This window comes from Natrix helvetica, assembly GCF_964273705.1.
Source record: "Natrix helvetica genome assembly, chromosome: 1".
Classification (NCBI taxonomy): Eukaryota; Metazoa; Chordata; class Lepidosauria; order Squamata; family Natricidae; genus Natrix; species Natrix helvetica.
The window spans coordinates 275,767,877-275,839,965 of NC_138548.1; the positions used below are offsets into that span (position 1 = coordinate 275,767,877).

General features: G+C 41.0%; 1 protein-coding gene and 2 long non-coding RNA genes across 4 annotated transcripts; 2 read left to right on the top strand and 1 right to left on the bottom strand.

Moving 5' to 3' along the window:
• The first annotated feature begins 10,857 nt into the window (after nt 1-10,857).
• Nucleotides 10,858-32,001, top strand: SPRY4 (sprouty RTK signaling antagonist 4). The gene is made up of 3 exons (XM_081934457.1): nt 10,858-11,117; nt 13,186-13,280; nt 26,743-32,001. The coding sequence occupies exon 3, from the start codon at nt 26,771-26,773 to the stop codon at nt 27,659-27,661; it is 891 nt and encodes a 296-aa protein (XP_081790583.1). The 5' UTR covers nt 10,858-11,117; nt 13,186-13,280; nt 26,743-26,770; the 3' UTR covers nt 27,662-32,001.
• On the bottom strand, nt 12,481-17,184 carry LOC309382707. Its single transcript, XR_014173701.1, has 2 exons — nt 17,081-17,184; nt 12,481-12,832 (listed from the first exon to the last, which is right to left on the bottom strand). It is a non-coding gene; the product is annotated as an uncharacterized lncRNA (long non-coding RNA).
• A 6,053-nt stretch (nt 32,002-38,054) lies between the features above and the next one.
• On the top strand, nt 38,055-47,254 carry LOC309382706. Of its 2 annotated transcripts, none has more exons than XR_014173699.1 (2): nt 38,055-39,590; nt 45,390-47,254. It is a non-coding gene; the product is annotated as an uncharacterized lncRNA (long non-coding RNA). The 2 variants fall into 2 exon arrangements; XR_014173700.1 differs by lacking the exon at nt 38,055-39,590 and adding an exon at nt 40,584-43,608.
• Nucleotides 47,255-72,089: the final 24,835 nt, after the last annotated feature.

Below are 72,089 nucleotides of genomic sequence, written 5' to 3' on the forward strand. Positions count from 1 at the left end.
TGCCACAGATGAAAATTTCTGATAAAAGGATAAATTCTAAATTAAATTGTACTGATTTCTTTCCAGAGTTTGGTTTGTAGTGAAATGGATTCTACTTCCACATTTCTTAATCTATAGGAACCAGGGAAAACATGGGAGATCAAAAAGAACACAACTCAGCAGACCTGGGAAATTGAAGAACGAGAGTCCAAGGGAAACATAAGTAGCAGACTAAACTTTTCCATCTCATGTAATTCTAGCATTGTGCTTGGCCCAATGAAACTGAATGGCAGTGGAATCTTAGGCAAAATGCCCTCCTGGAATACTGCATTTACAGAATTACCATCCTGCAGTATGGAGATGACCGCTAACTCTCTTTAAAAGAAAGGAATACTTTTTTGGGGAGGATCAGCTATCTATGGCTCCTAGACTTCAAGCTTTATGGTATTTGAGGCTAAGAAGTAGAATGAGGCCAGTTTCTGAAAAGCAATTGTCTGACTCATCTTTCCAGAAACTCAGCGTGAGAAAAAGAACTCCTCTCAGGCCATAAGACTATTTTATTTTTTTTAATTTCAGCATTTATATTTATATCTCAGCCATAAATAACACCTAGTATATTTTATTTTTAACCTGTAGAGTTGGAAGTGCAGAGTTTTTGGCTGGCTTAAGGTGGTTGGAAATTATGGGACCTGTAATACTGTAACGGATGCCGTAGATGTAATCTATGAGCAGCTCTTGAGGAAAGGCTCATCCAACCACTTTCTATACAGCAATAACCCTTAAGACAGTAGTTCTAAGCCAGGGGTGTCATACTCAAGGCCCAGGGCCCGGATCCGGCCCATGGGGTACTTAGATCTAACCCACGGGGCCGCCGTGGAAACGGCAAAGGCCAGCCCACGGTGTTTCTGCCAGCGAAAATGGGCTCCCAAGCTCCATTTTGGGCTGCCACGGCCTCTTGCAAACCTCTGCCAGTGAAAACAGAGCTCCATTTTCACTGGCAGAGGATTGCAGGAGTCCATGGCAGTCAAAAACGGAGCTTGGAAGCCCTTTTTTGCTGGCAGAGTGCTCAGGCCACCATAGGTGCCCCCAACCCAAGTGATGTCAAGATGGCCATGCCCACCCTTCCCCCCGAAGTTAAACACAACCCTGATGCAACCCTCAATGAAATTGAGTTTGACACCCCTACTCTAAGCCTGATGAACATTCACAATAACCTGGAAAATATTTCAGAAATCTGTTTCTAGGGTCTTGCAGTCCAGAGTTAGTAGAAAATCCTGCTAAAGTATTAAAGAAACAATTCTTAATGGGAAAAAACATTTCCATTCTCTAATCAAATAGTAGATTATTAAACACCCAAATAATATACAAAGTCCTGACTGTGTTATTTCTCTCTCAGGGGATATTTTAGTCATTATAGAAAGGTGAGCTACAGTATTTTTACTACCTGATCTATTGTATTTGCAAAGGATACAGTGGCTAGGATCTAAGACAGTAGTGAAATTCAATTTTTTTTACTACCGGTTCTATGGGTGTGGCTTTTGGTGGGCATGGCAAGGGAAGGACACTGCAAAATCTCCATTCTCACCCTACTCCAGGGGCATGATACTACAAAATCTCCATTTCCATTCCTTTCCAGGGGAAGGATACTGCAAAATATCCATTCCCACCCCACTCCAGGGGAAGGATATTGCAAAATCTGCATTCTCACCCCACTCTGGGGCCAGTCAGAGGTGGCATTTGCCGGTTCTCCAAACTACTCAAAATCTCCGCTACTGGTTCTCTGAACTACTCAAAATTTCCGCTACTGGTTCTCCGGAACCTGTCAGAACCTGCTGGATTTCACCCCTGATCTAAGGAATCCAATACAGCCATACTGTAATCATGCACTGCTCTGAAAGCTTGTTTTCAAAGAGCAGCTTTCTATTGTAGATGCATGCTTCTGAAATTAAAAGACTTCCCAAAACAATTTGCTATGTGACTTGAAAGCATACTTTCGTGCAAAAAAAAATATCCCTGAAGAAAAAAATTCCTCCGAGTGTCCAAAACTCTTAGATATTGCTAAAGTAGTTATTTAAATGTCGTTAGTATAGCACCTTAAATACTGACAAAAGTCGATATCACTATCGCTCTAACCGTTGGCTGCTGTGCAAAATTAGCTCACTCACTGATTTAAATATGTTTATTTCAAAAAATATAATCAATGTGGTTAAACATTCCCTAAATCTGCAAAGAAGATGGAAGTACTATTTACGGCCCCATCCTTTTCACCCGAGGCAATATGTTATCCTCATCTTTGCTGTTTTGGTCTGCTTAGATCCCAATTGCAGTAATTAAATGACGTCTCCTCCACATTTAATGCTAGCACATCCGGGACATATTTGTTTACAGTACAATCATTTTTTCTCTCTGTCTCTTTGCTATGCTGTTCGTATTCACCAACAAGATCAAAGTTATTGCTGATTCCTCTAGAGAAAGGTACCACATTGGTAATCATAGGAGAAGAAGGGAGGGGGGGAAGTTATCAGTGGCTTGTTGGACCTGATCTTATGATGATATTATTTCTAATCTGCCCAATAGCTGAAGGGGCTGCATTCCATGCAGATGAGAAAGGGACTCCAAAGACGGGCCTTAGAAAACGGAAGAAAAATAATAAAATGCTCATGAAAAATATGAAACATTATTCCACTGTGGAATGGGCACTGAAAAACAAACAACAGAAATGCCAGTAAGAGGGGGAGACTTCAATCAACCTAAGGAAACAATTTACCACTGGTGCTACAATCCATAAGTAGAGCCCAACAATGACTGAGGATTTTGAAAGTTGACCATAGATCCAGTGAGGAGGTTTCTGAAGATATCTACAGAATAGGGCATACCTGTGCCTAGCTACAGTGTAAACACCCTAAATCCAGTAGGAGCTGGTTCCAGGTGAGCACAGGAAGGAGCTACTAGAGTTGGCAGACACCTACACGGTACATTCCTAGTATCTAGTTTTGCAGCTACAGCCATAAATCAGCAGTTGAAGAGTCCCACAAGAGGAAGCACTTCAGTCAGCAGAAACACCCCAGTAGATTTATCTCTGATTTGAATAGGTTCCTGTTTCTTATTTTTAAAAAGGGCAGGTATATTAGCCAGTTGCAAGGAAAGCAGCAAAGAGTTTTATGGTATCTTGAAAATTAATGTATTGCATTATGATGTGTCAGCAGTCATGGGCTAAACTAAGCTTATCTTGTAATGAAAATGCTCATTTTTATGGTGCTGCAAGATTCTGGTGTTTTGCTGCTGCAGACAAACAGGTTTTTCTCCGCCACTTTTTAATTTTATTTTAACAACAACAGCAAAAATGAATGTGCTCGCCTGGTTTTATGGATTCTCTTAACGTCTCCATTTCTTAATTTTGTCAAATTCATTGTAAGTTGTCTCAAGCATTCAACAGAAGAATGGACAATTCAGAAATCTGTAAGAAATATTTGGCAGTAACATACAATGTTTTACCTCTTGTTTTTTTAAAAAAATCTGCTAAGTCCAGAGAAAAGTAGTCAGTTGACTACGATAGGGTTCATAGAATTAAGAGCTCAATAAAGAGAACTGATTTGTTCCAGATTAAGTTTTGGCAAATAAGTATCTTGCCCATGCTATAAACTGCTATTCAGTATATGGACCACCTAAGTTGGTATGCATCCATTTTGGATCATAAAGAACCAGTTTGATCTACTTCAGACAATGAAATGAAAGATGGGTCTACTCTAGAAAGTCCCATGGACTATGTGGAGATTTTCTTCAGCATAGAAACTACTTGTCTATGGAGATTCTCAGCCATCCAGGTCATGGTTGTCTCAAAGGTGCTTTTTTTCAAGAGGCAACTGGACTTTCTGTTTTTTCTTTGAAGACATTTCACTTCTCATCCAAGAGAGCTGAACAAGCTTCTCGGATGAGAAGGAAAACAACTTCAGAGAAAAACTAGAAAGTCCAGTTGCCTCTTGAAAAAAAGCACCTTTGAGATATAGAAGCTTCTGTACCAACCAACTGCCTTTTTCTATGCCTGTATGTGTCTCTTTTTCCACCACATTCAAGCTAACTAAATGAAGCAATGGAGATTTAAGATCCCGTTTGGTTAAAGAGCTCACTGAATGATTTTGAGATGAACATGTTCTCCTGGCATAGCCTATTTCACCACTTAGGTGCTATGACAACAAAATATGAAAAGATCATTCCCTGAGCCATATTAAGAATGCTGAAATAGAAAATTAATTAATTAATAAGGTTGAACCCATGGCAGGAGTATTATTTGGCTTCTATTCAAGTTGGATGCATATTCGGGAGACATATAGGAAGCAGTCAAAAATAAGTTGCTGTGAATTTTTCTTGGAGAAAGGTTTTTGATTCTTAAGAAGGAAGTATTGAATAAAATAAATATGTTGGTATGTTGTGGGAACTAGGTAGCCTCTCAGAAAACAGAATGAGAAATACTTATCACAGACTCCGTTTCAACTACAGATTATAATGGCTAAGCCTTCAGTCCAATTTCTGGACCATTCAGACTCATTAGTATAATCAGGCAATAAAATGCCACTACCTCATCTCAGCAGTTGCAATGTGTGATGCCAACTGCTCATTCAAAAATCAGGATGCTTTCCTCTAATCCACAGAGCAAAACTAAAATTATTGATTTACTAGAATGAACTAGTGATACATCTGTTTATAGATAAAAATGACTCTGGCTTTGTCTGCAAATCATTTATTTTGTAAGCCATACTCTGCACTCTATTTTCACTCAAATCAAAAAGGATACATTTGATCTGCTGAACTGTGAAATCCTGTCCAGGAAATGTCCATTTACCTATAAAGCATTGATTTAATCATTGGCTCCAGTACAAATCAGCTTGGAAAATATTCCAAACTAACTATCACTGTCTGCTAAATATCAGTTTTGGTTGTGCTCCTTGTCATGTGCTCAGCTAAAGAAAATAATGTATTCTCCTGACTGTAGAAAAAGAGATGGCAGCTACAAATGATATGACAATAATACCCAGGAAGGCATCATCTCCACCCATCAAAAGCTGTGCATACACATTCTGGTTATCAATTGTTGTCAGACTGTGTCCATCAGTACCTAAGTAGTCATTTGCCAGTTTGATTACACACATGTAAAAACAGTGAATCCAGATCATTAGAAAACAATAAGCAGTTGATTAATTCAGAGTCTGAATTTCCCTGATATAGAATTGAATTGGTGAAGATAATTCAATGCAATAACTGCTATAATTTCTCAATGGGACATATTCACTGGCAACCTTGCTTAGACTTTCATCAGACCCACAAGAAGTCTTTACAGACAAGAAAGTTTGGAAGATAAGATATGAAGGAGAGGAAATGTCGTTCGTTCAGTTCCTAGATTCAGAGTGCTCAAATACCTTCATAACATACAGCCCCTTAGGTCATGAGCTGCTGGGCCAAATGCCAAAGGTCTTTAGGCACAAATCATGGGGGAGAAATCAGCTTGGACTCAACCATAACAAGGCAAAAGGGATTTGGGTTTTTTTTTTGTCTCCCTAGTTTTGGTGAATATCAGCTTTAACTCTTGTTATGGTTGCACACTCCCTGAGAGAGCTCGTGTACAATTTGAAGTCTTCAAGGAGCAGGTAGTAGCTATTGCTGGAGAGGGGGAGGAGTTGCATACATATCTTGTGTGCTTGTTATGTCCATTCCTAGATTGGGAAACCTAGTTCACAGTCATCCATGACCTGGTAACCTCTCATCTGGATGACTACAATGTGCTCCATGTGGGACTTCCCTTGAAGTCCATCGAGAAATTATAGCTGGTTCAGAATGTGGCAGCCAGTAAAATTCTGGGCTCTCAGTTTGTCCATGCTGTGTGAGCTACACTGACTTCCAGTTTCTTTCTAGGTGTGATTCAAGGCACTAGCTCTCTGTCAGGTACAGATAACCAGGAGCATTAATTGAGTTCAAAGCACAGAAGAGTTTCTTATTGCTACCTATAAACAAGGATCTAGTCAACTAATGTCAAAACTAAATTTGTGCTAGATAAGGGTCAACAGAATTCACAAGGGGCTGGACTTTGCTATGTAACCTCCTCCTCCACCTCCACCTCCACCACCACCACTACCCCAAAAAATAAGGATCATACATGAGTAATTCATGGAGGATATAAGTATCAGGTATTAATGAGGCAAGAGGAAAAGCCAGAGGTTTCATCTACATACATGACAGACAGTGTATTACTGTATTACTTGGTCTTGACAGTGAAGAAATGTAGGACAATATGATGAGGTGTATATTTTTCATGCACACTCTGAATCCTCCATCTTTTATGTTACCTTAACTTAGGATAAATCATATTTGGATGGCTAGAAAGAGTCAAAGGGGACGGAGAAATGTTCCTTTAGACTTCTCTCCTTTGCTCTACAAATAAGGATTTGGGAATACAGCCTGCCTTGACTGAACTTCAGCATTGTTGAAATACCTGGCCAGATTGTTGAATTATACACATTGCTGAGGTAACCTTAAATTCATGTTTCCAGAATTAGGGAAGAAATGGATTTCTATAGTCCACAGTCAATGTATCTGAAACTACCATCTACCATCTAGTCAGATTATTGGCTCTAAGTGTCAAGGACATGTTTTCCTTGAGAAGTTGAATTGAAGACATAGATCATGGACCTGCACATTAGGCCAGAGAATGGGAACTCCAGATGTTGTGGCTTCACTTGCACATTTTCATCTGATGCCCTTTTTGATCTTTTATGAAGGTCACATCCTACTCCGAACCCTACCCTTTCTACCCACCTCCAATTTGCAAAGTTGGCAAACAACTAAGTTGGGATTCAACTTCCCAATTTAAGGGGCAAGAGAAAATCACCTGCCAAGATAGCACTACCTATCATGCTGAAAGGGGGAAGATATTGCTCCGTCATTCTTTTTCAGGTTTTGTTTTAAGATCTTGAGGCCAATTCATAAATTTAAGCAATTTGATTGATGGGATTACTACCTTTTCTAGCAAGAAGCTGCTGCATACCTAAAACTGATTCAGAAAAGCAATGCCAACACAAACTGTTTTCCTTCCCAAATATTACATCTGAAGCTAAGGAAGGTGCAACGGATTATTTGAGGGGTCCTTGGTGCGTTCTGAGCTTGTTTGTTTTCTTGCAGACATTTCATTACCCAAAGTAGGTAACATCATCTAGCAGTGATGATGTTACCTAGTTTGGGTAATGAAACATCTGCAAGAAAACAAGCAAGCTCAGAGAGCACCAAGAACCCCTCCGGTCAACCCTCAGCTACAAATATTCTCATTTGTTGTATTGTTATTTTATTTCAGGTGATTTGACTGTATAAAATATGATAGCCTTGAGTAGCTGAAGGGTTAGCACTGTGGATCATCCAACTACTTAACCTTCTCTGCTAAAAGGAGGATTATAGGTAACATGATAGCAGTGTTCCAATATTTGAAGGGCTGCCACAAAAAAAAAGGGGGGGTCAACTATTCACCAAAGCACCTGAAGGCAAGACAAGGAGCAATGGATGGAAACCAATCAAGGAGAAAAGTAACCTAGAACTAAGGAGAAATTTTCTGACAGTGAGATCATTTAATCAATGGAACAGATTTCCTTCAGAAGTTGTGGGTGCTCCATAGGCACTTGTTTGGAATGGTATAGGGTCTGCTGCTTGATCAGTGGGTTGGACTATAGAAGACCTCCAAGTTTCCTTCCAGCTCTGTACAGTATTCTGCTCTTTAGCACCCACTGCCTGAGAGGCATTCACTTTGCCCATGGACATAGCTGGCTGTGCAAGAAAATGATAGCTCTTTAAATAAATTATTTCCTCTTTTTTTGGCATAGTTGTTTTCAAGTTTCTTCCCTTCTCAGGAGATACTTACTGTGTGGTTTACTTTTCTGTTCTAGAATTTCAAGCAATTATAATGTTATCAGTAAGCCTTTTAAAAGAATGTTTTGGAGTAAAGATAAAGTTGATGTGAATTAAAAAAAAAAACGAAGTGTATACTCAGGTTTTGCTTTGGTTGTTTTAGGGCTTTTTTTTTGTTTCTAGAACTTTCAGGTGAAAAAAGTCTCCGTAAGCTGAGAAGAAAGCAATTCCCTTTTGCCTTCCTTAACTCATACAAACATACAGGCATTAGTTATCAGTTAACAAAATGGTTACTCTTCCCCATGCATCAGATAAGGTAAACTCTAATGCATCAACGTTGTATCTTTTAATAAAACGTGTTAAAATGAAAAAGTGCTACCAGGCTCCATCTGATTCTACTCAATATCTTTTATATATCAAATAGTAATTTCTATTTCCACCTCTTTTTGAATATTCAAGGGCCGTTTTCAATTTATTCTACAATCCAGAATAATACAAAGTCTTCATGGGGGGAAAATGCTTTTGAATCTCTTCTTCATGTTTACTTCCTCTATTAAAGTGAATGAGAGGCACTTGCAATTAATATTTAACAAGGTTGCAGGAACATTCGAATGTTATGAGATTATTGAACACACCAACAAGTTAAGTCTTCAGAAATTTTCATTCACTCTTTCTTGAATCATGTCTGAATGTAAATTTAATTATATTCCAATTTCCTGGAAATTTTCTTGGCACTTAGAGAGATGTATTTCTGAGTCAATACTAAGATGAAAATTTGACTTGAACAGGAGGCTCCATTCCTACATAGGCTATGCTGCCGTAAATCCCAGTGCAAGGCACTACAAATTCCAGATACCTCCTTTCCCCATTGAATAGAATAGAATAGAATTCTTTATTGGCCAAGTGTGATTGGACACACAAGGAATTTATCTTTGGTGCATATGCTCCCACTGTACATAAGGAGAATAAAATGCATTCATCAAGAATAAAAGGTGCAACACTTAGTGGGGCAAGAAAGAGTTCCACATAGAAAATATACCGACTAGAATTGCAATGAATTCAGTTAAACAGGATCATATAACTTATATCTAATTTACAGTGCAAATGTTTAGCTAGAAAAATATATTCAAGGCTTTTACTGAAAAAAACTCTGCTTCCCTTGTGGAATTGTAGAGGCAATGTAACAATTTTATCTTCCATTCTTCCCTCCCACCGTTCTTTTTCCCATATTTTATTTTTAATACCAAATATCTTATTAACATTTACCAAACATTGCTATAACCAAATATGGTTATATAGAGAAACAGTGGCAATGCCATGTCTTTTGAGTGACAGCACAAAGAGCCCTTTAGGTGGGAACATTTTCCGAAATAAGTCTTTCCTTATTTCCCATGATTCACACAAAATAGAGAAATATCAGACTGTAGGGGGTCTGAAAATACTCTTTGAGTCTTTCTATGAAGTGAAAGTAAGAGATACATTTTGTTTTGCCAGAACACACGTAAAGGTATTGCCATAGATTGGATTGTATTACTTGGACAAACTGTTTTACTTAAGATTCATCTGTATTTCTGCCCTAGTCTGTCCTTCTCTCCATTTCAGGTTTATTTGACTGCTTCTAAACTTCAGCGATGATGGATGAGACGAAATGTGATGGACTACCAGCTTCCATTACCCACCCACCCCATCGCCTTGGGGGTGTAGATCATTGTAGTCCCACACAACTGGAGGTCGCTGAGTTTGAAGAAGTCAGCTCACATGGTTTTGCCCAGCTTCTCTGGATGACCCAGGCTCTGCCCTTGCTTGGGAAGATATTCTGGAAAATCAAACGCTTCGCATTAAATGTATTCTTTAGCCTGGGTTTGCTTTGCTTTTTTAACTCGTTGCAGATGAACTGAATTCAGCTAGTATATAACAAATGAAACAAACAAAATGTTAAAAAGTTACGATTTTTATATAGTTACTTACCAAACACCTCTAAATTATATTAAAGTAATCAAAATACTTTTACAATCCCCAAGGAATTGAGCATCTCTAATGTTTGGAAACTGAAAGTTGAAAAATTTGACCCACCCTATAAGTACGATCTTGTCCTGGGGGAAAAGACGAGGAAGCTGATGGGGTGCAGGATTAAGGAATGGGTATTGATTTCCAGCTCGGCCGTTTTCCATCGATTCAGAGGCCTTTTCTCAAACACATCCCTTCCTTCCTGCTGTCCTCAAGGCTCACAAGAATACAGACCGTGTCCTTTAAATGAACAATACTATCCAATACAGGGAATTCCAGATTTCTTCTGAGCCGTTGACCTGGGAATAAGATCGGAGTAAAGCCCTACAAAATTTCCAGATTTGTGAAGGGATTGGGGAGGGGGCATGTTCTCCCACCCTCCCAGTGTCGTCTTCGTTTTTTAAAGGTCTCCCAAACATCTGGACTTCAACTTAATAAACCAGAAATGCCGTCGCCGCCCTTCCGAGAAGGACAGCAGGCATCACGATCCCGCGGGACGTCCAGAGGCTCACTACAGTCCTCGGGGAATGAAAGCCCAGCACCAGCCACGAGAAATACTCGCAAAAGGATCCGAAACAACGTTCAACCGCACTTTCTCTTACGCCCTCTCCGCCCGCCTTCCTTAATTACTCATGAGAAATCCCATCGGCCGCCCTCGATCGCAAAGACAAAGGATATTTTTCCACCGCGACCTATTTCCTTTATTTCACTCTTAACCGCACATCCACTCCCTGCCTCTACTGTACTTCGCTTTGCCATCAGCCCGAGGCTGGGGGTGTGTACTGTGGTGCATGCGCAACCGCCTGCAGCTACCGCGTTTCATTCATAAAAAAAAGAGGAAAAACACCAGTCTATAGTCATCCTTAACTCTCAATGAGTTCCTTCCGGCCCCCCATTCATAAAATGAGAGCAGAGCATGCGCCTTGGAACTCCAGTGCCCACCCATTCATAGAATTGGGAGGACAAGCATGCGTAGTAGAGGCCCTTTCCCTCCCATTCATAAAATAGCCATTTTCCCAGGCAGCAGTTGTTGCAACAGCGAAGCGAAGCGAGGGGGAAGCGACGGCTGCCGCCGCCGCCGCTCCTGACAGCGCACCACTTGTTCAGGTTGCTCTCTGAGCCCCGGGTGTGTTTCGTGTCGATTTTAACCTCATCTTTCACCACCCACGTGCAAGTACGGCCGGGATTTTTCTCGGATTTAGGATTAACTCGCCCGTTGAGACATGATCTGGACTGGATTGTTGAAAGTAAGTAGAAAAATCATCGCGGGATTGAGGGAGGTAGAGCAAAGGGGATAACAGAAGGGGGAATCTCTACTTCCTCGTCGGATCTTCTGCGGGAAAGGCTGTGCCCTTAAACTTCTAGATGTATCTTTTTTTTAAAGACCAAGTTCTATTCTTTTTTTTTTCCTCACGAATTGTCTCTTCGACATGGACTGCAATTAAGCCCGATGCTCCTGCGATAGAGATTCGTCCCTTAAAACACTACGTTAGTCGCAGCCACCTGGGCGTTCGCTGGGATTAAGATCGGTGTGTCGGCCGCATCCTATAAACTGCGTCTGCCCCGCTTGTCGCTCGGGATCAGCTCATACCAGCCTGGTAGCCCGGCTGCGCGGGGGAACGTCGAGCTTCCCCCCCCCCTCTTGCCTTTGGCATCTCTCTCTCTCTCCTTCCACCTCGTTAAGCTTCATGCAGTTCCGGAGCCTCGACTGGGATCGGGGCGCTCGCCCAGCCAAGCCGCTTGCTCGCTGTCTTGACCTTTGCTCTTTCTCGCTTGCCTTTTATTTCGGGTAACGATCCTGCGATGCGGTCTCGTTCTCTCCCCCACCCCAAATTCACCCCCGTATTTGCTTCGCTTCGCCTGGTCCTCCTTTTTCCTTCTCTCTCTCACCCCCCCCCCCGCGCCCCACTCCCCCAGCGGCTGGTGGCTTTGAACTACGAGATTAGCTGGGAGGATCGCGCTGCGCTAGAAGGAAACGGCGCCAGCTGGGTGTGCCAAGGGCTTTTATTTTTTTGTACCTGTGCGCAGCAGACGAGGAGCGAGAGAAAAAGAGCCGAAGGGAGGGGGCGGGTGAGGGTGGGGGGAAGCGCGGGTCTCGTTGGGGCCTTCTCCACCTATATTGCATCGTGGAGATCTAGGCCGAGGCTGGAACCGGCCGGGCATCGCCAAGGGCAGAAAATGGCAGGCGCCGAAGGAGCCGTCAAGCGAGAAGGGCGTCAAGGAGGGGGTCTCGATATCTGCCCCAAGGGCAGAAAAAGGGGCCTGAGCTGTGGCCACTTCGGAAGGTCCCCACCCCGTCGGAAGGGCAGCCTAGAGAGGGTGGCGTTGCAGACTGCCGCTTCTTGCTGTGCAGCCCCTAAAATGTCAGTCTGGGGGGGGGGGTTCTCCCTTTTATCGAATTTTGAAAGGGTGGAATGAGGGCTGGCCTTCCCAGGCTCTTTCCTATCTTCCAACATGTTTGGCTTATTTTATTTAAAAACGCCTCACAGTCTAAATATTGAGCTTTTGCTCTGCTTGACAACCCTCTTAAAAAAAAGAACGTCATCAAATTCACAAGGAAAGTGGGCAGAATATTTCACTTCCAATGTTAAAGCTCTCTCTTACACACACCTCTCTCCCACTAATATTACCAATTATTGTCGTATGTTCAACTGGTAACCTAGTTTCCTTGATCTGGAATTGTTTTAAAAGAAGTCTTGTAAATGGGGCATTGGATGACCAGGATCTCTTCCACTGCTTTCCTTCCACTGACCCTCCAGTTCCCTTTGTATAAAGGTGAACAATAGAGGGATTAAGGAAGCATTAAAACGATTTCAGGATATCGGAATACTGTCAATAACGTCTCCATTTGATAAATGCTACTTCCTACAACCTATCAGTTGTTCAAGGAGTCTGTATGGGATTCCTGTACTCAAGCACCTCTTTAACAGCTGCTTTCCCCTTCTGGCAATGATCTTTTCACCTGCCAAAAAAATAAAGAGAAATAAATGAAAAAGTTTATACCGCATAAAATGAAAAGGTTTATACTGTGCCACTTCTAACTCTGCCTATGCAAAGCCACGGCTTTGTAAAATGGCTGCAGCAAGAAGCTTTCCCTTAGCTGCAGCAACTTTCCCTACTTGGTGCTTTCTAGGCAGGTTGGACTACAACTCTAACTGTTCTGGGAATTACAGTCCAACACATCTAACATCTAACAGAAGCCCAGGTCATGAAAAGATTGCTTTCCATTACTTTCATGTTCCCCATGTAGGGCGCCTATTGAGTATAATGTTCATTAGATGTTTTGAGAGCAACGTTGCCTTTCCCTTTTGACAGATGGAATTGTGGTGGTTGTCGCAGTCATAAAAGCCCTGAAGCTGATCCTAAGTATGTTCACTCAGAAGTAAGATCCACTGAATTCAGTGTGCCTGGTAAGTATGTTTCCTCTGGTCTGGGTAGTGGCAGCTCAAGAATTATAACCAATGTCTAAAAGAAACCTGGATAATTTATTTATTTTTGGGTTAGAAATCAAGTGATACTGTTGATGTGTGGAACACAGATAAATTCACAGGGTGCTCAATGGTTTTCATGTAACAAAAAAAAAAAAGAAAGTTCTGTGTTTAAAGTGAAAAATTTGAAGCCCTTGGAACATTTGATTAGAATTCTCCTAAAATATTACAGTTTTACCATCCTGATTTTAGAATTTTATCAATTTGCTATTTCATTCTCTTTTAGTCATTTTCTTATATCTGAGTGTGGCTCCTTTTATACCAAAGATTTATTCTAGGTAGATTAATTCCATTGCCTCAAAGTCACTCCCTTGATTAAGTAGAGCTTGAAAATAGGAAGGAATTGGAAGCAAAGTACATGAGATATCATTTAAACCTAGGAAGAGGTAGTGTGTGTGAAACTGGATGCTCCTGATTTGTGTCAAGTGTTCCCTTTAGTGTAGTTTGAAGTCTTTTGATGCTATTCAGCGTTAAACACTACATGTTCCATGGGGATTACAAGTAATTTGATCCTCATTAACTGGCATTCCTGTTCTCCTGTCAGTTTGGTCAATGCAAGGGAGACTTTTTCCTTGATTTGGCTACTGGAAAATCCTTTGGAATTGTGTTCTGTCCTCTGTATCTTTCCTGAAGGGATTGTTTTTCAAGTAGTTGGGCTGTACTGTCACTTTTTCAAGCATTTTATTGCAGAATTTTCTAGATTAGGAGTCAGAAAAACTACGGTCCATCAGAAATTTCATCATCCTTCACTTGCTGGCTGGAATTGGCTTGGAGTCAAGATCCGAATGGCCACAGATTCCCTCCCCCCTTTTTTTTAAATATTTCTTTTTAGATTTTTTTTCATGCTAATTCAGCAGGGCCACCTTCATAATTGAGATATTTACATTCACCCTTACCAGATTGACTGTTTACAGTTGTCCAAATGAGTACCCAGAATATAGAGCAACCAGAGACAAGGCCTGGCTATTTGGTCGGACATTTTATTGAAATGTCAGTTGAAATTCCAACGAATTTCCTTCAGGAGGTTTACTGCTCAGGAATGTATGGGGAAGCCCGGCGTTATATCTTACTAGGGGTGGTACTTGTCCTGTGGTTTTGTGTACATGAGACTGCTTGTACCCACTGTCCTGGTTTCATATTTCTCTATGCAATCTGAGAATTGCTCAGATCCTCTGGATCATCTGTCGTATCACGTATGACAGAGAATCTGCCCAATTTCTAACCCCCCTCCCCCAAATGATTGACCCCAAAGTAAGCGTTTCTCCTCAGATTCTTTCACTGTTGCCTTGCCTGCTTCTAGAAGTCTTTTGTCCGAGAGGAATGAATACTTTCTTAGTCTCTCTCAATTCATGCCAGGATTCTCTGGAACATTCAACAAGAGCAGTTGAAAGTTCCACGGCCATTCCATGTTTACTCAATTCAGTAGGGCTTCTGCTTTTTCTTGAACAGCTCTTTCGGGGAGGGGGGGGGAAGAGTAAAGTTTCCCTTAAAAGAAGGTTTTGTTTGGTTTGTGAGAAAAATTAAAACCTGTATGAAAACCATACCTTTTGTGAGGTTTATAAAATAATAACAATAACCTTCCAGGTTTTCAAGGGTAGACATTTGTTTTCTTCCTCAAGATGATTAAAAACCCAAGACCCAAAAGCACGGGGAGGGAAACAAAGTGAAAACAATTGGCTTGTATTTGAGCCAAATTTGTAACAATTTACATTCTTCAATGGAGTGAAGATGAGGCTCCAAATTCTGTCTTATTGGTACTGCTCCCTTCTGTTTTCCACTGCTAACTCTCTGCACGAGAGATGGATCTAAATGCTTTGATCTGTTCTACAATCGGCCAGGCACACCTAGGGGTATGTTTAACTCAGCAGTTGAAACCAACGGGACTTGGAAATCTCTAGCGAGCTATTGCTCTTTATCTTTACATTGAATATACACAAAGTAAATTTATAAAATAAGAAATGGCATATTTGTAGAAATTCTAGGTGGGGTTATTTATTTATTTAGCTAGCATGCTGCCCAACTCCTAGTGACTTTGGGTAGCTCACAAAGAAAAACAGTTTTAGGTAAAGAGACTCTTTGATGTAGACTTACATTGTAAAAACCTATAACAAGGACCATCTATTTATGATATAATGAAATTGCTGTTTAGGAATGGGAGCGGTTTATAAATTAAAATTTATTCTTATTATTATTTAAAAAATACAATAAAAAACAAAAACAAAGAATTAAAAAATGACAAAGACAACAAGAATCAGACATGATCTTCAGGGCATGGGGGGAAGAGGGGCAGGGAAGGAACAAACACACACAATCCGAGAAGGCTTGTCCCATCCTCACCAAAACCGAGGAGAAGAACATCTTCAATTTAGAAACTTTAGAAACCCAGCCAGATCTGTTTGTTTGTTTTGTTTGTTTATTTGGATTTATATGCCACCCTTCTCCAAAAGGACTCAGGGCGGCGATCTGATCTGATACTATGGGAGATAGTAACAGATCTGATACTATGGGAGATAGTAACAGATCTGATACTATGGGAGATAGTAACTGCCCAACTGATGGGAGGCCCTGGGATTACTTGATTACCTATGATAATGATTCAAATGGGACAGTGGAATTGATTTGTGTTTTAAGATTACATCTAACCTTCACTCTAAATGAACTGAAAATTATTTTTAAGTCATACATCTCATTTCTTCTGCTATGAAGTTGGGCTACAACTAATATTCTACTTGGGAATGAATTGGACACTTTTCCAAATAAGCATCCTTAGAAACACAACCTTAATATATTCACCATGATTATTTTGAAGGAAGTTATACTCCATAGCTACCTTCAATTTTGTAGGATGGTGGCCAGATTGCACCTTGATAAAATTTTGCAATTAAAATATAAGGCTAATTATTAACTGAGGCGCCTTCTTCCAGCCTTCTGCCTTTGAGATGGATCTGTCTAGTCCAAATATCTATAGCTTTATTCTTTTAGTTCAAACCTGCCTTTCTTGGGATTCAAGTAAGAACTCTGAATCCGAGTCTCCTACGGCCTAAATCAACCACTAGAATCATGCTTAGTAAATATTCTAATTCAGGATTTTGTTAATATGGCCTCTTTTCAAGGTGCCTCTTTCAGAGTTATTTTGTTATTTTTGAATTTCAGTGTTTTCAGATTCTTGAATTTCAGTGTTTTCAGTGAATTTCAGATTTTTGAATTTCAGTGTTTTCAGATTCATACCTGAAAACTAATTATTTTAACAGGCAATATATTTTAGGAATGACTAGACCATTTGAGCCTTACTTGCCATGATCCTGAGCTCTTAGCTTTGATGGCAGTGCCTGATGGGAACTGAAAACACAGGATTGTCCTCTAAATCCTAATTTAGAGTCCAGAAAAGGAGCACACCATTTCCACTGATTCAAGGGCTACAGCAATCTTTGACCGTGTCCCCCAAAATGGGTAGAGTCAGCTCCCAAAGTACTGGGAAGAATTGAGTTTCATAAAGGTTAAAATGGGATCTCAAGTCTCTCCAGTGCTTTGTGATCCAAGTGATTGCTCTCAACTACCATTTCCTGTCCTGCTCTCAAGACTCAACATGGGAGGTCAATGGGTAGGGCTCATTTAGAAAGATAACCCTCTGTAGCTGCATATGAGTTACATACGAAAGGCTATCCAAATGAATGTTGCGGACATGTTCAGTTGAGGGACAGGAGGAAAGTTTTAAAAATTACCTTAATTTCCTGGAAGATTGCCTACAATGAAATATTACTTCTTCATGATTTGACTTTGCTCAAAAAATGAAACGGCTCCATTTCCAATCCATAATTCATCCGTGTGTCTGTCCCAACCGCTTTGGTCAGTTGTTTTGTATAGAGTCGTCTCTAGTCGCTGTTGTACCAATTTAAGTTTCATAGCCATGTTGTTTATGTTGCTTATATTGTTCCTAATAATAGGAATAATAAGATAATTCTGTTCAGAATGCATCCTGAAAGTAGATTCTTATGGCGGCAATCTGAAAATCCCTCCTACCTTTGCAAGCCTCATTTCTCATATTTTCTCTGGGCTTGACCTTGAGTGCTAATTAATTTGCAATTAGTAGCATTTTGGATGAAACAGTAATGGGAAAGATTCTATTTGGGGAGCCTGGGCATATAAAATAAGCTATTGAATTAGATGTCAAATCTCTAGCATCTAATTTAATATACAGCTGCTTTTCTTCTTTACCGCACAATGCAGGTACTTTACTGATAAGGCTCAGGGGATGATTAAATTACGGGATCCAAACATTATCAATCAAACATCCATGGTTACATGAGTTGCTTTGTCATATTAGTTACTGTTGAAAATTCCTGGGTGGGGAACTTTTAAAGCTGAAAGCATGATTTGATTGTGGGATCACAAGTTAATTCCAACCGCAATCTCACAAGTTTACCCAACTTTGTATGAACACCTATACTAAATTTCATGAGATCTTGTGAGGTTTGGTGCTACTTTGTGGTTTCAGCTGTAAATCATCTCTATTTAAAATGTGGGGAATCTCTTAGCCACGTTGCTTTTTGTCACAGAAGCATCAACTTCTGTTTTAAGATTCTACTCATCTTCAACATACTTTGCTACCTAGCTTGAAGAATACTTTTTAGTTTAATTTTTAAATTTTCTTTTTTGTTTGGGGTCAGTTGCTGTACAAGTAAGGTAAAGAGTTGTTACCTGCTCTTAAACTCCATTAGTCATAATAAAAAAATTTTTTTAGTAATGAACTCTGTCCTTGTATATCCACATCAGTCCTGGCCAATCCCAATACCATTGTATTATATGATCTACTGAACTTATTTTAATTATTTTGCTTTTCTTTTCTTATTGTCCATTGGATGCAGTTCAGAAATATGAGAGAGGGGGGGGGAGGGAGGGAGAGGGGGGGAATATCTAGTTCCCAAAGGCTCTGAATCTACTATTGATTCAATCTAATCAATGGGTCAATTCTGGCATATAAAATGTGGTTTGTCCAAATGCATAATTTTTGTTTTATTGTTTTCCATTTAAAAAAAAAATATAAGCTACTAAGGGACATTCTGGAGTTGACCACCTCTAGTCCACTGGAGTTGGGTGGCCAATAAATTTTTAAAAGTTTCTTGAATCCCATTATTTATTGTTCTTCTCAAAATATTGATAATTCTTGATTCAATTCTATATCTTATTTTTCCTCTTCTGCGAATAAGAGCACCATATCTTCACTGGAATCTTGCAAATTTCTGAATATTCAGATTCTGCTAATGCTGTTAATTAAGGATGTACAAATGACTTTGCATTTGAAGTGTTCTGTCCTGAATTCAAAGCCTTTATTCCTACCATTCCAAATGTGTTTTGTCCTTGAAAGTACAAAACATCCGTTTCAAACTCAGAAGAGTTGTTTTGAGGTGAAAGCATCTGGACGATGGTCAGAACAACGTCAGAACAGTTCTAGGAAGATCTGATTTATTCCTTTGAACATCAGCTTCCTCTGACTTCAGCAAACTAATGTTAAATTGGAAATAATATATTTCACAATATTATTCCTACCTGAGCCCAACTTTACCAGAGCTGAAACGTGCAAATTGCAACAAGATTGTGTTCATATTGCATATGGGTGATTTACTCCATCTCCTGTATAATGAATTCTTATTCTTTAAAGCACAACTTATCGTGCATAGCTTGTCTCCAATCTGTTCCTTGTGTTCTTGACACCTCCGTCTCCTTCCAATGCTGATCATTATGACCACCTTAAACTTCTCTGAATGACCTGAAGTTTCCTGATATGATTTCATCTCTGAGGCTAAGCGGGCCTGAACAAGCCCACCTCTGTCTGAGTTGTTTGAAGGCAAGGATGGAATTCAGAGGTACCAAATGATGTGTACCATAATCCCTGCAACTGAGGTGCAAGGACAGTTTAGAGACATCTTTGCTGAAAGCCACGGTATAAGTAGAAAAGCCTTCCTTGTCCCAAAAATGATGGAATGCATCATGTTGCATATGCTGCTTCCGATCTATTTCAGAGGTGCAGAAAAGCATGAAAGATAGCTCCTCCCAGATGGTCATCAGACCTTTAAAACTAATATGACATTCAAATTCACTTTCTCCCACTTCTGTTCTAAAATAAGCGTAAAAGACAAGAGAAAATACAGTCATTGTGTTTAATCACTTTCTTACGTGGCTATGGTTTTCAGTGTTCAGTTCATGCTGGTGATAATAAGTTAGTAATTAAGTAATTATTACTAATATTGTTGATGTAGGATGCATTTCAAACCCTATCATGTTAAAATATAGGATTGTTCTGACCTAGGCTTCCCAAGAGCATGAAGCAAACTCCATGTACTGACAAAAAAAAACCTTTATTAAATTACTATGAATTCTTCTCATTCACATCCTACAAAGTCTTTCAAGGGACCATTTACAGTCACAGACCTTATCTGGCTTGGAGAGCTCCCAGGGCAATATCTGCAAAACTTGGCAAGGAGTCTTGGAAAGTCACGAACCAATTAAGTGAACTAATTGTCTCCTGCAAATTCCACTCCCTTTTCGCTCCTCTTTTATTTCCTCTGGGAGGGGCCATTCACCATCCACTTGTGGCCTTATTTCCAAGTCAACCCCTGTTCTTTAGCTGTTCCCTTTGTCTGGCAACTCTGCGCATGCACACACTGGGAACAGGCTCCAGCTGTTCATCTGCCTCACTGATGTCTGATTCTGAAGGCAGCTGATAACTGGCATACAGCCCTATCCCCCGCTCTGCCTCCTACACAGAGCCCTCATCAGAACCTTCCCAGACTCCAGGACTGGCCCATGTTCCTTCCCAACCTCCTCACTGTCTGAATCTGCTGCCAGCTCTGCTGGCGGGCCGCAACATGGATGTGTGTTAAAGTTGCACACTCGATCTTTTCTTTAAAAGCTTGATTTATTGACTCTGCCCATGCTAGAATAAAGAACAAATAACTATCCACCTTAATTTCAGTTTTTTAATCAACCTCAATCAACATTTCTGTCATCAGTAATCAAGGATGGAAACCAGCTGTCCACAAATACAATATACATTTTTAAGCTTTCAATCTTAAAAGTCTCCTTTGTTGACCCAGGCAAGCAATTAGCCTACTCTAAGCCCCCTTCTTGTATCCTTTAGGAAGCAGGTCAAAATCATCTTCTTCCTTTGGGGATTTGGCGATGAGTTATGAATTCAAGACTTTAAAAAATTGTATTGCCTCCATGGATGGTTTTGTGCTAACAGGTTGTAAGATGTCTAGAGTTGTTCAAGTTGAAGGACTACACAAAACTGAAATAAATTCTCATAGCAATATAATTACCTTAAATACATTTTTGAGATTGGAGCTTGCAGCAAAAAGAAATGCAAATGTAATCTTTAAACTCAGTTTGTTCCTAACGAGCTTTTGGTTGCTATAAGAGCTTAGCAAGCAGCCTTCCTGGAGAAAACAGGCTTTTGAAATCCATCACTTTAAGTGATCCGTCAGTTCCCAATATTTTAGGGATTTATTTTGAATGACAGAAAAAGTCAAACCATTGTTTAAAATCTGACATTGTCATAAAGGGCAATGCCACTAGCAATTGCTTCACTGTTGATTTGAAATAACTTCTGTCTTGTTCCTCCCATTGCACAAGGCTTGTTGTTAACAGGTTCTCATTATCCAGCCAAGCAATCCTGAAAATGAATACATAATCTCTGCGAGACCAGTTTAATTTCCTACCTTTGGCTCCTTCCTAGCTCATACTGGAAGTGCCCCGAGCTCTAGAAAATGAGTCAAACAGTGCCAAACAATTTCAACACAAATGTTGTTATTGTCTTCGCAGTCAGCTAACATTGATTTACTCTCTGCCTCCACATCCCTCAGTGAGTCGAGTGAGCTGAAGATTCTCAGGTTCAACTCAACCTAAATGCAGACGATCTTCCTGGTCAGTGTCACTGAAAAAGCAGATTCTGCCATTCTGTGTCTTGGGATAGGACTCCCTCTCTGGCGCTCCAGCAGAGGAGAAACCAGTTCTGCCAGTTTGTGGCAGGAATCGGCTAACTGGTGTTCTGATTGGCTGGAGTTTACAACATCACAAACCCACCCACTTGTGCAGCTCGTCAAAAATACATGTTTCCTTTTCTAAACCGAGGGAGTGATATTGAAGGGCCAAGCAAAGGTTTCAACCATTCTGGCTTTTAAGAACAAAAAAAAAAGGTAGTCCAGCTAAAATTGCAGCAAAGAGGCAAGGCCAAAGACTGGAAATGGCATTTGAATTGCTGATAAGTATGCTTGGTTTACACAAAGCAAGGGAGAAGAAGCCTGATTCACAGCAAGCATTGAAACTTGAGTTTGAATTTAATGGGATGAAAATCAAGATGTAGCCCAAATGAGGAATTTTTAAGTCTCGTTGGATGTTGAATGAAGTCCTTGCACTTTCTCTCTCTCCCCGTGACTTCTCATGTTTACTCATTCTGTCCCTGAACTGGTGTTTCCCTCCAGTTCTCTTTTTCGACTTGCAGATTTCAACAGCTTCTCTTCAGTCTCAGCTAGGAATGCTTGGGGTTGCATGCCTCTCCCTCCCTCCCTCCCTCCCTCCCTCCCTCTCTCTCTCTCTCTCTCTTTAAACATAATTAATAAAGAATCTAAAGGTCACTGCAAGGAAGTGGCAACTCCACCAGAAAACAATGTGTACTCTCTAAATTTGAACCAAGCCATTTCCGTTCTTTGATTTAAGTTTAGTTGCTTCCTGTGGTTTTATGTCCTCCCCTACAGTTGAATCTCTGGATGGGCTCCAGTATAAATTGCACTCTTCCAATGAAATTAGAGACTAGCAATAAAGGGATTGGCTGGTAAACAGCATTTAAACCAAATATTATGTGGTGTTTGGTGTTTGGATGAAAAAATAGTCTGAATATTTTAAAGGATTTTGTGTCCTCTGCTCTGATTTGCAGCCCTGCCATTCTGCTCCCTTTCTGCAAAACAGTCAGAGGACTAATGTGAATGCCTAAGGGATATGCTTTTAAGGAATTTATATTTGGCTTATTTTCACTGGGAAGAGAAAATGTTTTGCCTATGTTTTCAATTAAAAAGTAAAGTATGCCCCCTCTTCCAATTCAGCAACCTGTGGCCTTCCAGAAGTTCTTGGGCATCAGCACCCACCTTCCACCTTCTCCATTAGCTGGGCCAGTTGGGTGGGGCTAATGAAACTTGGACCATAACCACAGTTTCTCCTATCCTGGTTTAGTTTTGCGAGAACATGTTGCAGCACATGTTAGGGCTGCACTCTGCATTTCCTCTGATGCAAGCATAGCAAAGGACTTGGAATTTTCCATTGTAGATTAATCACATCTGAATGTACTTTCCAAACTATAAACTCTGGATACTCAGAGATGGGGGTGTTAAGCCAATTTCATAAGCAGAGGGTTTAAAATACGTAGTGTATGTTACTGAGAATTTAGTTTATGTATATTGTTAATCTATGGCTTATTCTAAAAAGTGACTTTCCAATCTGGTCTTGGCCATGCTGGAGTAAAGAGCAAAAGAGAGCCCAAAGCTTGGTATGATTGAACTTCACACTATGGGTTCATTACTAGGTTATGCAAGTAATTCTTGACTTTATGACCACAATTAGGACTGGAATGTCCATTGCTAAACAATATGGTCATTAAGTGAGCCGTGCATTTATGAACTATTTTGCCACGACTGTTAAGCAAATTGCCTTGGCAAATCAGAGGGACGTTAAGCAAATCCGTTTTTTCACCCATTAAATCTTGCTTGTTGGAAGTCACATTGACTCTGCTTGTTGGAAGCTTGTCAGAAAAAAATGGGAAAGTCACAAATGGTGGTGGAATGTAGGCTGGATTCCCAGGAGGGATGAGCTGCATTCCAGAGGAGCAAGAAACAGCGAAGTTAAGATAGCTCAGTTGTGAGGTAAAGGATCAAGATATCTCCTCCCTAGGAGTTCTCAAAGTATATCTTTAATGAAGCAAATACTTGCTTTAGTTTGACTAGATTTCTGTCTGTAGGTGAGAAAGTCCAGCCTTCACCATGAAAGCTGATTTGGTGGCTTTGGGCCAGTCACACACTCTCAGCCCAACCTACCTCACAGTTGTTACTGTGGGCAAAATAGGAGGAGGAAAGGTATGTTGCACTTGTTCACCAGGTTGAGTTATTTGTAAAAATAATAAAGGCAGGATACAAATAAAACAAACAAACACATTAAATGAAACAATAAAGGAAACTACTTAGAAGAAACACACTAACCACTGCACCACCATGGAAGAGCCATGGTGGTGCAGTGGTTAGAATGCAGTACACTTGCAGGCTACTTCTGCTGCCTGCAATTTGGCAGTTCAAATCTCACCAGGCTCAAGGTTGAGTCAACCTTCCATCCTTCCGAGGTGGGTAAAATGAGGACCCAGATTGTTGGAGGCAATAGGCTGACTTTGTAAATCGCTTAGAGAGGGCTGTTAAGCACCCTGTAATAGCAATGCTACTACATGGTGTAATAGCAATGCTATTGGTATTGCTATTTTGGAACAATGGTGATCATGTGACTCCCAGATGCTTCAACTGATGTCAATACATGTTGGTGCCCAAGGGTCCAAATTTTAATCACATGATCCCAAGGACAGTGCAAATAATGGTCATGAGTTATTTTTTTTCAGTGCCATTGCAATTGAAATTAAATGAATGATCATAAATCTAGAACTACCTGCAACATAATCATGATATATTCCTGACCTGTGTCCTGAGGATTCAGGGAATTCTTGAGGAACACACTAAGGCAGTGTTTCTCAAACTTGCCACTTGAAGCCATGTTTCAAGCGACCAAGGCTGATCTTAAATTTTGGAAATAACAGACGGTCTGAAGTTACATGGAAACATAGTCACCATGTACTATGCAAAGATTGGCTGATAGAGGTTGAGGTGAAGGATGGGGAGGGGAAGGAACCATTGTCCTGCTGCTCCAGATATCAGTACCATTCTAATTCCATAGTACACATGAGGCATTCTAGTATAAAAGCTGATTTAGAAAATGGCTATTCTTCTGGCTTATTGATTGGGTAAATGAATCATTTTTAGCCCACCCTAGAGCAGAGACCCTAAAATCTGAGCTTGATTAAAAAAAAATCAAAGCAGTCATTATCTATAATCCACCCAGTCTTCGTCAAAATAGAGAACGATGACATGTGGACATTATAAAGTTGAAGGCCATGAAATCCAAAGATTTTGGGACAGACTTAGAGTTGGCTTAATGTCAGAATCAATATTGATGCCAAATGGATCTGTCCAGTGAGCTCCTTCCAAAACTAGAACCCCCATTTGAAGATAGCTCTCCTGTATGTTTTAGCATGAATATCTCTTGATAGTAGGATGCAGGGAAAGGTTTTACTGGAAGATTTTAATACCCTGGCGTTGTTATTTTCAGATATGTAAAGAGGAGCATGGAGTGTCAGGCAGAATAATTATTTCACTCCTCTCAGCCGGAATCTTGCCTTGCTTGGAATCTAATGTCTTATACTCAGCACCATTGTCTAAAAATGGGGTTCCTGAACTAGAGTTGGTTGATGGGGGGGGGGGCTATCAAGATTTCACTATCAGATTCTACTATTAGGAGATTTTAAGAAGAGGGAGTGGACTTACCGTATTCTCCGTTTCCTCAGAGGACAGGAATTAGAACCCATGAGTAGAACCCATGAGTTAAAATCACAGGGAAATAAATTTAGGTTAGATATTAAGAACTGCCTGACAGTAAGGGTTCTTAGCCAGTGGAATAAGTAGCCTCATGAAGTGGTATGTTTCCTCTCACCAGAAGATTTCAAATTGAAACTGGATAGCCATCTATCCAAAATGCTTTAGCAGATCCTGTCCTGAGCAGGAGAATGGAGTAGAAGACATCGGAGACCCTTCTAGTTCTTTAATTCTATGAAGTCAGTCATTTAGAATGAATTGACATTTGGAGGTATAAAACCGAGGCTTGAGAACACACATTGGATATTGTTGGTGTAAAAAATGAGACTCTCCTCCTCTGTGTTTTCCATGTCTTCTGGAATCAGAGCATCTGTACCTTGATTTATGCAGGGGACCTTTGTCAAAGTGGTGCCTCAAGATGTGCAGTGATTACACGATCCAATCTTACATGATCACTATCTGAAAATTCTGAGAGTTATAATCTTAACATATCTGGAGGGCATCCAGTTGACTAGCATACATTCATGGCCAACCTTTTTTTTTTAACCTGTGAATGAGTTAAGAGTGATGAGCGATGACATTACTCTTCCGTTCACAGATATTTCTGAATAAGCTGGCAGTGCTTGTTTTTGGCTGGATTTTAGGTGATATTTATGTATGCATTTAACATTTCCTCTTAATTTATCATCTTTTACTTTTGGACCTTCAGAAACTGGGTACGGATTCAACAAATGAGTCATCGTAACTAGTCTGCTTATTTAGAGACTAGAAAACTGAGGCTGACAGATGGCACTGTGGGCAACAGGCCCAGAATTTCTGTGGCAAGAATCAGTGTCATTAACTCAATAGTACAGTTCCATCATTTAAGACTCTTGATTCCAGTTCTGCACTCCAGGTTCATAGGATAAACTAGTCCTGTTCTGCTCATTTTATTGCAGTCGGCAGAAAACCATTGGCAATGGCTGTGATTGTACACCTCTTTTATTTCAACTAAACCCTAAAGAACACATACCTTTCCACTTAAGTTCCTTCTTCTGCTAGGTCACCTTTGAAGAGACTCATAGAAATCAGGTTAATTCCAGAAGATCCCTCTTAATTTCTGTATGTGAGCATCTATGTGTGCCTACAAAGGTTCCCTAGGGAAGCAACCTTTGCAATGCGTGTATTGATTAAATTTAGATACTGGCTCCCACAATTTTGGCCATCCAGAAATATTTTTTTAAAAAGTGACAACAGAATTCCTGCAGAGGTCATGAAGAAATTGTCCCCATGGCTCAAATAAGATAGGAATCCCTGCACACTGAAGCCACATTGGCTTGAAGTCTTCACAGAAGGTGGGTGTCTAGGTGGACAGCTCCTAGTGCTACCTACTCAGAAGTCATTTGTCCTAGCTACTTATTGTTAGTATTCCATTGTCCCTTTTTTCCAGTTCTGTGAGATATCGTGAGAAAGTGAGGGACTGGTTCAAAGTCCCTAAGTGGGGTTCCCAAGACTCTTGGCCTCTCTGCACTAGACTGGCTTTCTTACACTCACAACCACACTGTCCCTTCTCCTCTGTGGGACTGACGACACTCCAAAGAGTTAACCTGTAAACTGCCAAGATTGACCCTGGGACAACCCTGGCAGAGGAACAGCTCAGCTCTTTGCTGGAACTCTGACAGCAATGGATAATGTCTCAGCCTCTTTTTCTTTATTCTCCTTTTTTTCAGGACACTTATAAGCAACCTGAAAAACAAAATGGAGCCTCGAATGCCTCACAATATGACTGTGGTGCCCAGTTCTGCTATGGTACAGCCTCTTCTAGAAAGCCGGATCCCTTACGGCAGACTGCAACATCCCTTGACTATCCTGCCTATCGACCAGATGAAGACCACACATATGGAGAACGACTACATTGACAATCCCACGCTGGCTCAAACGGTGGCTCAGAAGCCTCCCCGGAGCCACCACGAGCCCACCCTTCCACCGCGGTGTGAACAAGATGTCACCCATCCATGGATCTCCTTCAGTGGGCGGCCCAGCTCCATCAGCAGCAGCAGCAGCACGTCTTCAGATCAAAGGCTTTTGGACCACATGGTCCCACCTCCCATGGCTGACCAGTCCTCCCCGAGAGCAGTTCGGCTTCAGCCCAAGACGGTTCACTGCAAGCCCTTGGATCTGAAAGGACTCCCTTCTCTGAAGCTGGACAAGCACTTTTTGCTGTGTGAAGCCTGTGGGAAATGCAAGTGTAAGGAATGTGCCCTGCCTAGGACTTTGCCCTCATGTTGGGTGTGCAATCAGGAATGTCTGTGCTCAGCCCAGAACCTGGTCAATTACTCAACCTGCATGTGCTTGGTGAAGGGCATATTCTATCACTGCACCAACGAGGATGACGAGGGCTCCTGCGCAGACCATCCTTGCTCTTGCTCCCACTCGAACTGCTGTGCCCGTTGGTCCTTCATGAGCGCCCTCTCCCTGGTTTTCCCCTGCTTGCTGTGCTACCTGCCAGCCACTGGCTGTGTGAAGCTATCGCAGCGGTGCTATGACCGAGTGAGTCGGCCTGGATGCCGGTGCAAAAACACAAACAGCGTGATTTGTAAAGCGTCCCCAGATGGGAAAGCTGACAGCAGACCGGAGAAATCTTTTTGACTGCTGGAGAGATGTTGGGAAGTGCAGGATGGGAAAAGAAAAGAGGAAGGGTGTTTTGTCACCTGTGTCAAAGTATAACATGTGTCAGCCTTTTGTAGGGAGGGAAGGAAGGAAATGGATATTTTGCTGTGCAAGGGCCAAAACGGGCTACACGGAGCAATTTGAAGACATCTCCTCTCCTATTCCTTTGTCCTGGCAGTTTGATCCATCTAGAGATTGCAAGAATAATCCAGAAGTAGGCGTGGCATGTACATCAGAAGATGGAAGCAGGACTTCAGTTCAGGACCACCATCCGATTAACATATTTATAGGTTATGGGCAGTAAGGGCTAAGTTTCCCTCAAGGCTTTAACAAGAACGTTCCTTATCACCTCATTTTGTTGTTGTCATTGTTGTGTCTGTACGTTGTGAGAGTACTCCTTTTAAAAAATAATCTTTCTGAATATGTAGAAATCAGTAGCTCTTCTCAGGTATTAAGCTTCAACAGAGTATTCAAACTTGAATAAAGGGTCCAGAACTGATCAGATAGGTAGATACAGAGGTAGGGCATTCTGTGCCCTCCCTATAGAGCAGGGGTCCCCAAACTTGGCAACTTTAAGACTTGTGGACTTCAACTCCCAGAATTCTCCAGCCAGCCAGGAATTCTGGGAGTTGAAGTCCACAAGTCTTTAAGTTGCCAAGCTTGAAGACCTCTGCTATAGAGGTTTAAATGCCCTGGGTGAGCTTAACACCTGGATTAGCGCTACCTTTAACTCCTGTTGATTTTACTGCCATTAAGGCAGTCTTGAAAGTTTGAATAATGAGCAAATATCCCAATTCTCTTCCCAAATCCTCTCTCCCTCTCCCCCCACTCTCTCTTTCTCTCTCTCTCTCTCTCTCTCTCTTCTTTCTAGAATGATCACCACAAAGAATATATTCTAACTGATGGATTACTTCCTTATTAACTGTTTCTTGATCTCTTGTAACAGAAATGGTGGGGAGGGGGAATTCATTCCCTTTGGCAAGTTCCACAAAGAATTCAAACCAGCAGCCACCAGCCTGAACTCTATCCATTCAGGTCAAGTAGGAGCAAATGGTAATATAAGGCTTTTGATGTTTCAATGCTGGAATGAGTTTGAAAGCGATGACCCAACTTGGTCAGCGAATGCCCAGCCAAAAGAGTTTCTAGGACTTTAAGCCCATTTTTGCATTTCATACGCACAAAATTTGGAGCATACATTTGAAATAGTGTATTATGTTGCTTGATCATTATTGCACATTTTAAATTGCACAAATAAGATCCCGCCACGCAAAAGAAAAAGAAGGAAAACTGAGCATAAGTTTCAAGGGAACTGATCTCAACAATACTTTCAAGATAAATATAAGCAGCTCAATTATCCTGGAATAAATTATACTTTATTAAATCAGAGATGCTTGAGCTGAAGCTTAAGAATTAAGAACTCTGCATCTGAAGGATTAACCCAAACCAAGCACAATATATCTGAGTATCTTGGGACAGTCAGAAATGGAGTAGCGCAATCCCAAACTCTCTTCGAAATGGAATTGTTTTTGACAAAATAGCATACAGGCTCTATATTAATTCTCAAATTAGAGACAGTTGCTGCTTAATTCTCTTTCTATAAGGCAATATGCGCTGTTTGTGCGGGAGGGTTGCTAACATTTTTTTAAAGGGAGGGAATAAGCTTGAGGGGCACATTTCTGACAAAGTGCCTACAGTTTTTGTCAGCCACCCCTTTCTAGATATCATCTATCAATATCCAACTTCCTGAAACTGGTGCCCCCTGGGGTAGGTTGGATTACACGTTCTGTGGCTCCAGTGCTGACTGGGAGGGATAGAGAAACCAGGAGTGGAATATATTTGAAGGGCTGGAGGTTGGGAAGGTTAATCTCTGTACTTGGACAGTAACAAAGGCCAGTGGATTAACCTTATTACAAGATGCTAAACAGGAAGTCATTGACACTACACAACAAATGGAAAAGGCAGGCATGTAAAAAGTGGTCTGTAAAAGTGAAGGGTATTTCTCTCTTTAATTAGAAAAGAAAAATCCATGGCACCTTTTCAACCAAATAGGATTTCTGATCCAAAATTAATCAACCGTGTAGAGAGAACTATGTAGAGAGAAAAGTAATCAATTATGCAGAGAGAAAGGAGGCCAGTTTTATTATTATTTTAGGGATAAGCAGGTAGAAGAATATGCTCACTTTTTTCATGATGGAGGGTTTGTTTAGCATGGTAGATTGGCTGAAAATTATTTTTCATATTTTTATACATTCCCGTTCTTCTGTTTTATAGGAAAGAGAATTTGTTTGATGAGTCCTTGATATCTGAGATTAGCTTTACCAAGGAAACACCGGGGGGGGGGGGGGAGGTAGATCCGTTGGAAACCTTTGTCCATTGAGATGAATGGTGGGAGAAATCTGCCAGCGTTTTCTTCTTCCATTCATTTCAGTAGAGATTACAAGTTCCTGCTGGATTCAGCTCAGTGTGTGTTATGGATGTTCTTACCAATTCTTGGGAGAATCACAGGGGCATGGGGGGTGGGGGCAGAGTGAGGGGAGAAAAAAGAGAACCTTCGCCAACATATTGCTGAATGTATTTATCCCTGTCAATATTCAGGGTAATGAAGTAGTGCTAGCCAACCATAAATGCTTTGTTACGGCATTCCTCAAAGTAGTGTCCTCTAGATTGATTAAAACTTCATCTCCATATCCTACTGACAGCAGGGGAACTAATGTGTAAAACATCTGGAGGTCACTAAGTTAAAAATGCTGTCTGATTGTCTCTTTTGTTCCTATTGGTGTGCAGCAGTACTGATCAAGCAATAAATATATAGTCAGACAAAGAAGCAAAACATCCAAACTGGTGGGTCAACATTTTGACCTTTTACATTTGTCTTACCATTTCTTAGACTTTTTAAGAAAGAAAACTTGGGGCTTTTATTGTTGTTGTACATAGTTGAAAACCACTTAAATTACTGCGTGGGTTTTTGAAGCTTGTTTTTAATCTATCGGTATCAACGAAATGGAGATGGATCATGCGTGAAAAAGACCCTGGAAAGGGAGACTCTTAAAATGCAAGCAGAACTCAGCTGCCAGCCTCCACAGCTCCCCCCCTTCCTCCTGCCTAGACCTCTTGTGTAGCAGTCTGTCCGCATGTTTCTACAGCTCTTTCCTGGAGACCTAGCAACACCACTGACAATATTCTCGCCGAGCATTGAAAACTTTCTGGGTTAGTCCAGCCCAAGAAGAACCTGAACTGCTTCACGCTATTCCTTTGAGATGGTCTTCTTGAATGCTCTGCCTGAAAAGTTTCTCCCCTGCCACCCTCAACCCTTTGCCCTTTTTGTTCTACCGCTGATCCTCTTCTCCTCTCTCCCATTCACACTTCCGACCACTTCACCCTCTCACGGGTTATAAAGGCAGAACCGCCACATCTATGTGAAATTTAGATCTGACTGGCTAATCCAAGGAACTTCTTTACACTCTCCCAGCTGGTCAGGCTGGATCCTGATTCAACAAGGAAATTGTTCAGGAGCATCAAAGTGCAATCTACATCAGGGATGTCAAACTGGCCGGATGCATCACACACAGGCTACGCCTATCCTGGCTCTGCAAAGGCAAAAAAAAAAAAAAAAAGCCACAATAAATCACATGACCGTCATGTGATCTGATTGAGTTTGACACCCGTGATCTACATAGACAAACCCACGGGAAAAGCAAGGACCCCTGACAGCTGGCTACCAGTTTCTGAATGGCCAGTGGTGAAAAATGCTGAAGGTTTCTTCTCCTTGATCTTCCTCTTCCTCCCCTACTTTCCCTGGGTGATTCCTGAAAGCTCCCCTCACATGGGTAGCACCTTCATCTTTCAACAGGACAAACAAGAAAAATGCACACCAAGTAAGGGACATAGTTCCATCCCTTGTTCTGAGCAAACATGATTTCTTCCAAGACATGCCCGGCAGCATAATTCTCTACAAAGCAAGAGATGGAAAGTGGGCACACAGTGGCACAGCACTTGCTATTTCTGTCTCTGGTTGCATTAGCAAAGTAAAATAGCTGCTTTTTCAAGTTGCTGTCCTGAGCTCTGTGCATGGTTAGGTTATTTTTTATTAATCTTTACAGAGAGCAGTCCAGGTTTTCCCTCTTCTTTGCTTCTTTCCTCGACTGAAAAAAAAATACCACAGAAGTTTTCCTTTGTATAGAATATTTATTTCGAAGCTCTATTTTAATAGTATTTATTTTAGAAATTTACTATTGTAAGAGTTCTTCTGTTTGTGAAGAAAAACACATTAAACTGAATGTACTGATCTAGAAAGTATATATTAAATATATATTGTTAAATATGTGGCAATCTTGTGGTTTTGTTTCCGAAAAATATTTTTCTTACTGTGGCGCTGTCATCCCACATGGCTGATCTTGGAAGAACACTTGGGAAAATGGGAGACCATCCAAAAAATCCCAAGGGTGTAGATGGAATCAGGAAGGCAGTGGCAAATCACTTCTGTATGGCTACTAAGAAAAACTACCTAGATGTGTTACTTATGTCACTAGAAGTCAAACTCTGCTCAAGGTGTACCAGATTCTATACACATTCCTGCATTGACCAATGTCTACCACATAAATACAACCCTCTTAGAGCAAGACCCAAACTCTTCAGCTCATCAACCCATTCATGGATATTCAGATTGTTCACCAAGCCCCAAACCTTGGAAAAGCCTGACCTAGAATATATTTTGTTTTCAAGGGGACACTGTGGCTTGCCTTGTAAAGACTTGCATGCTGTACCTCTATGGAAGGGTACACTGTGTTCCAAACCCCCCAAAAGTCAGAGGCATTTTGTTAATAGTCATCTTGTCACCTGTTCATTTTCAACCTCAGGTGCGAGATCCAATCCCAATACAGTCTGTTGCTAAATAGTTTTTTTTAATGTTCCCAAAGTCCATTAGTTATGTACCACACTCCCTCCTTCCTGTCTCCTCCATTTTTGTCATATCCCCCCACTTTGGGATTTCTTCCAGTTTTTATTAGCTTTGAAACTTTGATCCCCTGAGCAATATTACAGCACTGGGTAATTCCCATGTTCAGAAGGCAGGAAGTTCTTTCTGGAACCAGAATCATTCCAGCATGAATTTCTGCTTTTCTCTCAAGGAGCTGGGATAAGCAATGCTTCACTCTTGCTAGGTTAGCTTGATCCTCATCACTCTCTGCATATCAACCAACCCTCCCCACCCCACTCCACTTCACATTAAAACATTATTAGCATTTACAACAATCACAGGTATACAAGGCATTTACTTATATTCTATTGTCTTGATTCAAGGATATTAGTTTATCAAACTATCAAATACCAAAATGGGGAAAAAACAATGGGAAAATAGGGGAGGAAAAGGGGAAGGAGAAAATGTGTAGGGTAAAAGGGAAAAGAAAAAGAAAAGCATTGATGTTTTACTTTTACAGAATAATATATATTAGCCATTCCTATAACAACAAACCTATCCAATCAGCAAAACCCAAAATCAAAGTTTCATTTTGTTTCCACCACAAAGTCCAGAAGAAGTTTTCAAGTACCAACAACATTAATTGTATTCCTTTCTTTAATCAAAGCAGTTCAATTTAGCCATCTCTGCTAACTCTATGAACAAGACATTTTTCTGAGGTAATTGACTTGTGAGGCAGGGTGAAGCCACAGCCCGCGATCAGTGGTGGGTTGCAGGTGGTACACCCAGGTACGGGTGTACCGGAGCCTGCCCGGAGCACCGGATACCGTTCCGGTACAATTCTCCGAAGGGCCCACCCCCTGCCTGAGCTCCTTACCGGTCTTTTAAGTCTTCGGCACTTCCGCGCATGCGCAGGGTGCATACAGCACCTGCACGACAATTTGCTGAGCAGCTAAAGCATTGTGGAGGCTCACAGAGGCGGTAAGACGCATGCGCGCACTGCACGCATTCATGTGGATGACACCGGGCCCATTCCAACCGTACCGTGATGACTTATATTCTGTTGGTACTTGTGATTGTGGGCTTCTTGTGAGTGCTCCTATGTACAAGCATCTTTACATAAGCACACAAATATACATATATACATCTCTGATTGCATCGCTTCCCACCCAGAGAGGAAGCTGCAATCTTCTGAGTCAGGTTTTGGGTCTATCTAGGACTGAGCTGGATCCCTTTGAGCCCCTAGGATTTCAGGCAATTTCAAACTTCTGGTTTGTGGTTCTCTAGCACCAGCCCACAAATGTCAAAATTAGGAAACACCATTTACCATCGTTCGGGGGTTAGGCATTTAAAAATATACACCAAGACCAAGTATAGGCCTTAAAATAGATGAAATGTGTTTTTAAAGAATCCAACCTTCCATCAAAATCCAAAGGCAACCCCAGAAAACCTTGGTTTTCCCATATATGTCATAGTCCTTGGCATTTTGCATCACACCCTACTCACAGCAGCCCTTGGTCTTCCACAGGTCTCCTATCACAAAAATCCCCCATTGCAGCCTTCTTGATTTAGATCAGGGATGTCAAACTCGATTTCATTGAGGGCCGCATCAGGGTTATGTTTGACCTCAGGGGAAGCTCTGTTTTCACTGGCAGGGGCTGTAGGAGGCCATCGCAGTGAAAATGGAGCTCAGGAGGACCTCGCAGGGCCCTCCCAAGCTCTGTTTTTACTGGGAGAGGCACTGCAGGCCGGTCCTTCACTGTTTCCAGAGTTGCCCCATGGCCCAGATTTAAGTAACCCACGGGTTGCATGCGGCCCGCAGGCCTTGAGTTTGACACCCCTGATTTAGATCAAGATTGTTGGCACAGAAAGGAGATAGTTTTTCATGGTTTCTTATTGGAGTTTGGGAATGGGGTTTTAACTAATCTCCAGGGGAGGTGGGAGGGATCTACATGGAGGTGGTTGGTCAAAATAGCCAAGGTGCCGGTCACAAGCACACAATCAAAGCCTGTCCTTTTTATGCACACTCAAGGCCTTCTACCACGACTTCTCATGAAGGTAGCTTCTTTGAGACTTGGCTTTTCAGATGGAAAATCTAGTGTTACATGCCAGGATTTTCCAAACTCTTGTGAATGTGATGTGGTTCCATGAGTAATGAAGAAAAATGAAGCCAGGTTTCCTATCACTAGAACTTTCCATCTTGATCTGGAATTTAGGATTTATTTTTTAGCTAACAAGTTTTGTGACCTGAAAAAGTTGAAAAACCTTTCATTTTAGAGCCCTGATACACAAAGCTATATGAAGAGTGCTTGGTTTGGTTTAGCAAGTGTGAACTCAGTTCAGTTGTAGTTTATTCAGCAAATCATGATCAGCCTAACCATGGCTTGGCCTACCGTGTAAACTTATCCTTGTTGTTTTAAATAGGAAACTTGGTTAACTACAGGTAATCCTCGATTTACAACAGCTCATTTAGTGACCGTTCAAAGTTACAACAGCCCTGAAAAAAGGAACTTATGACAATTGTTCACACTTATGACCATTGCAGTATCCCCATGGCCATGTAGTTTACATACAGATGCTTGACAAATGGTTCCCATTTATGATGGTTGCATAAATAAATTATGGAGTTATGTGATCAACTTTTTGCAATCTTCCGTCAAACAAAGTCAATGGGGAAGCCAGATTCTCTTAACAACCATGTTACTAATTTAACAACTAAAGTGATTTACTTAACAAATGTGGCAAGGAAAGTTGTACATTTTGGGCTCAATTGTGGTTTATGTCGAGGACTACCTATATACTAAGTGTGTTAAAAGTTAGTCTTGGTTCTATGCAGGAGTGGGTTCCTGCCAGTTCTAATTTCTTCTATAGAAGAGGTTCCACAAATCTACCATGCCATTTAGAACCGGTTCCAGCTCCCTCCCCCCGCCCGTCCGCACATCATCAAGATGAAGAGCGAGAGGAGGAATTCTGGGAATTGAAGTCCACAAGTCTTAAAGCTGTCAAGTTTGAACACCCCTGGGGTTTTTTTTTCTAAAGGGTTAGGGGTGCAAGGGTCTTGTAACTTGATAGCTTTAAAACTTGCGTGCTTCAAATGCCAGAGTTCCTGAGCCAACATGACTAGAGGAGGAATTCTGGGAGCTGAAGTCCACAAGCCACTCCCACCAGGTCACATGGCTGGCAAGCCACTCCCACAAAGCAGGCCATACTTACAGAAGAGGTTCTAAAAAATTTTGAAGCCCACCACTGGTTCTATGCCACAATGACAATAAAGCTCTGACCATAACAGAAGACACACAAAAGACCAACCTCTGAAGTTGAAGCTAAGACATATTTTCAGGAAGGTTTTCTTCAAAGGGTTCCTTGCATTGCATGGCTTCCCCCCTCTCCCCCCCACCCCCCGCCTCTTTCTTCAATTGTGCCTTCATAACAAAACCATTACAAATCCACTTGAAATGTTCAGTCATGACAAACGGCATTAAGGTAAGCCCACAGCTTTGTCCAGGAGCCAGGAAGGAGGGGGAGGGAGGGGGAGGGCAGGGGACATTTAGGACATCTTGTTCCCTTTTTTTCCCTACTTCTTACCCCCCACCTCCCCCAGCAGCTGAAAAGTTGATTCTTCCCCAAGTTTAATGAGACAATATCAACGTGGCCTGAGGCAGGTGCAATGTTTGTAATTTATGGGTCTCTGAGACAGGAAGAAAGCTCTGTGGTTTATTGTGCTTGTTCACTAAATGACATTCCAGTTGTCGAGGGATCATTCTTCCTCGCTGGGCTCTCTGGCAGGCATACAAGCTGCTTCGGATCCCACCTGGGCCTACTTCCCCTCGGGCAAGGGATAATTATGAATACATCTGTATGTGCTAAGCAGGAGATGAATGAAAGAGTCTCCTCGTTTCCCCTTGTCATTAGAAGCAACTTCCTGTATTGACACCTATATTAGCATGTAACAACTACAGGCTTGAAGCAAGCTTTCTTGGGTTCGTCCATAATTTTCTTTTAACATTTGTCTCCCTTTCCTGAAATAGTCCTGTGAATCCACTCTAGAAAATCCAATGCGCTCTAGCAATCCTTTTTCTATGTACCCCAGAGCTTTTTTTTTTCCCCATCTCAAAGGGATGTGATTGTTTGGGGACAAGCCGAACTCTATCAAAGCACTTTTAATTGAGCTCTGAAGTGACTGTGGGAACTGGTGCATAGTCACATTGATGTATGGTTCCCAGAAGCAATTTGGATATGAGATTTCATTCCCTCCTATCCCTAGGATTGCAGCTTTTTCTCCTGAAATCAATACTATTGATGAAATGTGCATTTGCAAATCCAGATCTGATAGAAAGTCTCTAGAAGACGAAATGTCAGCGTTTATACGTCAGAACAATTTAACTTGGAAAAGTTAAATGGTTAGGTGGAGAGTTCTAAAGTTTGCATATCTTTGAAAACCTTTGGGATGGCTTCACTACTAGAGTTCTTTACATTTGAAATAGCAATTTCAAAAACTAATCAACTCATTTTTTCCCAAATAGATTGTGTTTAATCAGCTACCAACAAGAATCTTCTGTTGTCAGTAAGATAGAAATATGGTCTCTTAGAAAAATAGTAGGAATGTTTTAGGACACATTTTGTTCATGGAAATAGTATGCATGCAATTTAATTCCTAAGTTAGTAGGTTAGTTTTATAATTGTCATAATGTATTCTGCTAAGTGCCAAAGATTGGTATGAATAGGGTAGATGCATCTGTAGGGTCAAAAAAGATAAGACAGTGACCATAATGGTGAGATTGAATCTCTGTCTGTTTTTATATATGTCCCACATGGATGCATATAAAACACAGAGAGAGCTTAAATCACATTACAGCAACCACCATCCTGCCTTTTTTTTTTACTGGACCCTGCAGCTATTCTGGAAAAGTAACAAAAATAACCCCTCTGAAGATTATTCTTGTTCTGTTTCCTTTGGCAGGAAAGATCGGGTCCACATGTGAAGGTCCAACTAGTATTTTGTTAATTATGCCTATGCACAAGAATCTTCTCAACTGACACTTAAGACCTGCATGGAATTAGAAAAGGTCAACGGAATTGGGCTTTGTTCACTTGTGGCTACATAAGGATTCTAGGCCGGTTCCTCTTTTAACTCTGACCCCAGGTTCTGCTACTCCTCTTATAGATTCGTTGCCTCCTAGGTTCCCCAATCAGCAGCAAGGTTCTATGGAATCCTGATTGGACGGAGGTCAGGATAATCTAAGAAAGAAGGTAAGAATTCCTTGCGTTTTATAGCTCCAGAGGAAACATTGTAAAGCTATCTCTATAGTGTTGGTTCAAAACCAGTGCCTGAACCATCAACTCAACTCACTCAGATCGCCAAAAATCCAGTGATATTGCAGGCAGACAAGGACATTGACCCCAAAAGAACACAACCAGCTGTGGGATTCACTTACCTTCCATATCGGTTCACAAATGTGAGCACACACACCACATCTGTGCATGCGTACCACCTTCTGCGCATGTGCAGAAGGTCACACATTATGTCAGGGCTGCCGCCGCCGCCGCTGCTACCAGTTCACCCAAACCAGAGAGAACCGACTAAATACCACCTGAGAACACAACCCTTTTGTATGTGGAAGTGACTTTGCTTTTCAAAAGTTAGCACTTTTTCAGCTTTAATCAAAATTGTCGTTTCAGTTAGCTACTTCCAGATGCTTTTTCCTGCATTTGTAGATGTTAATGTTGCATGTAGTCCTGGCCTTGCTCAATGAGCTAGGGAGAAAGTGTAAAATGCAAATGCAGACTTATGTAAAAACAGACTCCCTTCGCCACAGCTTCTCCCAGTGCCTGCATTTCCTCCCTGGCTTTATTGAAATTGGATGGACAGTCTAGGCTTGATCCCATTATGAGCTCGATTGAGTGATTTCAGAGATGACCCCTTGCCACTCAAAGCTTTCACTCCTTCTGCATGCCCACCCCTAATGTGTCAGGTACTGCATGACAAGCCAGGCTCAAGTATAGCCTTGGTGGGCAAAACTGCAGCACAGGAAGCTTTCAATTAGCATGGATTGAGTTTCATGGCCCCACTTACAGCCTCAGTGGCCTGACTCAGCATTTCCTCTATCAATAATTTATAACAGAAAGAGCAAATGGCAGAATTACGGCAGAGAATAGAAGGAGGGTGCAGTGTTAATGCAGGGAGTTATGTCAATGAGGGATTCCTTTGGCTGGGTGGAGATGATGACTTCTCCCAGACAATGCAAGAGCAATATCTGTCGCCTCCAGTAAAAGGATATCTCTGAAAAGCATCAACCAAACGGCTGTCGGAGAAAGCAACTCTCTCCGGATTTTGCTTTACTTCAAAAGATAATAACCTCTTGAACGAGCCAATGATTTGCCAAGAGTCTTCGGCCTCAGAGGAACCATAAATGTTATAGATTTAACTCAGAGAATCTCAAGTAACAGCCAGAGCTGAAGGCAGGTACTAGTCACTGAGTAAAATAGCAAATGCTTCTTCTAAAGTCATTGTGGGGGTGCACATGCATGTATGTTTCAAAAGTCAGGGGATAGGCATATGTTTCATTTGAACTTTTGCAAAACAGAAAAATCCAGGACATCCCCAAATTAATCTAAACGGAACTCTTACCCTGAATCAATCATCTCATTCCATCGTATTTCTTTATGCGGTTTCTTTAAAACAGGAAGAAAAGAAAAATAGAAAATGTGGAAGTAGACAAAGAAGGACTCAGCCATGCATCTGTTGAGGGGAGGCTTTCATAAACGCAGAGCCACTTCCAAAAAGGCCCTGTTGCAGGGACTGCCAAGGGAATTGGTTAAATAATTAGGTGGGTGATTTAGTAGGTGAACCTCTATTGCAGAACTGCTGTTCCTTCCAGAACTTTATCACTCCTCACTGTGTAAGAGGCAAAATGGCAATTGTATTTTCTCTTTCTCACAGGAGTCAAGAAAGCAAGTCCTGTGAGTCCCTTGGGCTGCAAGGCGATCAAACCAGTCAGTCCTAGAGGAGATCAACCCTGGCTGCTCTTTAGAAAGCCAGATCCTGAAGATAAAACTCAAATACTTTGACCACCTAATGAGAAGGAAGGACTCACTGGAGAAGAGCCCAATGCTGGGAAAGATTGAGGGCAAAAGAAGAAGGGGATGACAGAGAATGAGGTGGCTGGATGGAATCTCTGAAGCAGTAAGCGTGAGCTTAAATGGACTCCAGGGGATGGTAGAGGAAAGGAAGGCCTGGAGGAACGTTGTCCATGGGGTCACAATGGGTTGGACACGACTTTGCAACTAACAACAACAACAATTTTCTCTTTCTAGCCTCCAATAAAAGGAAACTGACCAGGGAAACTTCCATAGTTTCTATTTACAGTATTTTAGAGGAATTTTGGAACCTTTGATACTTCAAGTCACCAGCGGTGTTGATGCTCTGCTGAATCAACCCCTTTTGCCTCCATCTCTATGAAAACGGGAAGCCCTTCTCTTCTTTTTCTATGGGCAAACTGAGTTATCCATCCATCCATGGGAGGGAAATTCTGCATCACTTTAATTCCACAGAATAGCCTTGCAGAGACCACACAATTGCATTTTGAAGGCATGACCTAGCAGGATGTTTGCAAATATCAGAGGTGATGGAGGTATAGAAAATAATTGACAGTATTGCTCCAGCCTGCAATATTGTTATTATTTACATTTATTGCTGTAAATTGCTGTGCATTTGGCAAGATTTGGCAATCTCTAAATGCAATAAATAAACAAACAAACTTGAGCTCCAAGAGATTTGGGGGGATTTTAGTAAAAACTCTAATAACAAGGAACAACCAAGTTCTAATGAACTTTAAAAGAGATAAGGGTATAAGTGGATGGCATTGAGTAATAGCATTTTCCCCCACCTCTTAAGATTGGAGAGAGGAGATCTCATATCAAAGCTATTCTTTTGCTTGCTTGGTAGCCTCCACCAGTGGGTTGCTGTTGCTTGTCTAATATTAGAGAATACACGATAGCTGTATAATATCAACTCTTCTATTTACACTGTGCTGATGATGTGAAAGTGGTTACTGTTTGACTTCTCCAATCTCTTATCCTCCAATGATGGTCCAGCACATTGGGAGGATACTAAATTGGGAAAGCTGGCCTGCGTGGTCCCTCTCTGTCCAAAAATAGATTTTGGCTGGGAGCTATACACTTCCCATGGGACTCTAGATGCAAACAATTATAGGAACATGACAACAGTAAGATCCAGTGCATTCCTTGGGAAGCGCAACTTTGAACTCCTCCAACCCATCTGCCCGAGAGGAAATGGACAAGAAATAGCAGCCTAATGATTTTCAAGAGGAAATGTGGCCTTTCTAAAAATGAGTGGGTCTTTAGGCTTCTGCATGTTGCAAATGTGCTGGTAATTGGATAAATTGCCTTCTGAGAAAAAGTTGCTCATTCAGTTAGGAAATTTAAGGACCTCCTGCTCTCTGAGGATAGGCGGCTAGAATAAACATTTAGAAGGTATTTGTGAACTGGGGGCAGAGTGGTATGGAGCAAGTGGGAGCCTGTGTTGTCACCAAGCCTGGGGTGTGATTCAAGATATTCTCATTAAGTCTTCTGACCCAGAACTTCATTGAAGTCAAAGTCTTATGCATTATTATGGTAATGCATGATTAATACCAATCCAAGAATCTATCTGCCTAGGTTTTAACCAAATCAAAAGTAACAGAATTCAATTTGCACACCATCTTTAGCTCCTTTATAGTGAGCATAACCCAAATGTGTTGATTATTTGGGATGGGCAATAACAACCCTGATTTTAGTCTTGAACTACATAAAAATGGAGAGAACAAACATAATACTGTATGTTTTAATCTAGAATTTTAAAAGCCCTGGAAGTTTTAAACTTTAGTTTTTGAACATCAAAACAATCCTGGAAGGCTCTCAGGGATAGTTTAGTTTTGTGACATCCTTTTTACGAGATGGTGCTTTGTTCAAATTATCTGTTGCTTTTTGTCAGCAGAAACTGACAAATTTGGCATTGAGGTATCCACTCTATGCTATGAAATATTTCCAGATCAATTGATCAGAGACAGGTGCAAAATAATGGGTGACTGATAGGAGGTGATAGAAACAGCTATAGCATCCCATCAGCCACACTTTTTAATTATGTTGTTGGTTTGAGTTTCAAGCATGATGATTCAGTTGCAACAGTTTCATCTCCATCTGAGGAGACCTCTTCAGTGTGTTTTGGATTGTGCTTGTCTGAGCCATGGCGTTTAAATAACTTTCTGAATCCTGGTCTGATTTCAGGTTGTATGATTGGCTGAGTCATAGTCCTTGGTTTTAAGTACCACCTGCGTGATGCAAATTAGTGCTGGTGTTGTTGTTTGGATGTCTTCTGATGATGTCATGTCATGTCACTGTAAGTTATAACTTTGTTTGCAGTGTGGCTGTTGGTTGGTCTTTAAATGGGGCCTTTGGGATCGTGGTTGGCGCTGTTCTTTTGTTCTAAGTGGTTGATAGGCTGGGTCAATGTCAATGTGTCTGTTTATTGATTTATTGGTGGAAAACCAGGCTTCCAGGAATTCCTTTTCTCTCCTCGACGTCACTGTTGGGTTACAACTGTAGTCCTGGTTAGATTGAATTTATGTCCTTTTGAGTCTTTGTGGACAGGCATGAGGGATAGATATTTTTTAATCTCTTCCACCCCTCCTGCAGTTCTCGAAACCAAGCTTTCTGTACCTCATTTGCCATTTTATTTCTATCAAGGATGCCTGTAAGGATGTGGGGGGGGGGGGCTCAAAAAGTCAAAATGGCCACTTGAATCATCCAGGCACAGTTCCAGTTTCCCTTTTTGGAACCATCCTATAGATGCTCCTGGGTTTTGTTTGCTTTTTTGTTTGTTTTTACTATGTCTCACCCATAAGACAGTTTGCTACTACCTCTGATGTTATGTAAAATCGCAGTATTGCTGAAGATATTTGTTGAATATGCAAAACACTGCTTCTTAAATAATTGAACCTTTTATCAAAGCTCTTTAAATTTTACTAGATACTAAAACTTGCTTAACTCACCAGGCTTAAGTTAAACCTAAAATGTTTTCTGGAAATGCTTGCTCTCCTTCAGAAATTAAATATTTTGTTGAAAGATCCAGTAACTAACCTGAGAGGCACACATATAGAGAAATGTGATTCAGAGACAGGAGTGTGTTAGTCTGATGCCATAAGCCATGGATCTATTTTAGGGGAAGAGTGCATAACATCCCCACTTGGTGTGGGACTTCATCTCCCATCATTCCTAGCCAGCATAACCATGACTTGCTGGACATTAAAGGGAATTGTAATCCAACACATCTGGAGGGCATCAGTTTAAAGAAGACAGATACAGCTGCAGTCATGCATGTGCTGGAAAAATGACCCACATTCAATATGTCAGGATGTGGTGCAGTCAGAAATCTCTATCATTTCTGACTTTCTATAAGGGAAAAGCCTCAAGGCAGTCAACAACATTTCTCATGTGTGGGAACCACACACAACGTTGTCCTGACAAAATGAAAGCATGGTCTAAAATACACAAACATGACTGAAAGAAGGAAAACCATGGAATTAAGGATTATAAACAACAAAAAAGAGACTCTGTTTGTGTTTATAAACCATCAGGGTCTTCCGGTCTCATCTTATAAATTGTGGGAGTCCACACTGGTACATCCTCTTAAACCACTGAGGTGCTATTTTGTTCCCAGATCAAGTAATAAAAGTGTAATGGATGGGAATCAAGTCATTTTGTGGAGCGTGTTAAAAAAAGCTGCCCGTCTCTTTCTCTCCGTCTGTGCCTCTTCCTTTCCTAAAATGGGAAACCAATTCAGAAGGTCAAAACACTGCACAGCACATAAATAGCACTGGCTTTGCGAGCTTGGTGGATAAGCTCACTCTGTTCTAGCCCAGACCGAGCATAGTTTTCCAACAACAAAGATTTCACGCTGGAAAGGACGCACAAAAAGAAGAAAATTCACAGAGCATGGAACACAGCAATAATGGTATAACTTTAGTAATATTCTTTGTCCACTTATTACATGGTTTGAAAGCATATGTTTGTTTTAAATACATAGACGAAAAGGACAGCAAATATGAAGAAAATTCAAAGTTTTTTACGTAACCATCACTTATGGAAAAATAATCTTTCACATATAGAAGACTAAACTTTCCCTTTTTGGGAGTCCCTTTTTGGGAGAGGGGGTGGTTTAGAAATCCAAGAAATAAATAAATAAACTTCAACTCTGCAGATTCCTACCTCCATCATCTGGGTCAACATGTAGACAATGATAAATGATGGTGTGATGGGTATTGTAGTCAGTAAACCTGGAAAGCATTATATTGCCTGAGCTGCACTTCTATAGGATATCACAATCATTTGAAATGAAAACAAAAACATTTTAAAGCCAAAACTATGGTTTGGTAATATGGACAGACCTCGCAATATTTTATTGCTGCTTTGTGGAAAGCTCTTTACATTTTTAAGTGCAGAAGATAAAGTCTAAAACAGGGAGCACATATGACATGTTAGCTTCAGCTTCACTTGCATTTCTGATCTCTTTGAAAAGAACACATTTTAAGCTTTCAAACACAAATATTTGAAATTTACAATTTAGCCCAGCAATGTTGTCTGATTAATGTAATTAATTACTTGATCAATGTAATAAAGAAATGTAACTGGACCTGTCTTTTAATAATCTGGACCATTGCTAGATAATGCCAATGAATACTAAGCACTAATAATAATAATTGGCAGCACTTTTCTGTGCCCTTTCCTAGTCCAGATATTTTTCTTATTGTACCATTTATAGTGCATTTAATAATATTTGTGTGATTACAATATTAGATAAAGTTGGGTCAAGGTGAAATACAATCTCCATTTTAAAATCTGGGATTAATTATCTTAGATTAGAAATGAAACAATTTTACACGGCAACTCAAAAACTTTTAGGTTACAATTTTCCTGGTTCTACCATAGAAATAAGACATTACCAAGGGAAGAGCACAATCAACTACCCCTAAGTTCATTCTTCTTCTTCTACAATATAGTCCATTTCACATAAATTGCAACCACTCCTTAAACTTGTGGTCACCATAACAGGCATGTCAAACTGGCAGCCTGTGGGCCAGATACATCGCGTGCAAGCCACGCCCACCCCAGCTCCGCAAAGGCTAAAAACATCACAATACATCATGATCCGGCCCGTGACGCGATCCAGTTTTGATACTTGTACCATAAGATCTTCATGATCATGTGGTCACAATTTGAATGCTCGGCAATTTGTGCACATTTACAAATGATTACAGTGTCCCACGGATATCTGATGACCATTTGCCGGCTTCTGAAGTGCAAGGTGAATTAGGAAATCAGCAGGAAGTTGTAAGCTGCAGTCACTTGATTTTGTGTTTAATGACTGCAGGTGATTCACTTAATGACTGTAGCCTGAACTGACATTGAAAGTTGGGTGCCATCATGTGATATTTCATTTTATTACTGTGTTACTTAGTGACAGAATTGCCAGTCTCAATTAGAGTTGGTAAGCCAGGACAATATGTATACTTATTGTAAGCTTGCAAGAGTCAAGTAAAATATACGTTTTTTAAAAATCATTAGAAACAAATACAGAAAAGGGTTTTTTTAAAGTAAAAGTTTTTGTAGTTGCTGTGCAAATTAGTACATGCATTTAATGCCTTAAGTTTGTATATATAAGTTGAGTTGTCTGTGTATCTATGTGTGTCTGTGTGCATGCACATTTATTTATCTCTCTCAATCCCTCTCTCCAAGGAGGCTCAGCCACAGGAAGGAACTGTCAGTCACTTTTTGCTGGAGAAGAAAAATAGGAGCGCCACCACAGCAGGGTGATTATCCTATGGGAGTATATAATGGCCTGCAATCCAAACTGAAGACCTTGCAAGCTGTTGGCAATCCTGTCAGTAAGAAAGGATTTCCTTAAGCTGGTTTAGAACCAAGTCATAAGACTGTTTTAACCACTTAATACAGATGTACCGTAAGACAAGTATTGTACATATTATTTTACTTAATGCTTTCTATGCTTTTGTTAAAAACAGATCTAACTCTGAATTCAGATCAACTTGAAACAAATTAACCATGTTCTCATGACACATGGACTATGGCAGTTCACAACTGTAAACCCACAACTTGCACAGGCAGGCTGTTCCACAACTGTTACTTTTTCTCAAATGAAACCTAGGTAGCTACAATTTGTGACCATGATTTCTGGTCCTTCTTTCTGTGGCAATAGAAAATGATGCATCCTTGTATGTATCTAACGCTGGAATAATATTACACCTCAGTCTTCTATTTTCTTGATTTTCTTGAATTTCATTTCTCCAGCCCGTCCTTAAAGGACAAGGGTGTCAAACTGGTGGCCCGCAGGCCAGATATGTCATGCACAGGCCACGCCTACCCCAGCTTCGTTAAGGAGAAAACATTGCTAAACATCATGTGATGGCAACGTGACATGGCGAATTTGACACCCGTGTTATAGGGCAATAGCAATAGCACTTAGACTTATATACCTCTTTACAGTGCTTTACAGCCCTCTCTAAACAGTTTACAACATGAGCATATTGCCCCCAAAAATCTGAGTCCTCCTTTTACTGACGTCGGAAGGATGGAAGGCTGAATCAACCTTGAGCCCCATCAAGATCGAACTCCAGACTGTGGCAGAGTTTGCTTGCAATATTGCATTATAACCTCTGTGCCACCAGGGCTCTTTCTAAAACCCTGAAATGGCCATACAGGAGGGAAGGGGGCATGTGAGATATTGGTAGGCCATTGAAGCTGGAGATGTCACTAGACTGGAGTGAAAGACACAGAGGACTAATAAAGAAGACTCAGAAGGCTCCAGATGGCAAGCAGAGCTCCAAAACCCAGGTGAGGGTGCTTTTCATATGGTCTGGCACTCAATTCCTGCACTCAAGAAACAATTGATAACCCAACAGTGGACAGTGAAGCAAGGAGAAAGGATAGACCTGGCCTGCAGTGGAATGTAGTCTGGACTCTCAAGAGGGAGGGGCTGCATTCCAGAGGACAAAGAGGAAGCAAACTATGTAAAGTTTAGTCAGGAGAAAGAAAGTTAAAAGGGTTCTTTCATTCCCAGAATATAGCTATAGTAATGCAAATAGTTGATTTAGTTTGGCAAGATTTCTGTCTATAGGTAAGGAACAATAAAGTACTCAGAAGTAACTCCACATGTCTTTCTTGGATTGGGGTCTGACATGACCTTGGACTTCCAACAGTTGGGTGGAGTAGCTGAAATCTCCCACAACGCTTCATGGTTGTCTGAAGCTTCAGTTATCTATTTTACTCTTCATTTGTCTCTTGTAGTTATGTTAATTTGTAACTGATTCCTGCAGGTTATTCCCTCGGATGACTTGCCTGTTTATCGTAAGGCACCATATTTTCACTATTCATGTTATTCCAAGTCCGCTGGACCTTTCTATAGGTATTATTCAATCTTGATATGCAATGCTAGGTCACATTCTCGCCTGAGTTCTATTTTCCTTCTCCTTTGTTATCATGCCTTTGTGTTCTTTTGATTTCTATAAGTTGTTTTGGAACAACTGGTGGAGATTGCATGTTTAAATTAAAATATTTTAGTAAAAAAATGTATTCATACCCAGAAATAGTCTTGTTTTTCCTCTTAAGTGCAATTGAGTAATTATGACCTGGGAGGCTGGAATTTGATAGACATCTGTACTGTTTTTTTAGAGGCAACACCCAATTAAGATTTCATTCGACCTATGCACGCACGCCCCAACTGTTCCATGGTTTCCAATGCATTCTATATTCCCATATTTTAAATAGAAAAGAAGTCATGTCAAAACTATGAGCAAATACTTTAACTCACTTAAATCGTAGCAAAACCGAATTTGCTTTTACCTGTGGCTACCAAATGCTTAATGACGTTGATACCATACCTTCCCCCCTCCCCCCCCTGCCTCCTAGCTTCATCAACACTGTTCTCTGAATAGCACACAGATTGCAGGAACCTGGCTCTGGTCATTAGGAATCATTTCTTCTTGCACCCCTGAAATCTGCCTAGGGCCGTGATGGCCACAGGTGGCACCAGGAGCCATATCTGCCGGCATGCAAGCTGTCAACTCCAGCTGATTTTCGAACTTCCGGACGGCCCAGGGAGGCTGCTATCCCCCCTCCCCAGGCTTCAGGAAAGCCCCCAGAGCCTGGGGAGGGTGAAAATGCCCCCACTCCCGGCTCCCCCGGATCGTTTCTGAACTTCCGGTAGGCCTGTTGAGTCCATTTTTTGTTCTCCTCAGGCCTCCCCCAGTCCCCTGGAGGAAATACCAAGCTCAGTTTGGAGGCGAGTAGTGCGGCACGTGTGGGGTGGGTTGTGCACACATATGCAGGGGGGGTACTTTGCATTGTGGATGCTGGCACACGCGTGCCTTATTGCGCGTGTGCCCTCACATTTTTGGCACCCAACAACAAAAAGGTTAGCCCTCACTGGCCTCAGGGAAGGTGACAATTCCCTTTAGTTTTTGTTGTTATTAAAGAAGAAGGAGTTGGAAGATAAGACTACAAATCATGCCTGGAAGACAAATCCCGATTTACATTTTCCTTTGACTCTTTGGCAGAAGTTACACCAGTTAAAATGGTATAACATCCATGCGTATAGTCTCCCTTTATTTCCTGTCACAAATTTTAACTGACGCTAATACGTAGCACACCGCCTTTTCTAATTTTGTGTCCTCCAGATGTGTTGCAGTGCAAATCGAGCATCTCTCAGCCAATGTCCCAATGGAGAGCAGGCGTCTGGGGAAAGGTGGTGCTGAAGGATGCATTCGCTCTGGCACGTAGCAGAAGGATACATCCATAGATTTTTAAATCTTTAACAAAGCAAGTGAAAATACAAGGAGGTGATTTATTGATTGATTGATTTGCTAGCTTGCTTACTGAGGGATGTGGTGGCTCAGTGGCTAAGATGCTGAGCTTGTCAATCAGAAAGGTCGGCAGTTTGGCAGTTTGAATCCCTAGTGCTGCCTAATGAAGTGAGCTCCCGTTACTTGTCCCAGCTTCTGCCAACCTGACAGTTTGAAAGCATGTAAAAATGCAAGTAGAAAAATAGGGACCATCTTCAATGGGAAGGTAACAGCGTTCTGTGTGCCTTCAGCATTTAGTCATGCCGGCCACATGACCACGGAGACGTCTTAGGACAGTGCTGGCTCTTTGGCTTTGAAACAGAGATGAGCACCGCCCCCTAGAGTCAGGAACAACTAGCACATATGTGCAAGGGGAACCTTTACCTTAGCTTGCTTACTAGATTTATATGCATCTTCAATCAACAAGTGACTCTGAGTAGCTCACCCAGTTCTTATAATTGTGAATTTAAAAAGGTCAGAAACTGATAATAACATTGCCAACCACAATGGCAATTGTTCCAGGACAAAAAACATAGTGCCTTGCAATTCCAGAATGAAATTCCCTTGCATGAGGAGCCATCCCAGCTTGCTGAAACAGGTTGATGTTAATGGCCTTGCAGAATGCCAAAAGCCTGAGGGAATAACTTGAGCTCCAGGGAGAGGGACAAACTGTTCCAAAAAAAAGAAAAAGAAGAAGATAGCAACAGAGACGACCTGCCTCTGAGGTTAAATACATCCCCTAAAGGTAAGTACCTGGAGGAAGCCCCCCCCCCTTTTAAATTCCTTTGGAGGGGTAGAGAGCATAGGAAGAAGGCAGTCCCCAAAATACTGACATCAGAAACCTTAAAAGTTTTAAAATATGACATTATATTATATGAATTATATTCATAAGTGTTCAGATAACTAATGCAGCTATCAACGGAGTGATATTACACAAGTCAATCAATTCATATATATAGCAACTTGAAGTTGTGCATTCCTGATGGATTTGCAGCTTCTGAATCCTCATCAACAGCAGCCCATGTTTAGGGCATTACAATAGACCAGGGGTCCCCAACCTTGGCAACTTTAAGACTTGTGGACTTCCAATTCCCAGAATTCTGGGAGTTGAAGTCCACAAGTCTTTAAGTTACCAAGGTTGGAGAGCCCTGCAATAGACCAACTGAAAGTTGACAAGACACAAGTGACTATGAGTATGGCTCCAAATCTAGAAAAGTACAATTGGTTTATCTGCTGCAACCATACAAAGACATCCTAGCTGCCATCTGCTCCTCAAGCAGGACCTGTGAGTCTAGAAGGATTGGCAGATTTTGGACGTTAACTGGGATCAGAAATTTTCAGAGCAGGTTCAGGTCAGAAATCCTGTCCCTGCAAAACCTTCCATGACGAAATGCGGGTCATGGAAATGTCATTTTTATATCCAGTTGTATCATCTTGTCATCTTGAAATATCCGAGGGTGTAAGTTTAATAGAGTAATATTGCAAACACGAGTACCCCTCACTTTGGAGTTATTTTTAGAAGTGTTTAACAAGGGACAGAAACTATTTCTGTCTCGTGTCATTCTAAGCTAATGTATTAATAGCATTTTTATGATGTTTCATACTCCACTCCAGCAAATACACTCTGCATTTTGTTTCACAGTGGAACTATAGAACTGGGGCACCTCTGTCTAATACCAGTCTCAGTAAGCATAGCTTCTGAGCAGGATTAAATAAAGTTGGAAACCAAAACAACTGAACAGCCATACTACCACCATGTCTGATCATGAATGAATAAGAATAGATGCCTCATAGTCGAGTCAATTCTGCTTTACTGGGGGCCTTTCTGGGCAAGTAGATGGTATGTTCTAAATGAATTTAGAACCTAGATCTAGTTAGTTACAACCTTCCAGAAATTAGGTACATCTCCCATGCTGATTTGGCTATGCTGAACTGGACATAATGAGAACTTAAGTCCAACAATATCTATTTTGGCCTAATTATTGCTGCATTCATTACCCATTACTTGGGCCTATTCAGCTATAGTAATTTCACTGTCTTGGACACAAAATTTGCTAACTGTACTGCAACAACAGGAATGCTTGCCAAGGAAAGAGGAAGTTGGATTTTCGTCCTATGCACTATGAGCTCTAGTAAAATACATATTCACCACAACAATTATGCTTGCTATAAAATAAAGATGGGCATGTTTCCAGCCATAGCTGCACTTTCTCTTGTAATTGAATTATCATCTGCAAAAGCTCAGGGACAAAACCTCAAGATCTATTTTACAGGAAATAAAAAAAATCTGATCATGGGAGCAGTGAACATGTGGTTCCGGATTTTAATGCTTAATGTTTAATTTATTTACTTTTTTTCTCATTCATATGCAAAGTAGACAATCTGTCTTTATTAAGAGGATGTTTTCTTAATGTCTGCCCCAGTATAATGCATTACTAATCGGGAGGGCAGCCGGGAGACACAGGATAAGTCGGATTAAGGGAGGCAATTCTCTGACAAACATAAAACTGGAATGCAGCTGAGCCCAGACTGAGCACTGAAGATGGGTATCCTCTGCTGTCTAGGGAAGGAAGCTAGTTTCAATCCATTAAAGAATCACATCACTCCAGATACATGGATTGGAGAGAGAAAACCTCTTTATTTTAAAAGAATAAAAAATTAAGAGGGGACCATGAACTCACAAGAAAAGTTGGGTGCATTCTTCTCTTCAAACTACTGAGCCTTCTTGCTCCTTGTGTGCAATAGGCCTCACCCAATGGTGAAAGATACAGTTTGATAATATTCAACTCGAGGCATAATTTTAAGCCTTTCTGCTTCTTGTTCTAAGGGGGTTTTAGACATTAGCCCAGTGGCACCACTGCTGCTTGTCTTAAAGTTGTCTTCAAATATTTTGAAGTTACTGGGTGTGGAATTGCTTCCTCCCAGCTCTTCGGTCAATTTTTTTTCTTATACAAAGAATGTGTTTTACTCAAGAGAAAAGCTGCCCAAGGTGGTAGGGAGGCAAGAAAGAGGTTGGGCTAAATCGCTGAGCAAATATGCTGTAGCCACATCTTTTCTTCTTCTTCCTGGTTTCCCCTTATTGTCTTAATCCTGCCCTCATCGCATGAGTAAAATAGGTTTTAATTGCCCTTAGCTGTACCCATGCTCCTTATTCCAATGTTGCCCAATAGTAACTTCAAGATTTATAAAATCCTTTTGGCTTTGTCACCTATAACCCAGTGGTGGGTTGCAAATCCTGTTCCAACTGGTATGGTTGGAACAGGGCCGGTGGCATCCTAATGGACACGCGCAGTGCGCGTATGCGTTGAAGCGCCTCTGCAATGCTCCAGCTACTCCACGGAGCATCACGCAGGTGCTGTATGCGCCATGTGCCTGCGCAGAATCACAGAAGCCTTTAAACTCCAGTAAGGAGCTCGGGCAGGTGGGTGGGCCCTCCGGAGCACCGTACCAGAATGGTATCCAGTGCTCCAGGCTGGCTCTGGTACGCCTGTACCAGGGCGTACCGCCTGCAACCCACCACTGCTATAACCTCTGAGGAGTCTGATGATTGGCAAGAATTAGGAACCAACACAATAGAGGAAGGATAGAAATCATCAATCATCATCATCCTCTTCTTCTTCTTACAATACAATGCAATACAATACAATACAATACAATACAATACAATACAATACAATACAATACAATACAATACAATACAATACAATACAATACAATACCAGAGTTGGAAGGGACCTTGGAGGTCTTTTAGTCCAACCCCCTGCCTAGGCAGGAAACCCTATACCGTTTCAGACAGAAGGCTATCCAACGTCTTCTTAAAGACTTCCAGTGTTGGGGCATTCACAACTTCTGGAGGCAAGCTGTTCCACTGATTAATTGTTCTAACTGTCAGGAAGTTTCTCCTCAGTTCTAAGTTGCTTCTCTCCTTGATTAGTTTCCACTTCTTCTTCTTCTTCTTCTTCTTCTTCTTCTTCTTCTTCTTCTTCTTCTTCTTCTTCTTCTTCTTCTTCTTCTTCTTCTTCTTCTTCTTCTTCTTCTTCTTCTCCTCCTCCTCCTTCTCCTCCTTCTCCTCCTCCTCCTCCTCCTCCTCCTCCTCCTCCTCCTCCTCCTCCTCCTCCTCCTCCTCCTCCTCCTCCTCCTCCTCCTCCTTCTTCTTCTTCTTCTGCCATATTCCCACAAGGGCAGGGTCTGCTTTTCAGATCATTGAACGCCACTTTGCACGGTCAGCTGTGTCTCCAGGGCATAGGCCTGCAGCTTGCATATCTTTGTTGATGGTATCTTGCTATCTCTCTTTTGTGTGCCTGTTAGGTCACCGACCATTGACTTCTAGTTGGTACGCAGTCTTGCCACCAGTGGAAGGTGCTGCTCTCAGGACATGTCCATACCAGTGGAGCCGGCCTTCTCTCATCTTCTCTATAGTTGGTGCCACACCAAAATGTTTTCATTTGTGATGTGGTCAAGAAGGGAGATGCCTGATATCCAATGGGTTCCATGGCATGGAGATAACTTTCACTCCCCTGTTGTTGCTGCCCAGCATTCAGTGCCATACAATGCAACCAGGCAGATGGTTGTCTTGTAAATTTTAGATTTAAGATGGGTTGGCATTCATCTGTCACATAACATACCAGTAAGTTCTCACCATGCACAATGTTCCCTCTAAGGTACGCGGCTGCACAGCTGCGCACGTGGCAAGAAAACACCGCGCAGCAGTTTGCAACTGCCGCACAGTGATTTCTACTGCCACAGGCTCAGGAAGCTGGGGAGGTCCTTTGCAGGCGGCTTGAACTGGCCGCCCTCAAAGGACCTCCCCGGACTTGTTTTGATGAGCACGGGGTGACTGGTGGTAGTTGTGAAGCACCAAAGCCCCCGCTGCCACCGGAATAACTGCTGCCACCTCCTCATCCTCTAACAGCACTGCCGGATTTGCCGCCCGGCGCTAGGGCTGAGGTGAAGCCGCCAAAGCTCCAGCCGGCATCCCCGTGCATGGCAGCGGCGCCTCCACCTCCGCTCAGAGCACCTGAGCTGAGCCCCACGTCACCCCTGCCCCCTCCTCCTCCGCTGTGCTTTTGAGGAGCCATGAGGCTGTGGGAGCCAGTAGGAAGGCAATGGAAGGGGTGGGAGCAGGGGGAAAAAGGCCTCATGGCTCCTCAAAAGCACGGCAGAGGAGGAGGGGGCAGGGGTAATATGGGGCTGAGCTCAGGTGCTCCGAGTGGAGGGGGAGGTGCTGCTGCCATGGGTGGGGGCTCCAGCGGGAGCTTTGCCCGCTTCACCTCAGCCGCAGTGCCGGGCAGCAAATGTGGTGGTGCTGTTGGAGGAGGAGGAGGTGGTGGCAGCAGTTATTCTGGTGGCGGCGGGGGCTTGTCGGCATCTTCAGCGGCAGACCTGCCCATGATGAAGAAACCAAAGATGGAGCAGATCCATGCAGATGACGTCGCTGCAACATGACTGGAGGAGGAATTCTGGGAGTTGAAGTCCACAAGTCTTAAAGCTGTCAGGTTTGAAGACCCCTGGGTTTTTTTCCTAAAGGGTTAGGGGTGCCAGGGTCTTGTAACTTGACAGCTTGAAGACTTGCACGCTTCAATGCGAGAGTTCCTGAGCCAACATGACTGGAGGAGGAATTCTGGGAGTTGAGGTCCACAAGTCTTAAAACTGTCAAGTTTGAACACCCCTGGGGGTTTTTTTCTAAAGGGTTATGGGTGCAAGGGTCTTGTAACTTGACAGCTTTAAGACTTGCGTGCTTCAAATGCCAGAGTTTCTGAGCCAACATTTTGGTTGCTAAGCAGGAGTGTTGTTAAGTGATACTGATATTATATAACACTTTTAATTAAGTGGGTACCTTGAATAAACATAACTTTGAGTTTCAAATAATACTGATTTCGTTGTTCTCTTAGGTGACATCTGTGAAAAAAAATCAGGTGCTCAGGCATGAAAATGTGCCGCTCAAACACTATACTTTTCTGCTCACATTGGAAAAAAATTAGAGGGAACATTGACCATGCATCCAGGCTGCAGTCACCCTTGCTCGCATCTCACCATTGATGTCACCATTGGGATCCCAGATACTGAACAATGTCCATCTTCTTTAGGTTGATTTGAAGCCTTCCAGGGGTGGTGACAGTCTCTAAGTACTCCGTTTTCTTGATATTGAGGTGCAGTCTGAAATGGTTGAGGCGATCATTCCATAGTTGAACTTGCTGCTGTAGTTCGCCTCTGGTGGTGGAAGCAAGTATAACATCATTTGCATAGAGGTCCGTTCTGCATGATGGAATCCAAGACCAATATAAACAGAAATGGTGAAAGTGCAGAGCCTTGGTGCACCCCAACCATCACTGGGAATCTGATGGATAGGAATCATCAGTAGGGACAGTAAAATGCATTCTAATATAGTTTTCTGCTGGCATGGATGGGTAGACAGTGGGAAGGCCCATAGTACAGTCATGAAAAGGCACATGACTTAATATTTATCTGTTTCTCAGCCTGCTACTGGATGGTAGCGCAGATGCAAAGTAAATCTTAAACAACATATTCTGAAGTGACCAAACCTTACTTAGGCCAACATATATGAGGTTGCCTCGGTATGAATGTCTAGACAAGTAGGAGAATGGTGACTCACAGGCAGTCTATTTCAATAGCTTAAATATACCACAGAAGCCACCATTGTCAATGACATAGCTATCGTGGATCATCTTACTTCATTTCCAGAAAGTAGGTCTTTCACAGAGATCTCCTTAGCATAAGCAATCATCACTGAATATATATTGATTCAGTTGAGAAACGTATCACGATGCATCAGGCTTAAGCTTGCTACATTCCTGCCTGCGTAATAAGACCTTATCAAGTTATCATATTTACATAGCAACCTTAGAATATTGATCCTTTTGAAAGAATCTGAAACATTTCCCACACTATGCCTCTGGCTATTAATTACTGTCTTCTTGGTGTCTGCCAAAAGTATGCCTGCTTAAAAAACCTATTTGGGAGGTTAATTCTCCATCACAGTGGGCAACGGCAAGAGACTGTGAGAGGCAATGGGTCAAATCTTGAAGTCAAGCCTGCCTTACTGTGCCAGATCAGCTCATGATCTACTGAAGAGCAAGGGCAGCAAAGCCAGAGGAATCTGCCAATATATGCAAATGGCTTAATGGGAAATGGGAAGCCAGCCAATTTGCCTTAGTGCATCCTAGCCAGTGTAAGCCATATTGGGGCAGATGAACCAATGGTGTTACTGGGAACAGCCTGTTCCAGTTTTCTTCCTGCTGTTTGTAAGTCTCTCCCAAGAATGTTGATTCTTCAGGAGGATGAGATACGTTAGAAACTTAAACAAGTGCTTTGTTTATCAGGAAAAACAAATGTTTGTGCTGACATGATAAACAAGGCATCTGTCCTCAGTTGAACAATGTAGCTTCTAGTCCACTGACCACTAATTTTAGAAAACTCCTCTTGAAAGAATGACTAGAATATCTGGAGCGGTCAACCTGGCCAATGGTTATGCCTTCCAGGAAAATAAAACCTTTAGTTTAATAAACGTGGAAGACACAAGATTGGGAATAGGTGTAAAAGAACTAAAAATGCACATTTTTAAATAGTCCCCATCCTGCTATTTCAAACTCAGTGCAGAGTGCAGGCTATCTTAGTAATCTGTTTCTAAAACTAAGTATCCATATTCTAAAACAATACATCAGTTAGTATTAATCAGAGGAAAGCAAGTCTCTGGCCTCTGAGGTTACATTTCATGTATGGCTGCTCTCCAGCCACATAATATCTCCCCATAGCTACACAGGAAGTAAAGAGTAGGGACTGGAGAAAGTCTCTGAAGGGCCATAAAAATAAAGATAAGGTTCATTATATGGTAAAAGCAGTCACATGACAAGCCGAGCATAAACTCTCCTTTGCAGCTGTGTGTCACATAGCATGACACAAATAGATGAGATGGGCAAGTTACCAGGACAGGGGCCTCCCTTAACATCTTTTTTTTTAGAGAGGATGAACAATAGTGAAACAGTGAAATAGTGCTAGTTTAGTCTTTCAGGAAGGTAGCATGACAAATAGGGGTAACTATCTAATCTAGGAGAATGGTAGAATTTATTTCTCAGTGAAAGAATAATAGAAAATTGGTACAATTCTGATGGAGGGGGCGAAATGACAATTGTGCAGTTTGTATGTTCACTCAAACAGTTTTGCCTGCATGCAAATTGCAAATTGCATTTGCATGCACATTACTTCTTTTAGTGCAGTCAAAATCACCGTGCTGATTTTGTAGGGATGTAAGTCATTGTGATGTAGGCATTTGAGTTTTGCTGAAATGGCAGTTTAAAAACACCCTTTGGTTTTGCAGATTTTGGGCAAAACCAGGAAGCCTAAATGCATTAACAGTATATAAAATTCCTAATTTATGAGCATTATTGGAATGGGCTTTATAGTAGATCATCCTAAATTGAGGCTATTTTGTTTTGAAACAATTGTAGCTAAAGTGGATTTTAATTATTTTCCAGAACTCTAAAAAAAACAAGTCCTATGCTAGAGCCTCAATAAAAAGGGGTTTTTGAACATATAAAGATACAATATGTATTGTGATTTTAAAATGAATTAATGAAATTATAAAATTATGAAAATACATTTATTTGTTTTTCATATTTCTCTCTCAAGTATTTCAGAGGGTTGCTCATCAGCTGCTTTCAAGAGTAAAATGGATAAGGGGACACTTAACACCCATGATTATGAGTTTGTTGGTTCAAGAACCATAAGACTGGTTTGAAATCCATAAGATCCATAACATTAAATTATTACAAAGTTCATTATAGTTTAAAGATTTGAATGTACTTTTGAATTGCATACCAAAAATTTGGAACATCACCCTATGAGGAACTGTGAATTGATCCAATGTGGAGAATAGCAAACTGTTTAATGTCAGAAAGATAGAGGCTTCCCAGATTTATAATGTCAACAGTATGTGTTTTCAACACATAATTTTGGATATGTGCTTACTTTCTGTCTATGAAGTGGCTCTTAACCACTGTGTTGGAAATACTGATGAATATTATCTATTGCACTTAAAATTTAAAGATAAAATGTGATAAAAATGTGATTGGATTATTATATGTACCTTAAGATATTTGGGGATTTTTATATTTTTTGTTCTGTTTGTGTTATGTGCTGTTTTCTCCTTTTCCACACATTAAAGCATAACACGAAAGAGATGGAAAATGCTGCTTGTTTCAAAACTAGCCTTGCTTTCGTCAAGTATATACACTGTTTGGGGGCTGCAAATCCTGTTTTCAACGTGAGATCGAACCATGTTGAAATGGGGACTTGCCATTGTACACGTTAAGGAAATGTTGTTTAAAGGCAACAGAAGGAGGGAGAAAAATGCTCAGACTTCTTGCAGGGTTGAAGAAGTGTCCTCAGTCAGGGACTTCATTCTTGGGGATATCTAAAATGTTCCCCAAACAGCTTGGAGGGAAGGGGGGTTAAGAAAAAGAAGACTGGAATATATAACCATATTGTCCATGAGCATAAGGAAGGTATCCAGAGGAGGTCCTGGAACCTCTTAAAATGGCTTGCCTTGTGGCAGCCATCTTTGGGCTGTCTCTTCTCCTTGCCGTGGCTGAGAAGGAAAAAGAGCCCTGGGCCAGAGAGGAGAGCTGCATCTCTCCTTGCCCCTCTTTGCTTCACCGCCTCTGCAGGGTGGCTTTGGCTCCTCTTGGAGCTCACGAGCAGGGAGAGGTCATCACAGGGAATGCGGAGACCCATTCCCTGTGTCTGATATGTCCATGACATCAACCAGAAGTTTAGTAAGTAAAAGCTTATTTTTAAAAAATTGTTTGCCTTGTTTTTTCAGTCAGCAACTTTCAGTTGTTTTTCTTCTCCTGAGCAGAGGAGGAGAGGGAGGGCACTTTATTGCTCCATTCACAGCAGCAGTATTTGGACTCATTTGGACTCAGCTCTACCAGGTTTCCCTACTGGGATCCTTAGGTCAAAAGTAGAATATTATTTACAATAAGATATTGTAAATAATGGGGCTTCCCTTGAAATGCACTCGGAGGCTACAGTTGGTCCAGAATGCGGCCGCGCGGGTAATTATGGGGAGTACTAGTTACTCCCATGTGACACCTTTCCTGCGCGAGCTGCACTGGCTTCCTGTGGTCTATCGGGTGCGTTTCAAGGTTTTGATAACGATCTTTAAAGCGCTCCATGGCTCAGGACCTAGTTACTTGCGGGATCGTATCCTGCCCCATACATCCCTGCGACCAATTCGCTCACACAGAGAGGGACTCTTCCAGGTGCCGTCCACCAGACAGTGCCGAGGGGCGGCGCCTAGGAGCAGAGCCTTCTCTGTGGCAGGCCCAGCCCTGTGGAATGACCTCCCTCCGGATATTAGGACTACCTCTGACCTCCGCTCCTTCCATGTAAAGCTCAAGACCCACCTATTCCAAGTAGCTGGCCTGGCTCAACCATAATCTGACTATATCGCTCCTGACGGGTTTTTTATTTTTGTAATTTATTTATTTAGGGGACTTTTAATATTGCGATTTTAATTGTTTTTATCCATCAGCCCACCTCCTCCTTGTACACGTCTATATTATATGTGTGTTTTGTCCATATTTGTATTTTTATGTGTTTTAGTGTACGCCGCCCCGAGTCCTTCGGGAGAGGGTGCGGCTAAGAAATAATAATAATAATAATAATAATAATAATAATAATAATAATAATAATAATAATAATAATAATAATAATAATAATAATAATAATAATAATAATAATTATTATTATTATTATTATTATTATTATTATTATTATTATTATTATTATTATTATTATTATTATTATTATTATTATTATTATTATTATTATTATTATTCTGTATTATCCAAGTGTGATTGGACACACAAGGAATTTGCCTCTGGTGCATAAACTCTCCGTGTACATACAAAAAACAAAGCGTTAATTCATAAATCTTAAGATACAATCATAAATCATAAAAAGCAAACAACAAAGTGATATACTCTAAGATACCAATAGGAGAAGGTAATAGGAAAGATTGGAAGGATATTAGCAATACAACCCCACTACATGGGTAAATAACCTTAGGCGTAAGACAGTGCTGTGGGAATTAGATGTTCAGCAGAGTGATTGCAAGGGGGGGGGGGAGAACTGTCCTTGTGTCTGGTTGTTTTGGCATGCAATGCCCAATAATGGCATCCTGAGGGGAGGAGTCGAAACAGTTTACAGGGGTCTGTAGATATTTCCTCAGGCGCAGTATATAGGTCCTCAAAAAGGAATCCAGTCTTGAAGTAGTCGAACAATCTAGGTCTTAGTGCCTTTTAAAATGGATTCAGAAGTGACAGGAAATGGAAAGGTTATCATCCCAGTATGGTTTTGACAATATAGATGCTTATTCCAGGGTTTTCCAAGATAAAAATCTGATGTAACAGTACCTTCTAGAAGGGCTGAAATTTCTAATTCCAGGAATCTAATCTACCATTCTCAACATCTTTTCAGCCACAGCCCTAAAATAGTTATCCAAGGATTCCTCGCCAGCATGACCACACTCTGGAAATCTAAAAGGTACAATTTTACACATCTGGAGCGCATCACACTGGAAAAAACTGATTTATTTTGAATATACTAGATTCCATTGATTCATTTATTGTGTAGCTGTCCAGCACACATATACATACTGTGCACTATATTGCTCTGAAAAAGCCTACAAAAAAGCATAAAAACTTTATGCAAATTTAATGAAAAGTAAACTCTATAAAAATCCACACCATACCTGCTATCACATGAATCTTGTAAGCTAGATAGCGACAGAAAAAATGTCTATGCTTGATCCAGGATCTGACTGGCTGTCATCAAATAATAAAGCAAGATTTAGTATAGATCAAGAGAAGTTTCATCTTCTTAATTTTTGTTTTGGTAGTGGTATAAAGGATGAACTAGAAAACAAATGGCATATTTCTCATCTTCATTTCTTGTGAAAAGATTTGAAATTACCTTCAATGGAAGAATGGATGATAAAGTTGATGGAGCTGGTTGAGATGGCAAAATTGACCCAGTAATGTGTGTTTTAAAATAAGTGCTGAAATATTCTGAATTAATGTCCAACTCAGATCATTATTTACAATTATTTTTGGGAGAGGAGGTAAAAACTGAAAAGTCTTATTTACCAAAAGCAAAACAGAAAATCCAATTGCGAGGAGGAGGAGGATGTTCCTTTCAGAAAAATAAAAATGTTTGCTTTGTTTTACTAGGATTCATGCCATTATCTGAAAACCCACAATATGGAAGGAAGAGAAGAAAATATTTTTCATTAAAATAATCAGAGGCATTTTGGCAACTACTCCTGAATGCTTTTTATTGCTTGGATTCCTGATAAAAAGATCTGCAAAACAGTTTGTACTTAGCTGAAACTTGAAATGGTAAGGCAGCTCAAAGCAATGAGTGCAAATTTGGTTAAGTCAATGGAAGGTGCTCCATATTTAATAATATACAAGCAAATGATTGTAAATGCCATTCAATTCCTGAACACTTCTAAGTGGCAAAGAAATACCAGTAATACAGGTAGTAATCAACTTACAACAGTTATTTTAGTGTCGGTTCAAAGTTACAACGGCACTGAAAAAGTGACTTATGACAATTTTTCATACTTACAACCGTTGCAGCATCTCCATGGTCACACGTTCAAAATTCAGATATTTGGAAACTGGTTCATATTTATGATCTTTGCACTGTCTTGGAGTCATGCCACCTTTTGACAAGCAAAGTCAATGGGGAAGCCAGATTCACTTAACAACTATGTTGTTAACTTAACAATTGCAATGATTCACTTAACAACAGTGGCAAGAAAACCTGTAAAATGGGGCAAAATTCAGTTAACTAATGTTTCACTTAGAAACTTAAATTTTGGGCTCATTGTGGTTGTAAATCAAGGATTACCTGTAATTGGCTTCTGCTTTATTCAACAGGAAACATCATCCTTTGACTTACCCCTGATTGGATACATTTATTGAGTAGTGCTTACTATGTATATATGTATGGCAGCATGTACTTTTGTTATAACAAATGATTTAATTTTTAAAGTAGCTCACCTTCAGATCACTTCCCTTCCCTGGTAAAAAAAAAAAAAGTTCAGAGGAATTTTATATATCACAATTTTGACATAATTTCCATTCAACTTTTAGAAGAGGAAAAAAGCAGGACATTCTTTTCCTCTTTCTAGTTGAAGTCTACATGATCTTGCTTTCTTCAAGAAAAGTTTTTAAAATGCAAATAAAAATTACCTCAAATTTTTCAGTAGGGCGGGTGAATTTAAGCTCCAATTCTAACTAGATTTATCTAGAGGGAAAGCTATTGAACTCAATTGATCTTACTTTAGAATGAGTATTGCATTGCATTACTACTTGGTTATGAACTATAATGTCAGATGTGTCCTTTCACGAGTAATACAGCGGATTTTAAAAATATTATTTAAATAATGGGGTTTTTCCATTATGTATTTCCTTATTGTAATCCTCAAAAAGGTACAGAAAAAGGCATCCAAGCAAAGGGGCTGCAGCAGCTGTGCAATGAGGAAACTTTGTAATGTTTTAGGATTTTTAAATTTAAGAATCCATTGGCATAGAGGGCTTTGAGAAAGGGCTGAAAAATTACGAATGGTATGTAGAAGAATGATTTGGAAAAAGGTATTTTTTCCCTGCTTCTCTCATAGAATCAATAGTGAATGCTGAGAAATACAAGACAGACAAAACAAAATGTACTACTAAACTTTAGACATTGTTACTGGAGATTATGAGAGCCTCTAGGCACAGGGATGTCACACTCAATTTCATTGAGGGCTGCACCAGGGTTGTGTTTGACTTCAAGGGCCTGGTGGGCATGGCCAGGGTGTGCATGGCCAGCTCGATGTCCTGTAGCACTCTGCCAGCAAAAATGGAGTCCAGGAAGGCCGCGTACAGCCCTCCTAGGCTCCATTTTCGCTGGCAGAGGGCTGCAAGAGGCCCTCACAGCCGAAAATGGAGCCTGGGAGGGCCGCATATAAGGCCTTGCAGCCCTCGCAAGGAGGGCTTATAGTTTCCAGGACGGCCCTTCAGGCCATATCTAAGCACCCCACGGGCCTTGAGTTTGACACCCCTGCTCTAGCAGACAGAACTTTAAAAGTAGTTTGGACAAATCCATGAGGAAGACCACTAGTCATAAAGCTAAATCAGACCTCAAGTTTGGAAACAGAGGTAGCAGATTGATGATATCTTTTCTTGCTTTTTGGCATACCAAAATATCCCAAGACCCAACCGTGACTATATAAAGGAGGCAAGGTCATTGTGATCTAATCTAGCATGATTCTTCTTGTGATTTCATATTTACGTAGGAGCATTTCCTGCTGGTGGTCAAGCTAATAATGATACAAAGATGGAGACTTAAACAATATCCCATTTCTGCAACTTCCTCCTCTCCAGGGTGTCCTGAGAAATGCTCCTAGCTGAAATATGGAATGCTTCTATCAATCAGTATAAGGCTTCTATCAGAGAGTATGATGGCAATGATGAGATCCATGGGCCAAATGTATAATTTGCGATAAGGCTGCCTTCCTTTGGTTTCCACCACGCCCTTCCTAGTTTTCGGCATTGGCCACAGAACTCTTCTTTCATCAGGATATCAATTGCTGCCTGCCTGAACAGGCTACTGACACTCCTTGACAAGATTGTCAACACCTTGTCTTAAAGGGTGTTCCTTCCATACCCAGAAAGAAAGAAATTTTTTTGGCCAGGCATGACTTCTTCTAGCAGGTGGGAAGCACACCTTCCTAACCTTCTTTGAGAAGTTGGTTACTGCCAATATGTATCCCCCTGCTTTCCATCTGTGTAGGCCAAGGATCTATAGAAGCAATTGGATAATATATTTTCAATTAAAGTTCTACACAGATAGGGAGGAAGAAGAGCTCAAGTTCAAAGAGAGTAAGAGTGAAAATATTGATTCTGGAGTAAGAAATGCTGCAGAAACCGAGTGTTCCCATCATCATTTTCAATCTCCAAGCTCTCAAAAGCAGTTCAAAACTGACCACTGAATGACTTGATCAGACAATAATGTTGTTATAAACAAGTGAAAAGCATTGTGGCGTCTCTAGCTGCCTCTCCCAGTCCAGCAGTGGTAAAAATTCCTTCACCCAATCCCTTCACATAAAAGAAAAAAAAAACATGTTTTGCCCAGCACTACAAAGAAAAGGCATAGGGATACAGTGGCTCAGTGGCTAAGACCCTGAGCTTGTCAATCAAAAAGGTTGGCAGTTCAGCAGTTCGAATCCCTAGCACCGCATAACAAAGTGAGCTCCTGTTAACTTGTCCCAGCTTCTGCCAACCTAGCAGTTCGAAAGCATGTAAAAAAATGCAAGTAGAAAAATAGGAACCGGCTTTGGTGGGAAGGTAACAGCGTTCCATGCACCTTTGGTATTTAGTTATGCTGGCCAAATGACCACGGAGACATCTTCGGACAGTGCTGGCTCTGTGGCTTTGAAACAGAGATGAGCCCCCTAGAGTCGGGAATGACTAGCACATACATGCGAGGGGAAGCCCTTTACCTTAAAGAGAAAAGGGAAAGTAATGGATTCTTATCAGTTTCATGATTCCCTCTTTCCCTGACAGAAAGCTATGAAACAATCAAACCAACATCCCCTTTGAAGGATCTCTTAGGCTAGGGAAACTGGAGCTTAAAACTCAGGGGAAGTGATAAAGCCAGCAATCACTCCAAGGGACAAATGGCCCAAACGCCACAAAGCTCCGGTGTAACCATACTTTGTTTCCTTTTAACTTTCCCTCAGCTGCTTCATCAAATAAGAGTTATTTTAGGGAGTCAACATATGATTGATCACATTCAGGAAGAATTAAAATACTTTTCATTGTGACAATTTCTTTTGGAAAGGGAAGACTAGAGGAACATAACTTGGTTGAACTTTCCCAGGTCTGCAGATGATTCCCTGGCTTCTTTCCTTCCCTTTTTCGTAATTCCTTATAGGCAAAAGATTATTTGGGCTGTTTATTTTCCATCTACCCATATGTTCCCCACAACATCCAGCCTACCCTCTGTTTTAAGTTTAAACTTAGAAGCCATAAATGTAGCAGATGAGCAAATGTCTGAAGCCAAGCGGAAACAGCACAAGTGAAAACAAACACCATATGTCTCAGGATGCCTTCTTTCCCCGGGAAGTAGGAGCCAAAGGCAAAGAAAGGTTCATATGCAAATGTTTGCTATATTTTTCTTCCTTTGGTGAGGGCCATTAATATTCCAGATACACATGCAAGATATAATTCAATGCTGCTTATGTGGAAAAACAGCACATGCCTATATGAAACCATCTTGTTATAGACTTATAACTACTATGTTTTGGTTATGTGGCCAGGACTTTATCAACCAGAACAGTTGGTAAGAAAGAGGTTGAAAGCACCTCAGCTTAAATTGTACTAATCCCTTTAGGATTTTTTTCCCAAAGGCTACATTAGAGTGCATTTCACACATGCTGTCCCACATGCCTAAGCTTTCCTATATTTTGGTAGTGAGAAGTACCCTCCTCACTAGTTTAGTGTGGTGCTATCTCAAAGCAGAGCATTGGTTGATTCTTCGGTTTCTTCTCCTCTTCCACTCAGTATCACCCTACTGGCAGGAAAGCAATCATCAATCATTCCGTGTAATGTATCAGGGGGATAACTTGGGGGACTACAGCAAGCATTGAACTGCCTTTCAACAGATCTATTAGCGGAGGTGGGGTGGATATAGGAATGCCAATGTTCCAAAAGATGGATATTCTCATGTCCCAAAAAAGTTTTGGCTGACAGGTTGGGGAGGCAGAGGAGGGTGCAAGGTGGAGCAGGAGAAAACTTGCAAACACATCAACAAAGTTATGTCTTGCTTCAACATGTCAGCTAGCTGGAATATTTATTTATTTATTTATTAACATATTGCTGGTTTCCCAGAAGATTTATAGGCTTGTATTCAGGAAACGTTTTATAAAAACATCCCAGCAAGTCCATCCTACTCTCATATAGCTCCATATGAAAAGTAGAGCAGAAGGACTGCAGTGCTGGCAGCAATGAGCTGCAAACAACAGCACTCAAAAGCATGCAAAATAGACGTGGAATGGGTGAAATAATTTGATTCTCTAATTTGAAAAATGTAATGGAAAATATGACCATGTAAAGCCCCTGTTCGACCCACGTAGTAAAACCTGTTGGCAGAACCCAATTTTCACTAGGTAAATAAATCAGCTTTTTTTTTTTAAAAAAAAGGCAGGTTTACTGGTCTTCTGCAAGACCCCTAAACATATGTTGATATCTCTTTAAAAATATATCACTTTTCCAGTAAACCGATAGATGCATAAAAATTAGGAGAATGTTTAATGCCTATCTGACATTTTTGCAAAGCACAGGTGAGGACAGCCAATCTTCTCAACAGCCAGATATCTATTCTTCCTTCTTGCTAAAGGTAAAATCATCATCTGGGCCATGTGACTGCAGAACTGTGTTCAGAAGCTTCAGATGGCTAATCTCATCTCATGACTGACATGATCACAAGGCACTGTTATTATGGCAAGATATGTGGTGAAAGAAGACGAGGAAACACTACTTTAATAGAGAAAGAACGAAAAACAGCGTAGGTGATTCCATAATTCATTGGACATGAAACAGAGACATGTCATGAAGATGAGTCCTTTAAAAACAGTTGGATGATGGGACAATATCTGCCACCACAATGGAGCACTCCTTGTGGCAAATAGTTCTCTGTCCTTCAATTTCTGGCATGAACTTAAAATTTCCTATAAGGCTTAAGAATGACATTAAGGTAAGCTAAAACATTTAACTCCTAGACTTATTTGCCTGATGTAAGAAAAAAAGATAACCTATCAGTATAGACAGAAAATTGTCTGATTGAATGATTGCCATAAGGTGGGAGAAAATTCAGTAGAATAGAAAAGTGTCTCAGGGCAGTGAAAAAGGGTGTGGGTTGTTTTTTTTTCAGAAGCTAAAAGTGGTACACAATTATCCCAGCACTACTCTGCATCCCTTTATGTTTCAATCTTACATCACATGATTATTCTTCATCCACCAAAAATGTATGATGAGATTAACCAGGATTTTCTAGAACTCATGACAGACCTCACTGTCAAAATTAGCCATGTTTCAAGTATTACTGATGTTCTCTGCCATCCTCAACTCAAGAAACGGTCTCAAGCCCATCCTTACATTCATCCTCTATTTCACACACACAATAACTTACAAGGGTCGTCAGTAGTTTTCTACTTGAACTGATATATCTTTGGAAATTGGAGACAACATTAGGAAAAATGGAGAGGTTTTGGTGCCATGTGCATTTTGAGAAGGAATAAAAAACCCATCCTGTTTGACAACATATTGGAGACAGTGGGCATCTCCAGTTCTGTCTGGGCTTAAAAAATATCCCAAATCCTCTGCAACATAAAATGTACCACTAGTACTATGGAAAAAACGAAGGATAGGGAAGCCAAAAGTAGATGATTGCTATTCCTTATTTTATTAGTAAAAAGTAGAGGGGAATTACTAATAATACAAGCTTTGAGTCTCTATAGTAGTCAGGAAGTAGTCTTCTATTCCCTGGGCCCACTGAAATCTCTGGCCAAAACCAAGGCAATACTTTTCTTTTAGCTGGCATATAATACCCATAAAACACAACATTGACATGCAGTCGGGAAGATTTCTGTGTCAAACTAAAATAGGAAAATATTGCTGAAAAATAGTTGAATACCTCTGGATGCAAGCTTTTCTTCCCATCTGGCACTTGTTCACGCCAAGATGGAATGAAAAACGGAAATAACCCTGTTTTCTCCATTTCAGGACCCTAATTTAATTTTGATAGCTTGCATAAACGCACCAAAACAGCTGCATGTGGTCTATGTTGCTAAATAATGCTTAATAGTTTCCATATTTGCTTACATGTTGCCATGTTCCCTATGGTCAGCTGCTCATCATTATTATGCACGTATGGCGAAAAGAGAACTGTAAACTGCTCTGTCTCACAGGGTCTACTGCAAAGGTTCAATTGCAAGCATGCTTCTAAGAGCCAAGTGCTGGTCTGACTCTCAAACTTAAGAATCAAGAGAAGGCAAGGAAGGGATTCCAATTTCTCTTTGGCTAGGGGTTGGATCTGAAATGGAGATAACCTGATGGACTGAGGAGCAAATGCTGCAATAGACAAGAACCAGCTCATCACTCACTGGGCAATGCACCACTTGCTTATTGCTTTTTAATTGATTTCTGAAAATTCGAGCTACTTTTCTGCTTTTTTTCCCCCTGTTCAATCATGTCTGATTCTTGGAGACTGTCTGGACAAGTTTTCTTGGAAAGTTTTTTCAGAAGTGGTTTGCCATTGCCTGTTTCTAAGGGCTGAGACAAAGTGACTGGCCCAAGGTCAACCAGGTGATTTTATGCCTACAGTTCACAGATTCCATATTTCTAATCTGATGCCTTAAAAATACACCAAATTGACTCTCTTTCTACCAATAATCAAATTAGCTATTTTGGATGGAAAGTTGGAAAATAAATATTAAAAACAACAGTTGCTCTATTTAGATTACGACTAATTCCTGTTGAATTAATTGTGCTAGGGTGTTCACATGATACATTATCCCACACCATGACTCAGTTAAGCATGTTATACAAAAATGTTGCCAATTTCATCCACTATGGGACATGAGATTTTTTGTTGTAAGTTTGCTTCAGAATTCTAGAAGAATAAGAAGATAACCATCAAGAAGAACTGCAAGGACAATTACATTTACACCAGGTTAGCCCTAAAAGACAAGAGAGGGAGAGAAAGAAACTCAAGATTGCCTTACCTTGAGTCTCTTTAGTAGAAGGGAGGAAAGAAAAGATTCTTTTATTATACCCTGCAATAAGGAAGTAGAGTTCCAGCAATATTTGTGAAGTCTGTTTCTAGACCTGGGCTACTTGAAGAAGTACACCTAAATGTTAATGACATTTGATCCATGTATATGAGGACCAATGATTCTCATCCATTTTTGCAGCTGTGTAACACGCTTACTCAACACAGAACAGCTCAACACAGAACATCTTCATTGCACTTAATGTATTTGGCTTGGGGCGATTTAGTAACATTTATTTGTTTATTTACAATTCCACACCAGAATCTTGTGGTTAACTTGTGGTAAATGTTAATCCATGAATCCAATCTTAATACATCTAGATAAAGGATGCATTACAATTCAAAATAATAATCTGATACCTTGGAAAGTCCCCATCTGTAGGAGGAACAAAAAAATAATATTAGTTCTAGATGAACTTGGACACACTTATGAAAGCCTTTTTGCTTTTCATCATTGGTAACTATGGCAATTGAAATCAATTCTGTTCTTGCTCTGAGACTTCCATACATTTGATGATGTACCCACCAGGATATTATATGTGTTCTGCATAATACATCAAGGAGTAGAAAAGATGACCTCTTTGATGAATTTTACCTTAAATAAAAGATAGTAAAAGCCACAGAAATTAAGTCTAATTTAAGCTTATAGACCTACTGACTTTAAAGCTGTTTCTGAACAAATCTGACTGATTGATTGATTGATTGATTAGATTTTACCCAACCCATCTGCTTTGGCAGGTACTATTGCTCAATCTCCTGAATGAATTTTGGAAATTCATTATTACTATATATTTTCTTGAATGTTCTGTGAGAAATTCACCTATTTACACTTTTAGGCCTTCTGAATGGACAAGAGAGTAAGTAGCATTTCATAAATTACAAGTTCATTCAGTATATTTACCCTTCAATTCCCCTAATAAGAACATAATTAGAACTAGAAAGTTATGGATGTATGCCTGTATTAATGACCTGTTACTAAAGGAATCTGCCTGAAGTGGGAATACAAACTAGGCAGGAAGTAAGCATGGTTGACTCTGAAAGTTGACATTTTCTAGATGAGTTGGGACCAAAGGTGTGTTGCTGCTGGTTCAGTCCAGATCAGCTGAACTGGTCATAGTGGCGACTCCAGGCTCTGCCCACCCGCCCGGATGCTTCTGCGCATGCGAGCACGCCCGATCTGGTTGTAAAAAAATTGGCAACCTACCTCTGGTTGGGACTTCAACCCTTAGAATTCACAGCTAACATGGCTTCCATGCTGCCTTGGAGTTAGGAGTTGTGAGATATCTGGAGAACGAAGAGATCGGAAAAGGTGCATCATGCTATTTTTATTTTATTTTTATTTTTGAACATGTTTGAAAGAGAATAACTTTTTACATTACTTATATGGTGATTACTTTGGAACGTAACATTTCTTCTTGGGCAGATTTCAACTGTTTGTCATATTGCTGAGATCTTGTGTAAACATTACACTTACACTGTTATCGTAGAAGATGAAGACTGACACTTTGCCAAGTGTTGATTATTGTAGATTACATATTATAAGCATAATATAATCACTCATTGTTGGGAAAAATTGTTCTATGATGATCTTGTGATATTGTTTTTTCTCTCTTATGTAAGCTATTCCATGATAAATATTAGATTGATAGATGATGATAGATAGATATAGATTTGATTGTAATAGTAAAATCTAATATAAACTAAACTTTAAAAGAAGAATAGAAAGGAGAAAAACATGCAAGAAAAAAGTAAGAATATAATAAGAAAGAGAAAAGAAATATATAAAGAGATAACTTTCAACCTTCATTATTACATGTATAAAGAAATTTAGTCACTCTTCACCCCTCTAAGGTTACAGGTGTAGTATTCTCCCGATGACGTCAGGCTTACCCTGCCTGACTGCCGGCAACAGCCAAGCCACGTCTGATTGGATAAGACGCGGCTTGGCTAAACGCGGGCCCTTTCCCTCTCCTGATTGGTTGCCCTGCTTGACAGCTCCATGTAAATAGCTGTCAAGCAGGGAAAGCTTTGATTCTCTCCTGTATTTTACTGTGAAGACCTGTTGTCATTAAACGTGTAAAGTTACCTCAGCAGTGTCAGCCTATTGCTTGCCCACCTCTAACAACAGATGTGTTTCTTCTGATCTATGTCTCATCTCTTACCTATAAACAAATCCACATCATACCATCTTTCAGTCCTGGCATCAACAGAAAATCCATAAAGGTTTGTCAGAAGTAACAATCTATTTTGTTTTTATTTTGATCAAATAAACCAACTTTATAGTTCTTTTATATTTAACAAGTTACTTCTTTAGTTAATTCAAATATAGATATAGGGTTTGATTTTTCTTCATTTTTCATATCGCATTCAAGTTCTTCAAGACTTTTAACAACTCTGTTTTGTAAATCCAGTAGAAAAAAAATCCAGATTATTCTCTCAATTTGTCATTTTTGTTTTCGTTTTAAATTTTAAAACCTCAGCCAGTTCCTTTTGCAAATCCAATGAAACATCCAATTATTCTCTTGGCCTATAAGCTGTAAATCCATGTTGATGCCATATCTATCATTCAAACAAAATTTGTTCTACACCTGTCATTTCTTCATTGATATCTTTTGGACACAGTCTATCATAGAAGCAGACATTTTATTTATTTATTTATTTATTAAATTTGTTAGCCGCTCCCTCTCCACAAAGGGACTCAGGGCACCGTACAATAAATAAACACATATTATAAAATTACACATTGTGCAGAGGAGGTATCAAACACGATACAATATTATAATAACATAGAGATATTAAAATAAGTTAAGTTAAAACCCCAATGGAAATTACAAGTTTAAAAATTGCCAGGAGGAATCAAATGGAGCTATGGTTGAGCCAGGCCTGCTAGTTGAAAAAGGTGGGTCTTGAGTTTTGAACGGAAGGAGCGGAGGTCGGTGGTAATCCTAATATCCGGGGGGAGGTCATTCCAGAGGGCTGGGCCCATCACAGAGAAGGCCCTACTCCTGGGCGCCGCCCTTTGGCACTGCTTAGTGGACGGCACCTGGAGAAGTCCCTCTCTGTGAGAGCGAATTGGTCGTAGGGATGTATGGGGAAGGATGCGATCCCGCATGTGGCTAGGTCCTGTGCCATGGAGCGCTTTGAAGATTGTAATCAATACCTTGAAACGCACCCGATAGACCACAGGAAGCCAGTGCAGCTCGCGCAGGAGAGGTGTTATATGGGAGTATCTCGTACTCCCCATAATCACCCGCGCGGCCGCGTTCTGGACCAGCTGCAGTCTTCGAGTGCATCTCAAGGGAAGCCCCATGTAGAGAGCATTACAGTAGTCTAGGCGGGACGTCACCAGCGCGTGAGTGACTGTGCGAAGGGCATCCTGGTCCAATGGGCGCAATTGGTGCACCAGGCGAACCTGGTGGAACGCCCCCCTCGCCACGGCTGCCACATGGTCATCCATGGACAGCCGGGCATCCAGGAGGAAGCCCAAATTGCGCGCCCGTTCCATGGGGGCCAGTTGCTCGCCCCCAATGGCCAGTGTTGGGATTAGGTGGTTGAACCGGGGGGCCGGAAGCCACAGCCACTCCGTCTTGGAGGGGTTGAGTTTGAGTCGGTTGTCACCCATCCAGACCCGTACGGCTTCCAAACACCGGGACATCATTTCAACGGCCTCGTTGGGGTG

What these genes read in the sequence shown, in the direction of transcription:
- SPRY4 (XM_081934457.1), top strand. Translation starts at nt 26,771, where the DNA reads ATGGAGCCTCGAATGCCTCACAATATGACTGTGGTGCCCAGTTCTGCT.